The 72089-nt window shown below is 30.2% G+C and overlaps 5 protein-coding genes across 8 annotated transcripts in view; all 5 read right to left on the bottom strand.

The window, feature by feature from the left end:
• Nucleotides 1-24987: 24987 nt before the first annotated feature.
• LOC117912009 (WAT1-related protein At1g70260-like) lies at nucleotides 24988-29425 on the bottom strand. 2 transcript variants are annotated; one of them, XM_034826424.1, is made up of 8 exons: nucleotides 29034-29425; nucleotides 28886-28948; nucleotides 27498-27614; nucleotides 26640-26895; nucleotides 26398-26556; nucleotides 26154-26305; nucleotides 25308-25516; nucleotides 24988-25209 (listed from the first exon to the last, which is right to left on the bottom strand). In XM_034826424.1, the coding sequence occupies exons 1-7, from the start codon at nucleotides 29222-29224 to the stop codon at nucleotides 25372-25374; spliced, it is 1083 nt and encodes a 360-aa protein (XP_034682315.1). In that variant the 5' UTR covers nucleotides 29225-29425; the 3' UTR covers nucleotides 24988-25209; nucleotides 25308-25371. The 2 variants fall into 2 exon arrangements, with proteins under 2 accessions (XP_034682315.1, XP_034682306.1); XM_034826415.1 differs by having other exon boundaries at nucleotides 24988-25205.
• Nucleotides 29426-31254: 1829 nt separating this feature from the next.
• Nucleotides 31255-35850, bottom strand: LOC117924985 (WAT1-related protein At3g28050-like). 3 transcript variants are annotated; one of them, XM_034843761.1, is made up of 8 exons: nucleotides 35582-35849; nucleotides 35418-35480; nucleotides 35223-35336; nucleotides 33279-33510; nucleotides 33037-33195; nucleotides 32580-32731; nucleotides 32186-32412; nucleotides 31255-31485 (listed from the first exon to the last, which is right to left on the bottom strand). In XM_034843761.1, exons 1-7 carry the CDS (start codon nucleotides 35758-35760, stop codon nucleotides 32241-32243), a joined length of 1071 nt encoding a protein of 356 aa, XP_034699652.1. In that variant the 5' UTR covers nucleotides 35761-35849; the 3' UTR covers nucleotides 31255-31485; nucleotides 32186-32240. The 3 variants fall into 3 exon arrangements, with proteins under 3 accessions (XP_034699652.1, XP_034699644.1, XP_034699658.1); XM_034843753.1 differs by having other exon boundaries at nucleotides 31255-31473; nucleotides 35582-35848; XM_034843767.1 differs by lacking the exon at nucleotides 31255-31485 and having other exon boundaries at nucleotides 32245-32412; nucleotides 33087-33195; nucleotides 35582-35850.
• Nucleotides 35851-38551: 2701 nt separating this feature from the next.
• LOC117921835 (WAT1-related protein At5g40240-like) lies at nucleotides 38552-42897 on the bottom strand. The gene is made up of 7 exons (XM_034839793.1): nucleotides 42548-42897; nucleotides 42399-42461; nucleotides 42134-42247; nucleotides 40055-40286; nucleotides 39812-39970; nucleotides 39494-39645; nucleotides 38552-38801 (listed from the first exon to the last, which is right to left on the bottom strand). The coding sequence occupies exons 1-7, from the start codon at nucleotides 42730-42732 to the stop codon at nucleotides 38666-38668; spliced, it is 1041 nt and encodes a 346-aa protein (XP_034695684.1). The 5' UTR covers nucleotides 42733-42897; the 3' UTR covers nucleotides 38552-38665.
• Nucleotides 42898-56658: 13761 nt separating this feature from the next.
• LOC117930241 (WAT1-related protein At3g28050-like) lies at nucleotides 56659-61562 on the bottom strand. Its single transcript, XM_034850830.1, has 7 exons — nucleotides 61281-61562; nucleotides 61139-61204; nucleotides 60930-61043; nucleotides 57636-57870; nucleotides 57382-57540; nucleotides 57126-57277; nucleotides 56659-57009 (listed from the first exon to the last, which is right to left on the bottom strand). Exons 1-7 carry the CDS (start codon nucleotides 61451-61453, stop codon nucleotides 56856-56858), a joined length of 1053 nt encoding a protein of 350 aa, XP_034706721.1. The 5' UTR covers nucleotides 61454-61562; the 3' UTR covers nucleotides 56659-56855.
• Nucleotides 61563-72050: 10488 nt separating this feature from the next.
• Nucleotides 72051-72089, bottom strand: part of LOC117920089 (WAT1-related protein At5g40240-like) — a 3392-nt gene continuing 3353 nt past the window's right edge. The window contains exon 7 of the mRNA XM_034837448.1: nucleotides 72051-72089. This exon is cut by the window's right edge and continues 611 nt beyond it. The gene's annotated coding sequence lies outside the window, so the exon portion shown is untranslated.

Below are 72089 nucleotides of genomic sequence, written 5' to 3'. Positions count from 1 at the left end.
CGCCCATAACATGCCGGGATCTACTTGATTAACATAACTGCCCCCAGTGCTACCATCTCCTCCAATACCCTTACTAGTGCCACCAACTCCTCTATTGCTCCCACTAGTGCCACTACCCCGCCTACTGCCCCTATTGTTACCATCATCATTACTAGAACTTGAAGAAATTGTTCTAGAAGCCTTACCTTTATGACGGGAATCAACATCTCTTTCTCTACCTTCTTCATTAGTGGGAAGACCTTTATCCAACCAATCCAAATTATCAGATGATAAAATAGGCTCTTCTCCTTCTCGTATCCACTCATCTAATATATCATCATCATTAAAGATATAATTCAGATCAATTGGATTGTATAAATCTTCATTGCTTTGCTCTTGCATCAAATTCTTAACTCGAAGTCGCATATTGTAGTGCACATAAACTAACTTATGCAACTTTTTCATTGCCAAACGGTTGCGCAACTTTGTGTGAATCAATGATCATGTGCTCCAATTTCTTTCACAACCTGATGAAGAACAAGTTTGGCTTAAAATTTTAACTGCAATCTTTTGTAGATGTGGACCTTCGTCGCCGTAGTTGTTCCACCATTCAGCTATAATAAAGAAAATACATACTTATTAATCACTATGATATATTTAACAAAAAATGATGATAATTTCTTATTTGTAATATATGTAAGTGTATTGAGTACTTAGAAAAGATTGATTTAAAGAATTTTTTTATTACCTGTAGCATGCAAATGTCTGTGCAATTGACCTTCCCACCTTCTATCAATGACTTCCCAATACTTTTCCCATTGCTTGACCGATGCCTTGATAGCCAATTTAGCTCTATCCATTGCTTCATAAATGATTGATAGTGTGGGCTTTTTATCTTGATCAACCAATTTCAATACTTTGACGAGAGGTTCCATGATGGTTTGAACTTCCATTGCCTTTTTCCAAAATCGATCAGTTAAAATAAGGTTGGATACCTTATCTCTTAGACTTTTTCTGCTCCTATCTTTATTGAATTCACACCACTCATTTGTTGTGCACATTCTCTTCAAATTAGCCTCATAATGTATAAGACTCTCAAGTGAAATGAATTCAGTGGCAAAACGGGTTATTCCTGGCCTTAACAGATATCTATCATTGGTGAACACTTTTATCAAATTCACTACTTTCGAGCTATTATAAATAAATTTTGTGATCATCTTAGCTTGATCTAATGTCTCCTTAATCTGCTTCATGCTTCCAATATCTTCAAGCATCAAATCAATACAGTGGGTTGCACGAGGAGACCAAAACAAATGCTTCCGCTTCTCCATCAACAACATACCGACTGCTTTAAAACTTGCCTTATTATCAGTGACTACTTGAACAACATTTTCCTTCCCAACCTCCTCTACAAATTTATCCATAAGGGAAAAGATGTAGTCTGCTGTCTTAGGTATGTTGGTAGTGTCAACTGAAGAATGGTATATCATACTTCTATCACAAAAATCATGAAATTGATGATAAACTTTCTAGTCCTAGAACTCCAACCATCACACATGATTGTGCACCCATATATAGGACATTTAGCCTTCAATGTTGTTATGTATACCTCAAGCTCTTGCACATCCTCTTCATGAAATAATTTAAAATTATTAATTATATCTTATTTAGTTTATAAGACATATAACAACAATATTTGAAAATGAATAACAGATTATATATAGCAACAATATTTAAATTGAATAATTAATAAAGTTTAACTTTTTAAAAATGAGTCAAAAATTTCATTCCATGTACTCGTTTAGAATTGAATTATGAACATAATATTATAAAATGTTTTGATTTTATATGTAATTAATTAGATTGGTTTTTTGAATCCAAAATTATTTTTAAAAATTTTACAATTCATGAAATAATTTAAAATTATTAATTATGTCTAATTTAGTTTATAAGACATATATAGCAGCAATATTTGAAAATGAATAACAGATTATATATAGTAACAATATTAAACCGATAGTATATATATTAATTTGAAAAGGAATAACATATTATATATAGCAACAATATAGCAACAATATTAAACAATATTTGAAAAGGAATTCCTTTATTAATTTATTACCTGTTGGTTACTTTCAAACCCCTTGTCCTTTATCTTCTTTTTTTTCCCCAACACAGCAACACCACGAAGATGCACTAATGCAGCACGGTGTCTTCTTCCCCAACACCACGAAGATGTTTTGCCCTCTGTCTTCTTCTTCTTCCCCAACACAGCAACACCACGAAGACGCGGCCTCTTAGACTATCGGACCACGATATGCTACCTTCCCACTAGACACCGCACCAAAGACGAAGATTCTACACTCCGACAATGGTGGATTTAGGGTTAGGTAAGTTATTCTTCAACTCATACTCTTTTTAAAGGCTTTTGAAAGGGTCATGGGTTTGTTTCAAATATTCACGGGTTTGTTTAAAATTTTCATAGGTTTTCTTTTGTAAAGAAATCTCTGATTTCTCTGAAAAATCAAGACTTGTTGTAATGGGGCTCTTTTTTTGCAGAGAATCTATTGAATTTTTTTCCCTAATTTGACCGAGTTAACTCGGAATATCGGTCGACTCATCCAAGTCCAACCGATTCAGGCCGAGTCTAGGTATCTGGTCTCGGACTCATCGCGATCAGCTTCGAAGCGAATACGACTCGACCGATTTTTTGAACCCTGTTTGGGATCCTTCTCAAGGCTTTTCCTTTCCAAACACTCCCTCCAATATTCCTAATTCAGCTCGTGAAATCTCCGTAAAAGAAAACACCTCTTTTGACTGGAAAGAGACCTGTGAAGCTCACATATTCAAGGTCGATGTTCTAGTCGTAAGGAGTAAGTGAAAGTGCATGTTGAGGAAGGACAGAGTATTTCCAATTAGTGGGGAGAGGATGGGCGTGGAGTCTCCATCTTTCGTACACGGGGATGTTATATGTGTCCTCGTGAATCTTGATCGGGTCGTGTTCAAACATGTCTTAGCAAGCTTCTCGGGCGAGTTGCTCGAGCATCAAAGACTGGGAAGTGGGAAGGGATACCTTAGTTAAGGACCCAAAGTTGGCTACTTGATCGCAAAGTTGTTTTGCCCCCAATAGCAAAGGAATGTGAGCACGTACTGCCACCCCATCTTCGTGGCAGCATCAAATGGCAGGGGCTGCTTTACTCACCCACTGATAGCAACTCCACATTAGTCGAAAGGATGCTAGGGTGTAAGAATGGTCGACATCTAGTAATGGCCTTGATGGCCTCCTGCAAGAGTAGTCGACCACACCACCCCCATTTTTTTCTTTTTAACCAAGGACCGGAATGTCAGATGGGAAGGGGTACCTCGCAAGCCATCACCAAGCCACTTATTGCCCAGGCATAGCAATGGACCGTAAGAGTAGGAGCTTCAAAAAGATCAGTTCAACAATCAGCAAAAGGAGAAAAAAATGACACACTTTTGATCTCAAAATAGCTTTAAGTCCATTAATTAATTTAATCATTGGATGAGGATCTCGGAGTGATACCTGTATTTTCCTTGCAGGTGGCTCGAGTTACCCATCATCGTCGGATGAAAATGAGTATAAACAATTGGTGCCGTATGTGGAACCGAACAAAAAGCCAAGAAGCATTAAAAGCATGGTGACTACTCCTTTCAACACACGAATGGATGACCTAGCTAGTGTGCCCCCCTGTGAATTTGGGCAAAAGACTTGATTCTCCTCACACAGAAATGGAAGCGCGACAGTCAAAATATGAAAGGAGAAGGGAAACCCTTTATAGACATTCCGAGCAGTTCAAATAGGAAAATGATGCTCTTTGAACACAACTAGCGAAAGGATAGCAGACGAGCCATCAAAACCTTAGTGGCTTTGCATGCTATCTGCATGAGGTCGTAAAAAGTACCACCATGAAAGAACCATATTCTGCACATCGCCTTTTGCCGCTTTGCGACTGGTGACATCTCGCCAATGGTCCTATGTTCATGCCAACCTTGCCTGAACCATGGGTGGAGATACTCTCGTTAGAGTTGAACTGGCTCGAAAACTGGAACTTAGTCAGTTTTCCTCGAAATGTTGACTTTGAAAGACTGGATTACGTCACCTCCCAATATGGTTCCATCCTGAAGATCTACCTCGTGCACTTGCGGGATCAACTAACTGTCTGCCTTAACGACATGTTGTCCACTCCTTTTGCCCCATACATAGTCTAGTATGAGTTGCTGCAGGGATTCATAGTCCCAAAGTTCATGATATATGATAGATCCTATGACTCATGTGACCACATCATGCACTATTACTAGGTCATGACTTTAGATGTTGGTAATGATGCCCTCCTCCTTCCCAACTAGTCTACCCAAACTAACTCTATCTTGGTTCCATCGCTTGCCTCCAAACTTCATCCACTTCATCCGCTCCTTTAGAGATATGTCCAAAGTATTCACAGCCCATTACTTATGCTCTCCTTAAGAAAAAAACAGAACATTAGCGAGCTATAAAATGTGAAAATGATGGAGAATGAGTTGTTGTGTTACTTTATGAAGTGGTGATTACTACTTAAAAACAACACATTGAAAATAATAATTATCATGAATTTCATACATTTTGAGTAGTAATTATGTCTAATATGCCCAAGTAATACATTGTTGCTCTTGCAAGAGATACTAATGATCTTTGTAAAGTTTTGGAGATATTTCAAGGTGATTTTTGAAGCATTGAGTGACAAAAGAAATAGAATTGAGGAGGACAAATAATGTGGATGATGAGGAAAAATCAATGCACTTGAACTAGGATTTTGAACTAGTTTGGAGATAGTTGAAGTGGATTCAAAAGGAAGAAATGGAATAAATGACAAAAGAAAGCTTAAAAATCAAATATTTCCATTTTGCATGACTATGCAAAATGGACCAGAAAGTGGAATTATGCTGCAGGTTAAGGAAGATGTGAAAGCTGATTTTGCATGATCATGCGAAAATTTCGCACAATCATGTGAAATGCTTCAGAAAGCTGTAATTGCTACTGTTGAATTACTGATTTCGCACAACCATGCGAAATTTGTTGAGCTCGTGCGAAATGGTCATTTTGTTGTTAAACTCTAGATTACTTGATGAAGAAGCTTCCGGAAGACCTCTTAGATGATGTCAAGTGTCCACTTAACCTTAACCTATAAATAGAAACTTGATTTTCTCATGTGGAGCTTTTTGGACACTTCTAATTGTAGAATTTTCCAAATTTTCTCTCTTAATAGAATTCTCTATTTTCCTTCATTTTCTCTCATTTTTTCAATATCCAAACATGCCTTGTGAGACCAAATCTCCAAGCATGAATGACTAAATCTCGTTTTTCTTGAAGAAATGAGGATCTAGAGGCAAGATCTATGGTGAATTAGAGAAATTAGCTTTAATTGCAAAGATAATTTAATCCAATTGATTGATTAATTGAATTTTGAGGATTTTTCTCTTCAAATTGTCTTTAATGACTACTATAATCCAAATTAGGTAGATTCATTAAATTCTTAAAGTTAGATTTGATGAGATTGAATAGTTGCATTGTGTGAATCATTGAAAGACAATTTAAGATGAATTGAATATATGGTTTGAATTGATCTCTTGCATTAAATAACCTAATTTGAAGAGAAATTCGATTTAGACCTAAAGCTAAATCAAAAATCGGTTTAGATGAAAAATTTAGGTTTTCAATCTAACTTGATGAAAATTAGATCTCAACATCTATTCACCATGAAATTGTTTTATTAAAAATCCTAACTCCCAGAATTTCATTTCCTATTAATTTCCTTTTATTTTACATTTTATCGTTCATCTTAATTTGGAATCATTGTTATTTTAAACTTTTATCATGAATTGTCAAATCAATTTCACTTGATCACAATCATTTCTTCTCCTATTTCATTCAAGCCATAATTATTGAGAACAATCCATTCTAGTGGATGACACCTAAAAACCATTATACTACAATAGTTTGTACTATAACCACTTTTTGATTAGATACAAACTACTCTAGAATAGTGAATTAGGTTGTAAATTATGTTTTGATACAATAAATCAGAAAAATCAATCGATCAAATGGTTTGGACAAGTTGTGCTACAGGTGGAGTCTTGTAGCATGAACACCCTAACACAAATTTTTAAGAGGTGCATAAGCCTAAACACTCATTTTTTTGAATCCATCTTGAAAAAACCTCTAGAGACCTTAGATGATTTGTTCAAAAGGGCCAATAAATGTGTGATGCTTAAAGACAACTTGCGAGCCATCTCTTAATATGTTTTGACCATGTCATACCCAGTTCAAGAAGCCAAAAACTAGAACAAGAAGTGGTTGGGAAAATGTCCCATGTAGGATGGTAAGAAGTTGAGGACACCTAACAAGGGTAAAAGAGAAACCGTTTGGGCAACCATCCTCACAATCACTTAGACTTAACTCCTAATGATCCATAACATTCTGACATTTAAGTGGCCAAATCTTATGAGAGAAGACCCCTTGTAGATGGAGCGGAGTCACCATTCACTACAAGAAAAATGGGAAACAATGACATTTTTTAGGCGTCAAGAAAGGTAACAGATGACGCTTCTCTAAAGCGTTCTTTCCGCCTCTGCCATTGTATGTCTTAGGCAACAATGACACTTTCAGGAAGCGCCATCTTTGGCTGAAAAAAGCCCACCAAAATAAAGGTTCTGTTTTTGGCTGAAAGATGACTTTACAAAACTCTAAATCCGATCTTCACCGTTCAAATTTAAGATTAATGACTTATGAACCTCTCCTCCAAATTTTAGCTCAATCAGACCATGAACAAAGCGACATCGGACCTTTGATGAAATCTGGGCATGATGTAAAAAACCGTTGTTTTTCTCTCTTCTCCTCTTTCTCTCTAATGACTGTCCGAAACTCCAAATCCGATCTCCACCGTTAATATTGAAGATACATGAGCCACGGACCTCTCCTTCAAATTTCAACTCGATCGGACCACGGACGAAGCGGGATCGGACATTTGATGAAATCTGGGCATGATGAGAAAAACCTGCGTTTTTCTCTCTTCTCCTCTTTCTTTATAATGGTTTTCCGAAAATCCAAATCCGATCTTCACCGTTCAAATTGAAGATAAATGAGTCACGAAACTCTCCTCCAAATTTCAGCTCAATCGGACCACAGACGAAGTAGGATCGGACCTTTGATGAAATCTGGATGAGAAAAACTTGCGTTTTTCTCTCTTCTCTTCTTTCTCACTAAAAACGGTGGCTCTCTCCCTTCTCCCTTGTCTTCCAAAAGTTAGGGTTTTCAATAGAGACTTTATAACAAATTCTAAAATACCATGCATGTCCTTTTTCAATAAATTAAAAATAGTATTCTTTATTTCATCTTTCAATAATAATTTTTATATATTAAACTCATAATGAATTTATATTGTTTAATTATTTGATATTTTAGTTTGATGTTGGTTTAATTTGAATATTGATATTTAAAAAAAAAAACTAATTTAATAGAATGAGCTTAATAGATTGTATTGATACAAACTATAAAAAAATTAATATAAAATAATAAAAAAATAATTTATTAGGATTTTATTTTATTTATATCCAATTTTTTTTAAAAAACCTTAATGTAGCAACTTTATGTCATTAATATTAATGTCAATTTACCATAATTAATTTATAGAATAAAATTCTAATATCAAAATTTGTATAAGTTAACTTAAAAACAAAAATTTTAAAAGTCAATACAACTATAACACTTATTAGGAGCGTCATTACATACCCATCAAATAATGATGCTTATAATAAGTATCAAGGTAAATAATAAAACTATGATGCTTCTTATAAGCGTCATTATATACACAGTTATAAGGAAAAAGATGACATCAAATAATGACACTTATAATAAGTATCAAGATAAATAATACAACTATGACACTTCTTATAAGCGTCATTGTATACCCTCAATAATGACGCTTTTAGAAAGCGTCATAAAATAAAGCGTCATTAATTTCAATTTTTGTAGTAGTGATTGTGAATAACAAAGGAACTAGATTACAAAACTGAGGAGTGTTGACACCTTCACTTCTTAGTTTAAGGAATCCTTGGATCACTCCATTTCTAACCTTGGATCACTTATGATGCACGCAAACTATTTTTAGGACTATCTATATTTAAATTGTAGAAGCATATATACATAAAACTTAAATCTAGAGGGTTTTTGTGTCATACCTGATATTTAGATGTTCCTAGATTAATCCTAATCCAATGAAGAAGCTTTATAGGTGATTAAAATCATATTTTGCATAGAAATAGGGATAATGATCAAATTTTAAGCTTAATTCTAGCATTAAAAGTGTCATTTAACTAGGTAATTGTATGTCACCTTATATGTACCCAATTTTATCATATTTTCTGTAACTTTTTTTATATTTACAACTATGTTTTATGAATAATGATGGCATTGAAATCATCTCGGGACATTTCAGATGAGAAAATGGAGATTGAACTAAAAGGAATAACTAAGATTGCATGAAGCTTTTAGGTGCTATCCCGATTTGACCAATAAAATGTTTTGAAGTGGTTAAAGTGGCTAGAGATATCCAAATGATCTAAAACTATTTTTATTGAATTTTTGACTTCCTAAAGTTCGATTTAGTCGATTTTTATAATTTTTGGGAGTCATTTTCCCATGAAACCAACTTGAAATAAAATGATGATCTTCTTAGCTTTCAAGCATTGTCGCTGTTCAACTAATAAAATGTTTTGAAGTGCTTGAAGAAGTTAAATATGTCCAAACAAACTATAAAAAAAAAAAAAAAATTTGTTGGACTCCCATTTCTTGAACTTCAATTTGATCAAGTTTTAGAATTTTTGAAGGTCGTTTGCCCAGAGAACCAACTAGAAGAGTGATGTCACAACATAAAGGATCTACAAGGGCCTCACAAGGGCACTACCCAACTATTGCCACCCTTTTTCCCTCTTTCTTTGGAAAAAAAGGCTTCACAAGAGCGCAAGGTGAAGCTTACTGCCCTTTTGCTCTAAATTTGCCCCTTTTGGGCCTTCTCCATGGCTTAACATGTAACCCTCACTTAAGCCTACCAAAGGCTTTTAAATGAGGCCCATTGCGACCTTTAAATACTTAAGTTGTAATCTAATTCATCTTTTTTCATTTCACTTGAGGCCCACTTGTTTACCCACCATTGGATCTTTCACTTGGATTGAAGATGCTTCCACATAGCAAAAGATTGAGAGCTAGCTTCGGAAGCTATAAAAGAAAACATTGATAACCATCTAGGGGGTTTAGATCTTCTTTCTTGGGGAAAAGAGTTATTGCATGTTCTTGATCATTCTTGGAGTCAACCTTAGGAAGGGGTCTTGGAACCACTTTCATTTTTAGGTTTTTTTTTTCTTGTTCTTGCTTTAAAGTATTTCTTTTGTCTTGAATTGATTTTCTTAAATGTGTAATTGAATCTTTTTATCATAACAAATAATCCAAATCAAGATAGAGATTATATAACATATCATCATGTGAGAGTATTATTAGAAGTGAGGTGCAAAAAAATAATGAAGCATGGTATATAATAACAATCTATCTTAACATGTTTTGAATTTTTAAGTCATATTAAACCATGAATACATAGATTTATATTTAAGGACTGCTACCTAGTAATATACACTAATGCCCCTTATTATATTCCAATGAAATCTTCTCGATATAGCTTTAGGTTATTTCACTAGTAGGACATTAAAAAAAGGAATTGAGTAAAGTTATTGATAGTTTTAGTTTCAAAAAAAAAAAAAAAAAAACTACGATCATTACAAATGAAGTTGCTCACTTTCTTTTCCTAAGGAATGAAGTAAACACATCACTAGTTTAATATTAAAAATTAATCTGTATTCTTATTATTTTCATAAAAAATAATCAACATTTTTATGTATAGAGTAGAAAATGAAGATCTCAAAATTTGATGATTTTATCTATTTTCATCCATTCTATACAATTAAAGTTTTTAAAATAATTAATTTAAATGTTTTTATTTATTTATAATTTTCACCTTAATATTTTCTTGGTAAATTACAATTGTCTTTTCTTGAGGTATCTAACAATTATATCAACACTTTTGCATTTTCTAACTGATATTTTCAATTAGCATTGTTTGATATACCCTCACTTAATATTAAGATAAATAATGAGTTTCAATTAATTTTTATATTAAAAAAAACATATACAAATAGAAAATCCTCAAATTTGAAAACTTAGATTCAATCGCAATACTTATTCTTCATCTCAATTATGCATTGCTTTTTCTTTCTCATTTTCCTGTTTTCCTATTTCCAAAACCCTAAATTGCTTCACACACAAATATATAAAATCCTAAATCACACTTTTTGAAAAATATTTTCACCATCATCCTTATATTTTCTTTTTCTTTATTTTCCTATCTCATTTACATTCATTTCCAAAATCCTAAATTTTATATCGATGACAGATGTTTTCATTATCATTCATCACCACTGTCATTTCATCTTCTTCATTTTTGTTTTACATTTTTTAAAGGCTTTTGAGTAGAAACATACATAGATTTATGGGATATTAATAAATTGAGGAATCATACATAAGCATTACAAAAGATGTTAATAAAAAACTTCTAAGGAGATGAAAACCTTTTAAATTTCTTTTTCTTAACCTTCTATATGTTAGGTTTTTATTTTTATTTATTTTAATCATTTTTTGCTTTCTCAAGAATTCATCATTCTTCTTCTCTAATATATCATCTTTTTATTTTATCTTCTTTCTTTACTTATATTACCGATTTTTTTTTATTTGTTTCGACTTTGATTAATGATATTGAGGAGAAATGTAAAAGTTAAAAAATTTGTTCTTTAATTTAGAGTTTTATTGACATTAGGATTGATGGCAAATAATGATAATATTTTGAATTTTATTTTTTTAATTAATTTTAAAATATTCTATTTAAGAGTTCGAGTTTTTTTTGGAAATCATATATTAAAGACGATATTTGTATTTTCAAGATGATAGATTAGTTATTTTCAACCAATGAAAACATTTTAAAATGAAGGTGTAGACCCCTAATTTTGTTTTTTAAGTATGATGCTTATATTATTATTATTATTATTAATTTTATTTGTAGTTATTATTTAGTATTAGTATTAATATACTCTTACTATTTCATGCATTTTATAACATATCATATAGGACCTTACTACTCTTCCATTCCTATTTCCTTTCTCTCATTTTCCTTTATTTTCATTTTTTTATTCATCACCATATGTCATATGGGACCCATTATTCTTCAAATTTTCTCTCTCCTATTTTTATTTTTATTTTATTTTTTTATTCATCACCATACATTACAATTTTTGATCTCATTTTTTATGCCTTAATCCCATTTTTTTGTACATTTATGCTTTGACCTCATATATTTGTATTCTTATTTAATGACATAGATTTCACCATACATATATACAAATTTTTGATCTCGTTGTTTGTAACTTAATCCTATTTGTTTGTACCTTTATACCTTGACCTCATTCATTTGTACACTTATTTAATGGTCAAGATTTCACCATACATATATGAAATTTTTTATTTCATTGTTTGTACCTTAATCTCATTTGTTTGTATCATTATACCTTGACCTCATTCATTTGTACCCTTAATTACGGACCTAAATTTCATCATACATATATACAATTTTTTATCTCATTATTTATACCTTAATCCCATTTTTTTGTACCCTCACACAATGACGTTATTCATTTATACACTTATTTAATGGCCTAGATTTCACCATACATGTATACAATTTTTTATCTTATTATTTGTACCTTAATACCATTTGTTTATACCCTCATATTTTGACCATATTCATTTTTACCTTTGTTTAATGACTTAGATTTCACCATACATACATACATACATACATACATACATACATACATATATATATATATATATATATATATATATATATATATATATATACACACACACACAATTTAATCTTATTGTTTGTATCTTAATCCCATTTGTTTGTATCCTGACACTTTGACCCAATTCATTTGTACCCTTATTTAATGACCTAAATTTCACCATACATGTATACAATTTTTTATCTTATTATTTGTACCTTAATACCATTTGTTTATACCCTCATATTTTGACCATATTCATTTTTACCTTTGTTTAATGACTTAGATTTCACCATACATACATACATACATACATACATACATACATACATACATACATACATATATATATATATATATATATATATATATATATATATATATATATATATATATATATACACACACACACACACAATTTAATCTTATTGTTTGTATCTTAATCCCATTTGTTTGTATCCTGACACTTTGACCCAATTCATTTGTACCCTTATTTAATGACCTAAATTTCACCATACATGTATACAATTTTTTATCTCATTATTTGTACCTTAATCCCATTTGTTTGTACCCTTATACCTTGACCTCATTCATTTGTATTATTGTTTAATGACTTAGATTTCACCATATATATTTCAACAAACCAAATCTCTTATTTAGTGGCGGTGCTAGAAAATAGTTTGAGTAGGAAAGGAAGAGGGAAGAGATGACAAATTTGACTATTAATTTTCGGGGTGCAAAAATTGAACAAATTGTGGTAGTGGTGTGGGGGGTGTGCAAATCTAATTATTAATTTTAGGGGGTGCAAAAATTGAACAAAATGTATGTAGTCTAGTGGTAACAAATGACTTTTTACATATTCATGGGAAGGGGTTCAAATAATTTCAAGGGGAATGAACATGCATTGGATCCACCCCTATTTTTATTCCATATGTACTACTTCAATACCTTAGCATTTTCCTTATATTATTTATATTTATTCTTACCACTCATTTCACTACACATCATCACATCATATAAGTTCCATTACTCTTCCATTCCCACTCATTCCCATTTTGACCTTCATGGCCACTCACAACACTTTTTTATTCCCATTTTCTCTCATTTTGACTCTTATGATCACTCTTTTCTGAGATGATGTTTTATTCTTCTTACTCTTTTAAAAAAGTTTTGCTTTGACATCAAAGAACATTTTTAATATCCTATCTCATTTTTACAACCAATAGAATGGAGATATGTAAAAAGTATCACAATAATTCAAAAAAATAAAATAAAACTATTGAACAAGTCACCATACATTACAATTTTTGATCTCATTATTTGTACCTTAATTCCATTTGTTTGTATCTTTATACCCTGACTTCATATATTTGTATTCTTATTTAATGACCTAGATTTAATCAAACATATATACAAATTTTTTATCTCATTGTCTATAACTTAATCCTATTTGTTTGTACCCTTATACCTTGACCTCATTTATTTATATCCTTATTTAATGGTTGTGATTTCACTATACATATATGAAATTTTTTATTTCATTGTTTGTACCTTAATCTCATTTGTTTGTACCCTTATACCTTGATCTCATTCATTTGTACCCTTAATTAAGGACCTAAATTTCACCATACATATATACAATTTTTTATCTCTTGTTTGTATCTTAATCCTATTTATATGTATCCTTATACCTTGACATCATTCATTTGTATCCTTGTTTGATGAATTATATTTTACCATACATATTTCAATAAGCCAAATCTCTTATTTAGTGGCAAAGCTAAAAAATGGCTTGGGAGGGGGACGTGTAAAAATTGAATAAAATATGTGTAATTTAGTGGTAACAAATGACTCTTTATGTATTCATAAGAAGAGGTTCAAATAGTTTTGAGGGGAAGAGACATGCATTAAATTTGTCCTTACTCTTATTCCATATGTAAAAAACCTATTAAGCTAATAATTACAATTTAAGTAATTTTAAAATATTGTATTTAAGAGTTTGATTTTTTTTGGAAATCATATGTCAAAGATGATATCTTTGATTTGAAGATGATAAATTAGTTTTTTTCAATGAATGATAACATTTTAGAATGAAGGTGTAGACCCCTAATTTTGTTTTGGTAAGTATGGTGTTTATATTTTTTATTATTTTTATTTTTATTTATAATTATTATTTAGTATTGGTATTATATATACTCTCACTATTTCATGCATTTTACGACATATCATATGAGACCTTACTACTTTTCTATTTTCCTTTATTTTATATTTTTTTTATTCATCACCATATATCATATGGGACCCACTACTCCTCTATTTTTCTTTCCTTAATTTTTTTTATTCATCACCACACATTACAATTTTTGATATCATTGTTTGTACCTTAATCTCATTTGTTTGTACTTTTATACCATGTCTCCATTTATTTATATCATTGTTTAATGGCCTTGATTACACCATACATATATACAATTTTTTTATCTTATTGTTTGTACTTTAATCCCATTTGTTTATAGCCATATACTTTACCTCATTCATTTGTATCCTTATTTAATGACTTAGATTTCACCATACATACATACAATTTTTTATCTCATTGTTTATACCTTAGTCCCATTTGTTTGTACTCTTATCTTGACCTCATTCATTTGTATCCTTGTTTAATGGCCTAGAGTTCACCATACATATTTTAATGAACCAAATCTCTTATTTAGTGGTAGAGTTAGAAAATGGCTTGGAGGGGAGGGGTAGACAAATTTGGCTATTAATTTCAAGGAAGGGGGAAGGGTAAAAATTGAACAAAATATGTGTAATCTAGTGGTAATAAAAGATTCTTTATATATTCATGAGAAGGAGTTGAAATAATTTCGAAGGGGGAGGACACGCATTAGATCTGCCCCTACTCTTATTCCATATGTACCACTTCGACACCTTAGCATTTTTCTTATATTATATATATCACTCATTTCACTACATATCATCATACATCATATGAGATCCAACATTCTTCCATTCTCACTTATTCCCATTTCGACCCTCATGGCTATTCACACCATTCTTTCATTCTCAGTTACTCTTATTTTGACCCTCATGATCACTCTTTTATGAGAAGATGTTTTATTCATCTCACTCTTTAAAAAAAGTTTTGCTTTGGTATCAAAAAACACTTTTCATACCCTATCTTTTTTTTTTTTACAACTAATAGAATAAGGATATATGAAAAGTATAAAAATAATTAATAAATAAATAAAAACTATTGAACAAGTCACTAACTCGTTAAAGTAAATTTTTTGAGGGGTTAGAATCCTATGCATTACACATTCTAATTCTCTTTATAGTTGATTTTTGATTGGTTAAGAATTAAAAATTAATGTTACCTACCTAACCAAACCAAAAAAAAAAAAAAAAAAAAAAAATTATAATAACCAATTCTAGCATTTAAGAATTTATTTTCTAAATGAGGTAAAAAATTTAAAATGAAATTTAATTCACCTAAGAGCCAAATTATGAATATAAATTGAAATATTGCAAAGTTGAATGAAGAATTATCATTGAGAATAAAGAGGTGAATAGAGGAGTTAGAAGATTTTTTTTTTTTTTTTTTTTTTTTTTTTTTTTTTTTGTGATAAAGACATTGCAAAGTTTAAGATTTGATTATCAAGGTAAGAAAGTTTATATATTTTTTATGAAACCAAAATTTATGTAAGGAATATTAACAACTTTTAAAAATTATGTTATGTTTAAAAAAAAAATTCAAACCCATAGATTATGTTTAAAAATAATTATTTTTTACAATATTTAGTAAGTATTTTATATTATTTGTATATATATATATATATATAAGTGATTTTTGAAATAATCATTTATAAAATGATTGTCTAGGGATCATATTAAGTGATTATTCAAATTTACCACTTTTAAGTATTAATAAAAATTTTGTAAAAGAATAATTGAATTTATTTTATAATTATATTAAGTTATTACTTTAAGATTGTAAAAAAACCTATCAAGTTAATAATTGTAATTTAACTAATTTTAAAATGTTTTATTTAAAAGTTTGAGTTTTTTTGAAAATCATATATCAAATATGATATATTTGTTTTAAAGAAAATAGATTAACTCTTTTCGATGAATAAAAACATTTTAAAATGAAGGTGTAGACCCCTAATTTTGTTTTGGTAAGTATGGTGTTTATATATATATATATATAATTTTATTTATAATTATTATTTAGTATTAGTATTAGACATACCCTTATTATTTCACATATTTTACGGCATATCATATGAGACCTTACTACTCTTCCATTCTTATTTTCTCTCTATCATTTTTCTATTCATCACCATACACTACAATTTTTTATCTCGTTGTTTGTACCTTAATCTCATTTGTTTGTACATTTATCTTTTGATCTCTTTTATTTGTACATTTATTTAATGCCCTAGATTTCACTATACATATGTACAGTTTTTTTATCTCATTGTTTGTATCTTAATCCCATTTGTTTATACCTTTATACCTTGATTCCATTTATTTGTACCCTTATTTAATGGTCTAGATTTCACCATATATATATACAATTTTTGATCTCATTGTTTCTATCTTAATCTCATTTGTTTATATCCTTATACCTTGACCTCATTCATTTGTACCTTTGTTTAATGACCTAAATTTCACCATACATATTTGAATGAGTTAAATCTCTTATGCAGTTGTGGAGCCAGAAAATGGCTAGAGAAGGGAGCAAATTTGACTATTACTTTCAAGAAGGCAAAATTTGAATGAAATGTGTATGAAATCTAATGGTAACAAGACACTCTTTACATATTCATGGGAAAAAGTTCAAATAATTTCAGAGATGGAATGGGGGGGGTTTGTTGGGTTTGCATGCATTAGATCTATTCTTACTTTTATTCCATGGGTATCACTTCGCTACTTTAGCATTTTTCTTATATTATATATATATTTATTTTTACCACTCATTTCACTACACATCACACATCATATGAAATCCACCACAATTTCATTCCCACTTATTTCCATTTTGACCCTTATGGTCACTCACAATGCTCTTCAATTTCTACTTACTTCCATTCTGACCCTCATGACCACTCTTTTCAAAGATGATGTTTTCACTTTTTTTAAAAAGGTTTTGCTTTGGTATCGAAAGACACTTTTCATTCACTACCTATTTTTTTACAACTAATAAAATGAGGACATGTGAAAAGTATCATAATAATTAAAAAAAAAAAACTATTGAACAAATCACCAACTCGTTAAAGTAAATTTCAAAGAGTTAAAATCCTATGCATTAAACATTCCAATTATCTTTATAGTTGATTTTTAATTGGTTAAGAATTAAAAATTAATATTACCTACTTAACTATACCAACAAAAGAATTTAAAATAACCAATCCTAACATTTAAAAATTTATTTTATAAATAAGGTAAAATTTTAAAATGAAATTTAATTTACTTAAGAGCCAAATTATAAATATAAATTGAAACATTGCAAAGTTGAATGAAGAATTATCATTGAGAATAAAAAGGTGAATAAAGGAGTTCGAAGATTTTTTTTTTTTTTTTTTGGTAATGAAGACATTTTAAAGTTGAAGATTTGATTATTAAGGTAAAATAAGTTATTTATATTTTATGAAATAAAAAAATTAATAAGGAAGATTAACAACTTTTTAAAATTATGTTATGTTTAAACAAATTTGGAAAAAAAAAGTTGTAATTCATAAATCATGTTTAAAAATAATTATTTTTACTACATATTTAGTAAATATTTTATCTTATTTGTAATGCATTTGATATATATATATATATATATAGAAAAAATGATTTTTTAAATAATCATTTATAAAGTGATTGTCTAGGGATCATATTAAGTGATTATTCAAATTCACCACTTTTAAGTATTAATAAAAATTTAGTAAGAGAATAATTACAATTTATTTTATGATATTAAGTTATTACTCTAAGACTATGTAAACAACTTATTTTTTAAATATATTCATTAAAGTGTTTATTCCTAAAAATTAGAATATTGAATTTATTATCAATTCAAAATAGTATTATTAATTTATTTAATTGTAATTATGTTTTTAAGTTTTAATTTATAGTTAATAAAGTATGATATTTCAATTTTTATATGGAGATTATTGAGTGAAATATTGAGAGTGTTTTTTTTTTTAACTCAATTAGAATATTAAAATAAATTTTAAAAAGTAAAAATTATAAATTTATGAAAGATACAAAAAATGTGGGGAAGATACGAAGAATGTGAGAAAAGTGAAAAAATGTAAAGAGAATACAAAAACATGTGAGGATGGTATAAAAAATGTCAAGAGGTATGAAAAATATGAGAATAATAATAAGAATGTGAGGATAGTGTGAATAATGTGAGAATGGTACAAATAATGCAAGGAGAATTCGAAGAATGTGAGGAAGAATGAAGAATGTAAGGAGAATATAAAGAATATGAGAATAATATATAAAAAAAAGTGAAAAAGGTTTGAAAAATATGATGAGGTATAAAAAATGTGAGGAATATATGAAAAATGTAATGAGAGTATAAAGAATGTAAGGAGGATACGAAAAATGTGAAAAGAGTACAAATAATGTAAAGATTGTATAAAAGAATATGAAGAAGGTACAACAAATGTAATGAATGTACAAATAATGTAAGGAGGGTACAAAAATTATAAGGATGGTATGAAAAACGTGATGATGACATAAACAATGTGAGAAAAGTACAAAGAATGATAAGAAGATACCAAAAAAATATGAGAAGAGAATGAAAAATGAGAAAATGTATGAGAAATATGAGAAGGGTATAATTTCCTCACAATCCTTGTATCTTATTCATATTTTTCATATCATTCTCATATTTTTCATCCCCTCTTCACACCCTTCATTCTTTCTTCACATTCTTCGTCTCTTCCTTATATTATTCGTAACCTCCTTACATTTTTTATACTCTCCTCATATTATTTATACTCTCACATTTTTCATACTCTCCTTATATTTTCTGTACTTACCACACATTTTTGTATCCTCCTTAAAATCTTTATACTCTTCTCACATTTTTTTATACCTTTCTCATAGTCTTCGTATCTTTACATTTTTTTGTACCCTTCTTACATTTTTAAAATTTTATTTATTATGAAAGTTAAATAACATTTTATTTATTTATTATGAAATTTAAATAACATTTTTTATTTACACCCTTCTTTCAAAAATACACAAACAAAGTGGCCCCAACCAAACATAAAATAAATAAGATTTATTTTTTTGTGATATTTTTAAGTGGTTCCAACAATAAATTTAAAGCAAAAACATTTTTAATGATAATCCAATATGTTTCCACGATTACACAAAAAATGACAAAAATCATATCAAACAACTAAGAAAAAATTGATAGGATATCACATAAAAAATAAGGACTTTTTTTTTTCTCAAAACCTCATTCAATTTATTAGATCTAATTTGTAAGATTTATATTGTTAAAACCATGATCATTTCGTTCCCTAATATAAGTTTTAAACCTTTTAAAAAAAATAAAAATAAATATCATTCTACAATACAAAATGAATAAATAAATAAAGCATATCAGATCTATTCTTCACTTCACATATTCATATGCTTATTTAATTTTTTGGGTGAATGAGAAAAAAACATTTCTCCTTATCCAGGTTAGATTCCTTGTACACATATGAAAGAAGTATTTTGGAGATTTTTTTCACTTCACAAATTGAGATTTTTTTTCTTACCTTAACTCTTGCTAAACTCCTTGTTAATACCCACAACATGAAAAAGTTTTTTTTTTTTTTTTTCTTGGGGAGGTTTTGACTTCATGGTCACGAGACATTTATTTATTTATTTATTTGGTTGTTAAAAATATTTTCGACAATTTTAAAAAATGGCCTTTAGAGGAATTTGACAAACTTGTCATGAGAATTATCATAGCAAGTGACCTTTCAGGTAATTTTCGTCTCAACCCAACATATTTAAGAATTTTCCCAATCAATAATGTATCCATTCTCTTTTAATTTTTTTAGAAAATTTTATAATGTGAATTATATAAGTCAATATTATTAAAATTAATCCTTCATAATGTGAATTATATAAGGCAATATTATTAAAAATTAATCCGTTATAATAATTTTACTTTTAGTATCATATTTATCTTATATTTTTTATAAAACTATCTCATGCAATTATCTCTTAGTATTTAATTTCATTTACCTTGTCAATTATCCTAAATATTATATACCAAATAAAAATTATTAAAATAGAAGTAAAAAATAGGCCAAAATCTATCATATAATATCTACTTTCTTTTTCTTTAATATATTTTTATATTCTTTCAAACTTTTACTACTCTATATTATATTGATTATTGAAATTTTCAAAGAATTAATCTATCATAAGAATTTTACAAGGTAAAACATTAAAAATATAAAAACTAAAAAAACACCCATGTTTTTCATAAAATTTTACCAAAAAAATTATTAGTAAAAGTATAAAGAAAAATATATACAAACAAGTCAAATTAAATCTTAGCATTTTTTACTCGTTATGGAATTAGGTGTTGAAAATAATTTGGAAGTTTTTACAGAGGAAATAATAAAATATTTATTAATGAATACTTAAAATGTTTCATGCATTTTTATCATGTAGTACTAATAACTGTGAATTTGATTTACATTCTCTTATTTTATTTTTTGAGATCATAAAAAATAAATAGAGCATGATTATTTTAAAAGTTTATAATTTATTATCATATTGTACAAGCAAGAATAAATTTCGAAGAGAAATGATTTATTGATCTCAATATTTTTAAAATTTGTCAGGTTTCTTTAGTTTAATAATTTTCTTAAAGACTAAGTCATGAAATACCATTTATATACTTTTAAAATAAATTTAAAACTTTTCATAATTTAAATGTTTCTAAAACTTTTACATACATGATAATCATAAATATGAATTTGATTTATGTTTTAAAAAATAAATATTTTATCCTATTATACCAAAACTATCAATTTATAATATGATAAATTTCTAATTTTAATTCATTTTAAATTTTCTTTGTTTTTATAATTAGCTCAATCACATTTTTCCTATCAGGCCATCTCACCTAGTTATCTCTATGTATTTCAATCATCCTTAGTACTATAAAAAAAAATTAAAAATAAATTTTTCCTATGAATCAAATACATTTTTTCATGAAAAATATATTAGATCATCTTTGATAACAAAAAAATATGGAGATATTATATTTTTCATTGTTATTTGACTTTGGTTTGTTTGGTCTTAATTGGCAAGTGAATTTTTGTTGACCTATACATTCCTTTAGTGGAGAATTTACATTAAACTCTAACCTCTTGAGGTTTGGTTAGACCTACTATTACTAGGGAGTTTTATTTCATCCACTTAAAAAAGGAATAATATTTGAAGTTAGCCACCAATTTGTAAGGTCTAACTTAATTGGGCATCATTTGTTGTTTGATAGTCAAAGTAAAAATATTTTGAAATAATTTGATTTTATATGAAGTTGCTATTGACATAAATAATGTTAGTTGAAATTTTTGAGTATCTAGACATGTTTGAACTTTAAGAAATTTTATGAAAATGGTTGTTAAATTATATCTTCTAATTTGTATTCATATTTTAATTTTTTTTTTTTTATCTATAAAACTGTATCAAGCTTTAGGCTTTGAGTTTATTCCCATTTGTTGATTATTTTTTAGGTTCTCGCAGTAGGACAAGAAGTAATGGTTAGGATGAGAAATTATTCTCTACTAGGATTTCAGTTTAGAATTTTATCTTAGCACACATTGCTCGAATGTTATAAAATGGTGACTATTTAGATTATTTATATTTGCAGTTTTTTTTGTGTATGATGTTTTTACTTTTAATAGCTTTTTTAAAGTTGAGTTTTTGAGGAATGTAATATGTATTTTTTTTTAACTTATTCTAAACAAATATTTGATAATTAGTAACTTTCTAATTGTAAGATTCTTGTTTGAGTCATTTGTACTTTGAGTCTCCGGGCTTGAATTATTAAATTACAGTCATGTCATTAAATTGGGTTTTGGGGTGTGATAATGAATATCTCACATCTTGCTTAAGCTTATTGATGATATTCAAACATTTTTATTTCCCTAACTTATGTATTTTATTTTTATTGAAATTTATTTAGTGTTGTATATTGAAAGGGAGCTTTATAGTATCTTTGATTTTTCCATCATAAAAAAATAAGATTATTAATCCAAGGTTTCTTTAAATCTATTTTAATAATACTAAAACAAAAGATATTTTAATAATAATTAAACAAATGATGATTTTGTAATCCTTTGTTTAAGTATGACTGAGTAGGTTATAAAATACAAATGTTTTTTATAAAGATGAAGACATAACATCACTTCAATTAGAAAGAAAGATCATTAAACAAAATAGTCTTTAGGGCTAATGCATTATTTTAAGAATCTTGGCTCGTCAAAAGCATGTCTCACTTTAAAGTATTTTTTTTAATCCAAATATACCTCAAAAGTACAAAATTGAAAAAAATTTCAATACTTAAAATGATGAAAACTGAACTTTTGGTCAATACTTAAAATTGAAAGACAATTATATATCTAGTCGGCACTTGATGAAATTTAAAAGTGTGTAAAAATCACTATATTCTGGCTTTTTGCTTGACCAAATGACTAGTTCCACCTAGACATGTGCATGAAAACGGAGGCTCTTTGTAGTGGCAACTAGTTAAACAATCAGTTGACTAGTTGGGCAACCGGTCAGACCAATACCCAATGACTGAAGATTATTTTTAAAATGAAATTAGAAGATTGATTTGGCTATGAAAAAAAGTTGAAAATAATTTTAAAAATATTAAAACATAGAGAATCTCAAACACAAACTATCAATGAAAAGTGTAAGAGTGTGTATGTGAATTCTCTAGTGTGCCAAGGTGAAACTCAAGTGTCCTAAATATTAACCCAAGGTGCAATTGTGTTCAAAACTAATTGTTTCTTAATTTGGGTTTTAAATTATGATACAAAAGTGTCCTAAATATGTGCCTAATCAAGCCTGGACAAGTAATCATCTATTGGTGTCAAATGTATATGAATTGTGATAGGTAAGCCAAAAGCATACATTAACCGAAAACATAAATTCAAGAAGGCATGAAACCAAATTAATGCATTTATTCAAAACCAATTGTCATAAAATTATCCAATGGCTTGTCTAGATAAGAGAATTTGAAGAAAAAAGAAAAAAAAAATTAACTTAATCTCAATCATAATTTATCAAACAATCAACATCCAATCAAATAATTTCCTAAATGTTGAATCTAATAACACTCATATATAACCCAATTTGTCTACACCCAACTTATTCTAATGTGTTCGAAAGAAAATCAAAAGAAATAAATAAAAAAGAAGATATGGAAAATTAAATTAGAATTAGGACAATTAGATAACTTATCTCAAGGTTTCCAAAATTTGATTAATGCCTTGATGCTCTCAATGGTCACCTACTACTTTCGTTAAATGTTGACAAATAACAATCAAAATTGACCAAACAATCAACTAGAAGCACAAGAAAGTGTCTCTAAGAGCTAGTTTGTGCAACCATCTATTTAAATGTCATAAACTTCATTTATGATGCTTTTAACTATTTAAACATTAATTTTGTCATCCTTTGAGAATTTTTTTTAAGACTTTTTTATATTTATTCCAAAACTTGAATACTCTTTTTAATTGTACCATTAGATTGGAGCTATTTTCCCTTACAATTCATTATAAACGATAGATATTGTACATTTTACTATCGATTTCCACTATAATTTGTGAAAGAGTGTTTTCAAGTGACTAGACTTCATTTGTAGGGACAGTATAATTTGAAGGATTTCTTGAATTGAAGAATTTTTTATTTCTAGTGGGTTTCCTTATGAGGGATGGGATTGGGGTTTCAAGTCATAATCGAAGGTAGGGTTGTATGGAAATCTTCATTTGCACTCATTTTTCTCTCTTTTACTTGCTTTATGTTTGTTGTATTGCATCTTAATTAACTTTTAAAATTATTCTTGATTTATAAATTTGCAAAAATGGGCCATCACCCAATTTACCTCCTTATTAGATGTATTACAAGATTAATTTGTATAAAAAAAAGAAAAAAAAAAAGAAATAAGACTCAACTTATTTCACCTTGGATTTTGGCCTCCTTAAGACCTCCACTCTTTCTCCAGCTTTGATGTCTCCTCGATGGCTCATCTCCTATTCTATTAAAACCCTCCATCAATACTATATATATCATTATATAAGTTGAAACTTGTGTGAGCTGGAGAAGTTTTACTTCTATGCTCACTTAAAATGTAATACTTGTTCTTGTTTAACCTTAATAAATTTATCCATCACTTGAAAATAAACCAAAATTTTCTTCTTAGTTTTTCATATTATAAAGCATGACATAGACTAGTTTGATTTTCTTTTTCTAAATCAATGAGCATGACATTATTTCTTAAGCATCCAAAATAAATAATATTACATATTATTGTACTAGCCATTAGTGCTAATTAAAGCTAATGCTACTACCTCATTCCAATCTCTTCTAATAAATATAAGTAATAATAGATACTTAGGAACATGCTTGGATGCCAAGTTAGTATCTATCGAATTTATAATTCTGATCCTTAAAAGTATATAATGAAATTTAAGTCATTGGATGAGAGTATAAATAGTGGGATTGAAGTACCAAAAATGAGACCAAGGTATAAAGTAATGGAAATCAATTGCCTATGCTACACATTATGATTGATCTCACTTTTTAGTATAAATGGATTTGGTAGTGAACCCTCTTTGAAAGCATTATATTGATATGTGTGTGTCGACTATAGAGTAAGGCAAGTCGAAATGATACTTTATTTGATTTTGCATTTTTTTCTTATCAAAACATGGACTAGCATATTGGAGAAGCAAGAAATAATTTTATTATGGGGAATTGCAAGGATCACTTCCTAACAGTAAATAAATATTTTAGTAAGTAATTGGAAGTCAGCTAAAAGAAAGGAAAATCAAAGGAGTCTCCTTGCATTGAAAAAAACTGTTGCAAGTACAGTTTAATTACATTCTCTCTATCTCTGATATAATACAAACACAACCCCAAAACCCTACCTCTTTGAATGCAAATATATACAGCAAGTCCTGTTCCCAATCTATTAACACAAAATACATGTTTTCCCACAACCAATTTGCAAAGCACAATGAATCTGCCTCCAATCTCTGGCTAACACAAAATCAAGAAAACAAAAGACAAAATAAGGATTAGATTAGCATTTCAAACATCGATTATAACAACTATTAATGACATATCAGAATGCATACTTGTGAAAGCTTCTAATTCAGGAAACCTTTGTCTCCTAAGTTTCTGATAGCAGCCAGTAAGATTCTATACTTGCTCCTCTTCTTGCAATAGAGGGACCTTCTGCTCAGAAGAATCGATGCCTTCACAGCCTGCCTTCATGTCATCTTCTCTGATTTGTCCCCACATCAGAGTATAATACCCTATTCCAATTATGTATGCTCCTATGACACTGCATTCATATGATTAATAGTTAGTTATATTGACAATAACAAGTCAAATGATCATGCCTGGAACTCTATTGTTTAGATTGATTTTCCAAAAGGAAAGTGAAATTTTTGCTATCATGAAATACAAATTATGTGTGCTCAAAGGTTTTGCATGAAAATAATAGACAACCTATGCAGAATTTGCCACAATTGTCATGGGATCTCACTGGAAACCTGCAATTTCAAATGGAGAAACTCACGATAAAAAATTAAAACTATGGCTCTCAAGAGAGATTTTCCACTACCATTTTGTTCATTTCATCAAGAACAGCTAAACTCTTATATGACATACAAAAAGGTCAAAAACTTTGTCTGCATTAGAGAGCTAGTAGATTGAACTGTGTATTCTTATTATATATAAGGGGAGTGCCTTAGAAGTAGCTACCAGCACTAAAGCCTAACCTCCTTATAATCCCCAGTTAGATTGCTGGGATTTGGTAGGAAAAGGGTAACGAAATAATGAAACCGAATATGAGATTGAGACAAAAGCTCCCATTTTTTTTCCTTTCTATTCGTAGTAATTTTAAGAAAATAGTATAATGTTTATTGAGGACCTTACTAGCTAGCCAGTTGGTGAGTGTGAAAACTGAGGTCTTTTACCTTCCATAATGAAGACTGTCTCCAAAGAAGATTACACTAGCAATAGATGCAATGATAATCCCGAATGGCTTGAACATGGGCACATAAAAAGGGCCCTTGTTGTGCATGCACCATATATGAACACTGCAACGAATTGCACTCCCAAAAATTGCCTATTAATGCACCAAATGTCTAAATCAGTAAGGTCATTGAAACCCTTTAGAGTGATGCATATGTATAAAATTCAAGTTTGGTATGTGCTTACTGATAGAAAAATGAGAAGGAGCTCCATGTTGAGCTCCAACTTCCAAGCACTTAGATTTCTCTCTGCAACAAAAGCCACAATTGCACTTTGGATTGTCCCCATTGAAGTATATAAAGCGGCTATGGTTATCGGTTCTGGATATTGTTTGACAGTGCCCACCTGATCAAATAAAAGGAAATTTTGAGTCTCCATATCTTTCCCAAGAAACTAAACAATGAGTGTATGACGTCAAAGAATTATACCTGGATTATGCCCCATACTGAAGCAGATAAAGAAGCGACTGCAAGCACAATGCCTCCAAGAGCCCAGTATTCTGGTGTTGAGGAGAAGATGAAATGTCGAGGAATGAGTTCGAGATGATGGAAAGGTGCAGAAAATGCTGTTTTCCTGACAAGTGGACCCTTGTAAAGAATCATTAGAGTTCCTCCACTGATGGATATAAAGGTACCAATGATTTTGGCTTGGCCACTTGTTACTCTCCAATCCAGCTTTGTTGTCCTAAAACAGTCAAACTGAATCAATATACCATGCCCTGAGAAAGAATGATGAATAATACCAGGTTTCCTGAATAGATTCACTAAGGTATTTCTCCAATTTTATTTCGCTAGAACCGGTGGGAAAAAGAATCCAAACAAGCATATAGGGAACTGATCATTTTCGACCAACTTGAGCTTCGTATGGATCGATGGGGAGAAGTGATCATTTCTCCATATTTATCCAGGCCGAAGCTCATCAATAATTTTCACTTTTGGGCTTCTTTGAGCTTCTCTATATGAACTGGTAGACATTGATCACCATTGATCATTCCAACCTCTCACCAACTCTGCAGCAGGCCCCGTTTAAAAGAAACCAAAAACAAAAAAGGCCTAATTTTTAAAAATATCTAGCAACCATCAAAAGGTTCATGACTACCATATTAGAGGTCCAATCCAAAATATGGTCCACTTGTTAATTAGGCCACATCCCATTAAAATATTGATTCCTAAACCAGTGTTGATGCAGCTCACCATAATCCAGACAATTTTCTCATTCTTTTTCCCTTTATGGGCATAATCAAAATAGAGATTCAAAATAAGAAACGGGTGTTAAGGAAAATTAACCTGAGAATAATAGCAAGCACAAAAGAAAATGCAGGGATCAAGTTGCCCATTCCACATGCAAGAATGGGTGAGCTGTAGCTTAGGCCAGTGAAGGCAAAAATCTGAGCTATGGTTATCCTGCAACAGGCACAAACAGTCAATTTGAATTATCCTTCCAGGCACATAAACTAATGCACCAAAACCTTAAGTTTAGGCGCCCCGTCAAGTACGTCAAAAAACTGATCGCTCCGTCGGCCAACTGTTCTTAACACTTAAAATAAAGCCAGCCTTTGTATACTAATGGCCCTGCCTTAAGATTTTCAAATGAACCAATCAAATACTTTTTTTTTTGGCTCTTCTTAACACTTAAAATAAAGCCAGCCTTTGTATACTAATGGCCCTGCCTTAAGATTTTCAAATGAACCAATCAAATACTTTTTTTTGGCTCTTCTTAACACTTAAAATAAAGCCAGCCTTTGTATACTAATGGCCCTGCCTTAAGATTTTCAAATGAACCAATCAAATACTTTTCTTTGGCTCTTCTTAACACTTAAAATGAAGCAAGTATTTAAAAGTTGCAATTAAATACTGCTCAAGGGAGTTATAGACTATTTGAGGCTATGTTTTATTTCCGAAAAATATTAGTTTAGTTATGAAAAATATTAAGATTATCTTTGATGGTTTTACAAAAAAATATCAAAGAAAATTAAATATAATTAAAACAAATCAAAATTTTATATATCTTTAAATTATTTAATTTTTTTATTGATGACTTAAAAGATGTGAAATGAGTTTAAGATAATATATAAAAATAATTTATTGCTTCAAATTTTTTGAGAATCAAATATAATGTATGAAAAATAAAAATAAAAATAATGATTCTATCATATTTAATTTTATTATAAAAATAAGAAAAAAAATAAATATAATTAATTAAGTTTGAAATTATTTACTCTTTACACAAAGAAATTAAAATAAGTATAATAAATTTGCAAAAAATTAATTTATTAATTTAAATCTATTTTTTATTTTTTTATTTTTTTCTATTTTCAAATATTTCTAAAATATAATTATTAAGTGTAAAAAAGCTATGCTAGTGCTGAACTCCAACAGAAGTTTGATGGAGCTCCAATATTAAATGGACACCTGGACCACTGGTCCATCCGTGTGCTGTCGGGTCATACACTGAAGTGACATCTAATATGAATGGAGCTCCACGCGGCCGGTATCAACAGAACACCTGGATCACGGGTTAGTTTGTCCGAGATAGTGTCCTGATTCCTGAACAACTCCTCAGTTTGCGTGGATGTGACGTGAGCGAGAGATTGATCAGTGTGTGTATCCTTGTGTGTGTGGGAGAGAGGCTGTGCGAGTGTGTTCGTTAAAGAAAGAGAGAAAGAGGAACATACCCTGTAAGCCCGAGGAAGAAAAATCTAGTGAGGAGAGGGAAGGTGAAGAAGGACTGCTGCGTCCTGCAAATAAAAAGAAGATGAAGTGTTAATAACTAATAAATCAACAGTTATGGCAACTGGCTTGCCTCAAGAAAAAGAAGTAGACCTTCGAAACATGAGGGAATAAGGAAGGAGAATGATAGAGGAAAGAGCATTGGAATAAACCACGAAGACGAATTGGCTCATCCCCTTCGCCATCACTGTCTTGGTCATAATTGTCAGCCCCACTGTGCAACCTTCCATCAACACCATCACTGAAAATGGTATTACTTCCCATAGCCTCATTCGCACCTCCATCTCTCCTTCTCTCTCTATATCTTATTCACACTGAATATAGATAGAGAGAGAAAGAGAGTGAGTATTAGTATTTATGGAGAAGCAACGAGTTTCTTACATGGGGAGAGAGAGAATGAGAGAAGGCCTGTGATAACCTTTCAGGTAGCGCTGAAGCTACCTGTGATGTGGAAAAAACTACTCTGGGTGTCCCAAACCATAAACAAAAGGAGATAGCTGACGTGCATAAGTCTTATTATATAATGATAATGGGTATCATTTCGGGCAAAACTTAAGGCACATCTTCAACTTTTAGTCGCTTTCCCTTTTATTTACATAATTTCTTATCAATTTTCTATTATTAATACCATGACCCACACCCCCAAATCTTGTAATCTTTCGTGGAGGCTCTTTGTGGTTTACATTCAAAAAGACCCCACCAAGAAACAAATATCAAATTCAGTTTTGGGGCCATGTCACTCCCACCATGTAAAAAACTAGAAACCCTAGCCTCTGGCATTTGTTCTCCTCTTGGGGAGAATTGTATATCATTTTGGCTCTCCCATCTGTACCTAACTCCTCATCAACTGTAGACTTGAGGGAGATGCAATATCCCAGGACCCAGGTGAGGTTTTGGCTGGACCCGGCTTCGGCAACAAGAAAACTTACCCAACAGGTCAATGGGTAATCAACTAGGGTCATGACCAACATTGCCACCCACTATCTTACTCTCACTTTTTATGGTGTTATATCAAATATCAACCACAGATATGTATCACATAATTTAATCGAAGTTATTGATCTTAAGCCACTTTCGTTTTATTAGATTTCTTGTTCTTTTCATGATTAACCAAGAAGCCTATAAATGACTCAGAATATATGTATTAAACTAGAAGAAAAGCCAGCTGCCTTGTAGTTTTATGCTGATACCAAACAAGCTGGATGAATTGCAGAAACTATGAGGGGCCAGATGGCTTGGTAGCCGTTCCACGGCTAAATGTACATTATGACAATTTCTTTTTTTTTTTTCAACTGTTCATATATACATATCACCAATTTCTGGGGTTCAAAGGGTCAGCTGGTTGATTTCACTTAGGTGTAAATGATTTTATTTTAGAGATATTTTTATTAAAAATTTTAACTAAATTATGAAATGTCTTCATATTACATTTAACCTTCAAACACTTCTTATTCTATACCACATAAGAAACTCCTTCAAACGGGAGGAAAAGACCGAAATACAAATCATCGCATCTGTTTTTCTTATCAGATTAAAAATAATGATTTAAGATATATATATATATAACATTTACATTTTTTTTAAGTCTTCTCAAATTTGTCTTCCTTCAATCAACATTTGTGAACTTAAAATAAAAAATGTGAAGAGAAAGGATGCTGAAACAAGATTTAGATAGGGCCATAGACATCACATCATTTCCTAAGTCAGCATTCAAATTCAAGAGGGCAGTCAAAGGAGGTATCTGTTTCTTCCTGGAAAACAATATACCTAGTCCATGTACGCCCGCCTGGCACGCGTGCACATTATCCTCAAACTAGTTTTATATATTGGAAAAATGTAACATACTGCCGATCGTGGGGCTAGCCAGTAAGAAGCTCAAAGGGCATAACAATAGAAAATTTTCAACAAATTTGAGTACATCATTCTTCGGTTTTCATGAAGCATCCAAGCTAGCCACTAAGCTCGCCTCGTTCCATTTAAGATGCTAAAGAAACTCAAGGAAATGGAGAAGATATTTTGTATTGTATAGTCCCACTGGGTTTGTCAATGCTTTGTATGAGAAAGAAGAGTATATATATCAACCAATGCCTGGTTTAGGAGGCTATTTGCCTATGGAATGTGGAGCAAAGGAAACTCAATACTTTTAAGCAGGGCCAGTTCTTGGACGTGCCCCCCATGTCTATGACTCCATTGGTTCACACTACATGGAAAAGAACACGTTCATGCCACATCATAGACTCCATACATGGACTCCTTCCACCCTTCAGGCCACTGCCTGCTAATATTAATGCCAACACCATAGAAATAGAAAAAATTATCATGAAAAATGTCAAATGTATATATTTATTTATAATGCCTCGTACATTTCACTAAAAAAGGAAGACTATCCAAGTAAACGCATTGACATAAGAATACATCAAGGGATTCAAACCCAACCAAAAAAGAAAAAAGAAAAATAGTATTTGAATGACCAACAAATTATATCACCTTTGGTAGTTCAAAAGGATATATGACAGTTGTAATCAGCCGCCACCTGCATAGATGCCTGATCAAATTAGCACAATTTTAATTATAGTGTCCCTTGAAGAATTATTTAAAAGAACCAAGAACCAAGTTTCCAACAGACTTTGAGAAATATATATATATATATATTTATAATGCCTCATACATTTCACTAAAAAGGAAGACTATCCAAGTAAGCGCATTGACATAAGAATGCATCAAGGGATCGATTCAAACCCAACCAAAAAAAAAAAAAAAAAATAGTATTTGAATGACCAACAAATTATATCACCTTTGGTAGTTCAAAAGGATATATGACAGTTCGAAAGGATATTAGCACAATTTTAATTATAGTGTCCCATGAAGAATTATTTAAAAAAAGCAAGAACCAAGTTTCCAACAGACTTTGAGAAATGGTATACACTGTTAGGGAATAAGATCCACGTTTGTAACTAGACTTAGAATTGGTTTTTGGCCTTTGAATGTGAAATGGGCTCTAGTGAGTTCCAATGTTCCAATGAAGTGTATGCTAACCTAGCCAAATAACTGGGTCAACGACAAATATTAGAATTGAGTTGGTTTCACTCAAGCCATTTTCCAGCATTGGTCTGGGCCATTGGATTTTCCAATAAGCAAGAGACCTGTAGGTAAAACCAAAGCCCATCTGAAAATAATGCAGCACCAGGTTTCCTAGAGTGGTTCACTTGTTAATTCTTTGTCCAGATAAAATAAATGGAGATTACCTTCTTTTTTGGCAAGGATAGGGCCCTTCATTTACCATACAAAGAGTTCATTTCTTCAATTTTGTTTGGGAAGTGAGGGACCTTCAATATAGTTCTGCAAGAGAGGGGCCTTCTGGCTAGTTGATTCCAAGCTCCTCACCCCAATGTCCTCATCAATCTTCTCTTCCTTGGCTTTTCCCCACATCACAGAATAAAACCCAATAACAATTACAGTTGCTCCAATCAAACTGCACAAATTTAAAATACAATAATGACTGATATCTCCTGCACTCTGTAATAAAATAAGAGAAAAATACTAGGAATAATTTTAAATGAGAAATTCCTGAACACATAATCAATCAACAATACATTACCATTGTCAGAGAAAAAAGCTTGTGTAATATATAAACTTTACCTTCCCATATAGAAAGTATCTCCTAAGAAGATAACACCCATGGCAACTGCAACAACAATACCCACTGGCTTGAACATGGCAACAAAGACAGGTCCTTTCTGGTGAACACACCATGTAATAGCGCCAACTTGAAACACATAGCCAAACACTCCCTACATTATTACACATCAAAGTTAAGTCAACAGATGGGCACTACAGAAGATGAATATCCAGTGAGTGAAATAATTGTGACCTTGAGGAACATCATCCTTCATATCCATTTTCACAGTCCACTAACACATTGACCGTGTAGCAGTTGGTTTTATTGCCCCGCAAAACAAAAGGACTGGATTTTAGTGGGCCATATAATCGAGGTTTGAAAGAAATGATGAAACTCATGCCCATAAAATAACTTCATGACTTTCACCATCTTTAGATGTTGAAATCAAACAAACAGTGGGATTTTTTATCTGCTTACTGAATACATCACAGCAATGAACCTTGTACTAGGTTTTAAGCTCCAAGCACCTGGGCCTCTTTCCATAATCAGAGAGGCTGCCGCAGATTGAATGGCAACAAAGAAGCAGTAATAAAAGTTTATAATCAGCTCTGCTGGGTATTTCTTCAGAATTGACGCCTAGAAACATTTAAAAAAAAATCATGACTTGTTTATCTTGCAACTGCTTTCCACTTTCTGCAAGGGGTTGTCATGAATTTCACCTGTAGAATAAGCCATGCTGAGGACATCACACAATCAGCAGCAAGGAGCAATCCTCCAAAGACCCAGTTTGATTGTTGTGAGAGAAAAAGTTGATCAGGAAAGTTGGAAGGTGAGGGTGTCATCAGAATTGGAGAACCCTTGTAGAAAGTCACGATGAATGCCCCAGCAATTGACACTACAGTTCCCATGGATTTTGCTATGCTACTGCCTCTCCAATCTAGTCTTTCCATCCTGAAAGAAATCATTTGAATCAATTTTGAGCCATATATAGCAGTAAATAGTTCATTTCAAAGAGTGTTATCAGTCTGTTGCTGTGACAAAATTGTACACCATAAGCTGACTGCAGTTCAGATTTAAAACATCAATTTCTTGAAAGGGCAAAGAAACCAACAGAATAGATCCTGAACAAGCTGGAATAGGAGAAACCATTAAGGTGGACAGATTTTTGGTTATAAAGATAAAAATAAATAAATAAATAAAAATAAAAACCACCCAATTTGTAGCACCATGAATTCCTCAAACATTCCTTGCCTTGATCTCAAGAACAGATGCCATGGGTTTGTTTAGAATGTTTTCAAAACCATTCCCAAAACACAAGTGAAAACAATCTAAAACAATCAAACATGTTTTCTAAAAACAACCTGTTTTTAGAACAATTCTCAAAAACTTGATTTGGAAACAATTGACAACTAAATGTATTTTCATGTTTTTCTATTCTCAAAAGAAAAAAAAAAATATGTTCTTGAGAATAGTTCCCAAACATGGTCTATGATTCCAGTGATCTTCCCAAGGAACCAAGGAAGAAGACTAAATAACAAGAGAGTTATTAGGGATGCAATAAGAACCATAAACACCCCAAGTACTTCCCTCAAGGCTAAATATTCATACTTTCTTGTTGAGTCTGCTTCCATAGTCAAATATATACCATCAAGCAGACAGCCACAATGATCTCTAACAAAAATTCTTAATGTAGATGTTAACCTATGAATGGTAATTGAAGTTGTATTTGTTGTCTGAGTGTTTTTTCCATGTATTCTTATGGAGGGGGTGCAAAAGATGGAGATTGTGAATATCCCACAGCATTATCAAGGCATTGAAGACACCAGAAATCAATGGGCCTCATCACTCCATGTTGTAACTGTAGACCAATCAATTCACATTAGAGGAATGGAATTTTACTTGAGAAACAGAGGCTCAATACTCACCAACCAGTAGGTTCTAGCCTGAATAACTTCTACCACTGGGTATGCCTTTTAAAAGTTTGAATTTAGCCCAAATAATTCTCTGAATCTAACTTCTTTCAAAGATTTCCTTTCATAGTCAGGTAGGTCCCAAACATTGTCAATGGATTGAGTTCTCTGAAGTTGAATACTAAAAGAATGCATGGGCAGAACTCACAGATCTTCCAAAGTGCCTACACAGATACCCTGTTACCAACATTTGACTAAAAACTTGTTAAAGGGAATTAGGTCTGATGGATGAATGATCATCACATAGAGTTAATTTTTCATGACCGGGTTCTAAGGTTATTGTTAACTCCACAGTATACTGGTCACTGAACAATGAATAAATGGAAGCCCGCTCTGATATGATGAAAGATCCAACGAGTAAATTTTAAGAAAAACTCAAACAAAATCCAAAAAACAAAACTTTTCAAATCAACAGAACCCACCTTTACAATGCTGAAAAGATTGTAAGAACAAAACTGTAAGCATGGACCCACTATTTGCAGGATATCCCAAATCACCCCTCTTTTAGTGGAGAAACATTAAACTCATCACTAAACCCATGTTTTGCTATCCTGAGATAATAAGTTCCACAAAGTAGCCAGAAATTATACCCACCAAGACCAAAGAGAATGGCAATTAGGATTCTTAATATTTACTAGAGAGGGTGATTATAGTGTGCCAAATGAGAGAGCGTGAGTGGAAAGCTAGGAGAACCTGAAAATGATGGCAAGTATGAAGGTAAAACCTGGGACGAGGTTGAGCATCGCTGTCCCAAGCGTAGCAGAGCTATACTGAATACCAGCATACCCAAATATCTGCGCAAAAAAGCTGTCAAAAAACGGATCAACCAAAACAACCCCAGTATACAATTTCAGTTGCAAGCTTAAAATAGATAGGATTAAGGACTACCCAAGTAGGGCAAGCAAGAAGAATCCGCTGAGAAGTGAGAAGGTGAGTTGAGGACGCGGTGATCTGCCAAAAATTAGATGAATTGTTGTCGTTTATGATTGGTATTCCAAGAGGAATGGGAAGAGAAAGAAAAAAAGGGAGAGAGAGAGAGACAGAGAGAGAACCTGTGGAAGAGCAGGCAAGAAGGGAGGAGAATAAGGGAGGCGAGTGTATTGGAGTAGAGAATGAAGACCAAGTTGGGCATACCACTTGATATGGCGGCTTTGCTAGCAATCATCAGACCCACCTGCGCAAACTCTGCCATCACCATCCCAGCATACGCTGCTGCGCCCTTCATCCCCATCCTTCCTCAGCAACCCACTCGCCCCTTGGGCCTTCACCAGTCACCACTCTGTCTTATTCTCCCAAAGACGCAACCCACCCTACACCTAGGAATCTCTATTCAAACCCAAAGTCAGAGATCAGAGATCCCGTCTTTAATTCATCCCCGCCATTCGAAAATCTCATCCACGTCATATTATCTTTGGACATCGAAAATTTATTTGTTCCAAAATACCAATTTTAGCTTCGTTGCTACTGTTGTTTTTAAAATTGTTTTTAAAAATTGGTTTTAACTTAAAAAAACAGAAAAAATAATAATAATAACGGTTTTTTGATACTTTTTTAAAACATCGGGTTTGGGAAAGACTAAAAATCTATTTTGAATTGAGTTATTTTTCGGATCTTGATTTTCTAAAAAAATTATTTATTTAATTTATATAATATTATTTAAATTTAACTCAACTTTTATTAAAATAAAAAATAATTTTTTAATTACAAATAAATGAAAAAATAAATTAGTTTTTAGTTAAATATAAATATTAATATTATAATAAAATTATAAATTATTAATTCTTTAATCAAGAAATAATTGCATAAAAGGGGAATAATAGTCATAACTCATTTTAGACTCAATTGTGTTAATTATTATTATTATTATTATTATTATTATTTTGCATTGAGCAATGTTTTTATAATTGAATAAGTGATTGAACAAAAAAAAACTATCGATTCATGGTTATAGTCGAACCGATAACATTATAAATTAGAATTTATATATTATATAAAATTTTAAATAATTATAAAAAATTAAAATTATATATAATTAAAAATTTTAATAATATTTCATTTTTATATTTGACATATCAAATTCAATGATGAAGAGAAATATAAATATATTAATATTTTAAACTTTATTAAATAGAACATTTATAATATTTAAATATAAAGATATATTTAAAATGAAAAAAATTATAATATTTAATTTTATTTGCATGTCTTTTGTATTTTATTATTTTGAAATTATTATATTAATTAATTTATATTATTTTTTAATTATATTATATAATTATTATAAAAATAAATGTGAAAGTGTTATTATACTTCTATACAATAAAAATTTGAAAAAAAAAATATCAATTTTGTTATATATTTTTATTTGCAAATATAACAAAATTAAAAAACTTCATAACTTAATGGTTAAGTTTAAATTTTTACACTTGAATGTCTCAACTCAAACTCTCCAACTTGCAAATATTTTTTCTTCTCACTAACTAATCCACATAAAAAATGAATAAAAAATATGTCGGGATTGTGAGGGTATAAAAAGTGTGCAAGAATCATTAACTCGTAAAACTAAAAGCTTAGGTTTAATGACAAATGGGCTGGATTGGCTCCTCGTAGAGTAATCTGGTTCCCTCATCATTGGTTCAATTGGTTCGATTCTAGTTGAACCCTTGGCTGGTTTAATTAGCCAGACCAAACCAAAATTGTGATCGATCAGTCTAGTCTGGTCCAATTTTTAAAACTATGTTATTGAGTCTAATTATTTAACTCATTAATAAGTTCAAAAAATTAAGCCTTATTTGATTTAAAATTCATTTGTCTAGAAAAAATAAACTTGGAATTTCCTAAATGCATTATAAATTTTATTTGATTGGGAATCTATTTTTTTTAATCAAGAAAATTAAGAAAAAAAAATATAGCTCTCTACAGAAGAGAGGAACATGATTATTCTAACTAATTTTTTTCATAAATTTATTATATTATATGTATTTGAGTAGATCATTAATCTTGTTAATGAATCAATACATTACATTTTGCTTGATTTGGAATTAATTTGGTCTATAAAAAAAGTTTAGAGAAATATAGTTATGAATAAAGAAGGAACATATCAAAATCATTCCTAAAAAGTTTTGGTTCATGGATTTTAAATATTAATTGGATAGGCTTTGATTTCCTTTACTTTTTACTATTAATTGGATTGGTTTTTATAGAATATATGTATTAAGTGTTGTTGATTTGAAATCTATTGGCTTAATAAAAAAATTAAGAGAATTTAAAGGAAATTAAAAGAAAGATTGTTTCCATTCTATAGTGGTTGGTGGAGAGTAATAAAAAAAATGATATTTTATTTTATTTACTTCTTTTTATAATTTTGTTATATTTTTATTTTTGTTTCTCTATATTGTTTTATCTTTTCAAAATAAATTCTACTAGTTCTTTGAAAACTATTATTCCACACTTTGTTTTTAAAGATGGTTTTTATACAAGTGGTAGACTTATTTTGGAAAAGATTTTCTTTTCTTTTTTTTGAAAAATTAATTAAAATAACATAAGTATTAAAAAAAAATTACTTCCTAAAATTTTTTTAAAATTTTTTTATCATAGTCCAAAAAGAAAGAAAAGATAATTAATAGGGTTTGAGTGGATCATGCACACAATTTTACGAAACAATGTTTGTTAGCGTTGAATTACTAACTTTTCTAAAAATTTAAGTTTTTATTGTAGAAAAACTTATGTTAATATCTAACGAAACAAATAGGAGAAATACAAATTGCAAAAAAACGGCTCAAATACAAGTCTCTTGCCAAACCAAGCTCCAGCACCATGTTGAATTACCAATATTTTAGAAAGTTTAAGCTTCTAGGATTTGAGTTCGGATTCAATACGCATATCAATCTCCTTGAAAATTAGCATCTACACAATGTAATTGTTATTTTTTATGGGAAAATTTATGCATGAAAGCTTTATACTTGAATTGACCATTCTAATCAATAATTTACAATAGGAGTCAGAATTTGATGAACCAAATCTGATTTGCAACGAGGTGTGATAATCTTATTCAACTTGGGTGTTGAAGGCACATAACATGATTATACAGTAGGGACGAAAATAAAAACCTACTATTCATGCTAGTTTCTATTTCTCTATACGGATACATCTGTCTGGTTTTGCAAGAGAGGGACCTTTCGGCTGCATTCTAACCTACCTTCTTCTGCCTCTTTTGCCTTTCCCCACATCACAGCATAAAATCCACTTACAATTATAATTGCTCCCACCAAACTGCAACCACATTCCACGACAATGCCACTCACATTTCCAGCAGAAGACAGAATGCAACCAAGAAAAACGAATATCCAGCTCAAAATAACACACACTTTTCAAATTTCTACTACGGTTATGGATGCAATTGGGATGAATTGGCTCGACTCAATTCTATGTTTGAATGGATTTGGACAATGTTTTTTAATACTTGAATTGAGTTGGTTTTGGGTCAAGATTCCAACTATTCAAACTAATTTAATATTTTATATTATTTATATAATAATATTTATTTCTTTTTATTTTTTTAAGAAAAAAATATCAAATTATAAACATATTTTTTATTTTTCATAATATACCATTTTAAGATTTTGTTATATTTATTATTTAAATCTTAATATAAATATATAGAATTAAAAAAAAAAAATTATAGATGAATTTTGAATTATATAACTAGATCAATCCTAAGTTTAACCTGATCAGTTCAAATTTATCCTAAACTTAGAAGAATGAGGTCGAGTCGGATTGAGTTCGTATTAATAGTTTCTTAATTCAGATCAGATTTGGGTTAGATGTTAATCTAACCAATCCATTCAAATTGCAATCCTAATTTTAGCTATTCGTTTCACATCTATTAGCAATAGCATAGCCATGTAAATGGGCACAAATAAAAACTAATGTACAATAAGTTTGGAGATTTAGATCAACCATACCTTCCAAGATGAAGAGCATCCCCTGAAAAGATGACGCCCATGACAAAAGCGAATACTATCCCTAAGGGCTTGAACATGGAACAAAAGAGAGGTCCGGCCCTCCGCACGCACCATGTACACATGCTGATGCGGATTACATTTCCAACAATTGCCTACGTAGCGGAAGATTCAACTTCGTTACTAAATAGGCATGGGGTATATATGTATCCTCTGCAATGTGATTCCCCCACTGAATTCTTATTGATTCCAAGGGGGAGGATATGCACTACCTTGGGCTTGGAAATGTAATAAAATTAAGGGAATTTGTTGTTTACTCACGGAATATAAGACAGCAAGCAACCCCACATCAAGTTTTAACCTCCAAGCGCTAGGGTCTTGTTCTGCAACAAGAGAAATTGCCAAAGATATGATAGAAATAAAGAAGCAGTAGAAAAAGGTTATGGTCAGCACTGCTGGGTGTTTCTTTAGGATTGTGGCCTGCAAAAGCAAGGGGAAAAGTATATTATTTGAGTTTTTTGTTTTGAATTTAATTTCAGCTCCAAAAGAAAAAGGGAAACTAACCTGCAAAATGTACCACATTGAAGCCAACAAAGATTCATCAGCAAGAAGAAATCCTCCAAGGACCCAATGTGATTGGGATGAGAAAATTTGGTTAGATGAGTCAGAAAATGAGGATGAGAACATGACTGGTGGGCCCTTGTAGAATGTCACAACAAATGCCCCTGCAACTGATACCAAGGCTCCCACTGATTTAGCTAGGCTACTTGATTTTTTCAATTCTAGTTTTTCCATCCTAAAAACACACATTTGAATCAGTATCAGTCTCATACTTCGTAATTCAAACCATGGCATATTTGGTTAGAAAGGCAAAATAATTCCCAACTCAGAAAAATAACCCCTGCCCTTGAAAACCTCAATTTATTTTTCCTTCCAATTCTCCTTTTTTTTTTTTTTTTTTTTTTTGTCCCCTTTATTTTCCTTTGTTCTCTTCTTTATTCTTCCCTCTAATTTTTTCTTCTCACATCTTGTTATCTCTCCAAGTATAGCATCATCCATCGATAACAATTAAGCATAAAGAAAGTTGTTTAGATTTAAAAATCATTATGGAAATTTTTAACCAATAGACAAATTTGAAGTTTATTTTATAAAAAAATAACGGATTATTATTATTTATTTTAGAGTGTATTTGACAATAATTTTAGAAAACATTTTTAGTATTTTAAAAAAATTTTAAATATTAAAAATATTAGAAACACTTCCAATAATCAATGTCACACTGCTTTTAACAATTAACTAGATATTTTCTATATAGTTATAGTATTATTTTTACTTTTTTCCTTTTAAAATGATTTATTACTTCTTAAAACCTAGTATTTTCAATATACTCTACAACAACATTTACCTATCCAATTTCTTCAAACTTTAATACAAGGGTGCAACTCAAATGGGTTAGATTGATAATCAACTCAAACTCATATGTCTAAACCCAATCCAACCATTTTTTTTTTAACTGGCTTAAACCCATATTAGTAAATGTATACTCAATTTGATCGGGTTAATGAGTATTATATAAATTTAACATTTATTTCACTAATTACTTTTATTGATCAAACTACATTTAACAAATAAAAAAACTATTAATAACACTTTATTTAACTAAAAATATATAATCTTTGCAGATGAATATGTTAATATGTAAATTTATATCACCCTTTAGTTGGTTAATTTAATAATTATAATTCTATGCAACAATCATTAACATGAATCAAAAGTTCTAAAATACAAACAAAAATAAAATAAAATAAAAAACCAATAGGACATTTTAAAGTAATTTCCTAGTAAACAATCAAATTAAGAGTCAACGATATACTTCATGCATATTTCAAGAAGAAATTGAAATTTCAATTAATAATCATTATTCAAACAACCCATCACGACTAAAAAAAGAATAGCTTATTTAACACGCTCCTAGAAGTAATTTAAAACATAATAGCAAAATAAAATCTCAAAAACAAAAATTAAGAAAGACAAATTGATTATTCATAAAGTCAAAATAGCCAACTCTTTTAAGGTAATATCAATTCTAATGTTATATCATTTCCTATAACATCTAAAATGAAATGGACATTAATACATTCTATTGGTCGACATTTATTTATTTAGTACAATACTATTAAATTAAATTAAATTCGGTTCGATATTTTTTGTCTAAATCCAACCAAAAAGATAAATTACATAATTTAAATTAAAAAAAATGGTTTGGAATTGGGTTGGATCTAGCTCATTTAGTCTTGAATATCAAGGCAAAACAAAATATCGAAAAAAGATCGATAATCTACAAAAGCATGTAATAACAATGGTAAGAACCTTAGAGATAGAAAATTATCCCACCATGAAGTTAGAAAAGAAAAGAAAAAGAAAAAGAAAGCCAGGATTGGTCGTAGTGAATAATTTTAGGCATCTTATTTGCAAAAAAAAAATTTCAGAGCTCGTACCTGAAATTTTGTGGTCTTTTTGCTTATAGATGTATATATCAACATCATAGCACCATCCTTATTAATTTTTTCTCTTTTTGAGAAGTAACCTAGAAATTAAGGCATATTGGATGGTGTTTTTAATCCTTAAGAACAGGAGCAAGACCTGCAAATGACGGCAAGTATGAAGGTGAAGGCTGGAACGAGGTTAAGCATTGCTGAGCCAAGTGTAGGAGAACTGTACTGGACACCAGCATATCCAAATATTTGAGCAAAACATCTGCAAAGCAAAAAGAGGCAGAAGTCACCAAGCCTCTCTCTGTCCAGAATGGAACTCCACTTGGAAGTTCATTTCCATCCAAAATTTCTAGCCAAAATAAAACCCACATGAGAATTCCATAAATAAGTTTAAATTGTTGGATTTTACAAACCCAATCAGGGCGAGCAAGAAGAATCTGCAGAGAATGGAGAAGGTCAGTGGAGGCCTTGGAGACCTGCCGGAAATGACCAGTCAAAAAAAGAAAACGTCATAAAAAGTGTCAGTTGCATGAAGGAATGAAAAACAAAAAGAGATAAAGACCTGTGGAAGAGAAGGGAAAGGGGGAGAAGGATGACGGCAGAGATGGCGTTAGAGTAGAGAACAAGGACGAATGAGCTCAGGCCATTGGACATAGCCATTTTGCTCACTATCATGTTGGTAACTTGAGTAAACACCACAATCACCATTCCCAGAAAAGGCAGTGAAACAGTTCCCATCACTCCCATTTTCCTCTCTCTCTCTCTCTCTCTCTCTCTCTCGAATTGCCTTACTTGGTGTTGGGATGAGAATTAAGAATAGCCCTGAAGATATCTCTGTTATATAGATCATCACATCATTTGGCTTGATTATGATCTTGATCTGAGCTCCAACTTAAGATAACATGCGGGAGAAAGGGGACCTATATGGCCGGCCTGAATCTCCAAGGCACAATGATTGACAGGGCAAGGGACGGCAAGGGACGGGACCACATATTGGTCATCTCCAAGATGGCGTCTCCAAAATCAGAGAGAGGCTGGAACAACGTCCTTTCGAACTGACTTTTGATACGACCTCATTTTGATATCCTTCACGCTCGCTATTTTCAAATTGCTTGATGCTCCAAGTCATAAATCAACCCTCCCTCGTACATCATAGCTGTGAAAAGTGGGAGATGGATGAGAAAATATGAGCTTCCATACAAAAATGCTAACTATGTACTTAACAGAATATCCGGATCATTAAACCTAAAAAAATTAAAATTTTATTTTGAACCTTGGTTTTACATACCCATTTTTCAATTAGTTAGGTGGAGACTATTTCCAATAAAATCACCCTTTGAGTAGACAGGTGGAGACCTTTTTCAGCAATCACTTGTTGATTAGTTAGGTTGAGATCTTTTCTCCTTTGTTACATTAAAATGAGACAACTGTCATTAATAAATGGTTAGAATAAAAATTGCCTTTTTAGAATTTGTCTTTTCAATTAATTAATCTTTACAATCTAAATAAGGTCTTTAAAAAAAAATTCAAAAGAAAAATTATAACCTATAGTACTAAATGTTCCTAAAATACTTGATTGGTGAGAATTTTTAAAATGCTTCTTCGTGAAGATTTATTTGCTAGCTATTTAGTGTTACTTGGAATTTATGTACTAATTAATTGTTTGACGTTCCAATGCCTCATTAGGACTTATATGTGTAGTTCATGAATCAAAGAAATTTAATCAAATTTTAAGTTGCCACTTTTCATCAAATTAAATTATGAGGTAAATATAGATGTATTGTTGTGTATGGGATAGTGCAAAGTTAGATTGTTCATAATTGTTATCAGAGCAAAAAAAAAAAAAAATCATCCATCGATCATTCTTGAAGGAACAATTTGTAATGTCTCACCAATGCAACCTAGATATACTCCAAGAAGGGGTAAGGGAGAATATGAGTTGAGTGTTGGTTACTTCTTCAAAACTTTGACTAATGTGAGAAATGAATGCAATACAATAAGTAAAGAAGGATAAGGGAGAAGGTATTGCAAATGATATTTATAGTAGTTGAACAATTCATCCGTTCTCTTCAATTTCAATCCAACTTTAGAAGCAATCCACTAATCTTCAAAAAATTTAAACCAAGATTTTCCTTGTACACTTGGGTTTTAATATTCCATTGAATTAACTTTTATAATTATTTTTTTAAGTGACTGCTCGTACTTAAATATCCCTCTTAAGTTCCTCAAAAGAAATAAGAATTTATAATTCTTAATAGCAAGATAAACTCACAAGATATAAGAGAAATCTAGGAATGGATCAAAGGTGCACTAATAGATTTGCAAGTTGTTTAAATTGGATTCACTCAACAAGACTTAAATGAGAATTTTTGGTAAGTAGGCAATTGAATACTTAAGTTCTCTTATTCATAAATGTACTTCCAAGCTCATATTTGTGTGTAGGAAGCTCAAAACCCTTGTTATGCTCAATTTGGGTTTAACTAGTTGAACAATTGGTTTAATCGGTCGAGCAACTAGTTCAATTAGTTAAACATCAATATGCCAACCCTAGGAGCTATAAACCCCTTTGACCAATTCCTAATCGGCTCAACCAATTCCCCTTGTAGCTTGATCGATTGGAGAATTTTGTAATATTTGAAGTTAAATAAAATTTGAGAAACCACAAGAATGCTTCCATAAATTTTATAGACCCTCTAAATATGTTTTTGGAGAGATTTAGGCCTCACTTTTGAATAAAACATGAATTCATCCATTTAAAAATAAAATAAAATAAAATCAATTCAAGGCATGTTTTGGATTATTTTAAAAAGGTTAAGTGTGAAATATTAAAACTAGCCCTAAGGCACCGTAACCAATGTAAGCCAAGGTCCTAAGGCCTTCAAAGTGTCCAAGTCTTCATTTATCCATGATTGTCCTTATTTGATACTTGACTTATAGCTTATTAATTCTTTAGAATCCTCAAAAATAAGCTTAATGAACTATTAGTATCATTAACTTTATTTTGTTATTATTAAAGCTTGATAAGGAAAAGCTTGGGCTAACACAATTATGTTATGTTTGACTCTAAAAAAATTAAAAGAAAAAATATTAAGAAAAATAATGTTCTCATATTTGATTTTATTTTAAATAATATTAAAAAATCAAATATAATTAAAATCAATTATAAATTTATGTATTTTCAAATTAAATTAAGTGAAACAAGTTTAAAATAGCAAAAAAATAATTTATCCATTCTATATATTTTTTTTAATTTCCTTTCACTTATTTTCCATCGAATTTTTAGAAGACCAAAAACAACCTTAGTCACCCTTGTGGAGATGGTCAATCATTCCTTTAAGTGGTGCATTAATAGGCTTTTAAGATTTTGTGGATTAATTGATCAGTTCTTATGGACGATTAATCAACCACATTGGAGACTTGGAAGCATTTTTATACGATATGATTGATTAATAGGTTCTATTGGATTATCAATTGTTCACTCTGCTGGACATATTTTATACTGGGACCAAATTGGTCTCCTTGGATTTTTTAAATTCAAATTTGATTTTTAATTTCTTAAAATATCCAAAATCATCTTGGCCCAAAGGTGACCATTCTAGGATTATTTTTTTTACATAAAAAGTACCTTGTTAAAATAAAATATAGTAGCACTATGTGAAGCATTTAGGAGAGATATTAATGCTTTCCCTTAGATAACCAACCATTGATCAAGTTGCATTAGAGAATATCAAGAATGTACAAATCTGAATCAAACTAAAAGGATATTTGATAAATCAATTTAATAACTTAATATGTTTTAATAATTTAATTTTAAGTTATTAAGTAGATTAAACATTTTTGGTAAAATAACTTAATATTATAACTTAAATTTACTTTTAACTTTAAATATTAAGTCAAACTAATTAGTTTATTCTCAATTTCAAATATTTTTTATTTCGTTTACCCACACTAGTGTGAGTAAATTTTTGAATTATGATTTCACATTTATTACTCATTTTTTATAATAAATATTTTATCATTATCTTATATATCTACAATATTTTAAATATAGATGTTTTATAAATAAATTTATAGCTTAAAATTAATAAAAATAAATATAAGTTAAAATCAATGAGATAAATATTAGTTAAAATTAATGAGAGTAAATATGTTATTTGATGATTTAAAATATATATTTTAAGTTAATTTTACGAAACAATCTTACTACTTAATACTTAAAAGTAAAAAAATAAATAATTAATTTTAACTTAATAATTTAACTTAAAGTCAACTTAAATTATTAAGTAATGAGTATTAAATTTTATCAAACACCCATTAAAAGATTTTTTGTAAATCAACATAATAATTTAATAACTTAATTTAAGTTATTAAGTAGATTAAACATATTTGATAAAACAACTTAATATTACAACTTAAAGTTAAAATAAATTTAAATATTAAGTTAAAATCATTCATTTATTTTTAATCTCAAACCTTTTTACTACATTTGCCTGAGAGTACATTTTACAATCATGATTCCACACCCATAACCCATTTTTTTTATTGTAAATATATATATATATATATATATATATATATTTTATTATCTTATATATTTACAATATTTTAAATATGGATGCATGTTTAACAAACAAATTTATTATTTAAGATTAATGAAAATAAATATTAATTAAAATTAATGAAGTCATAAGTGTTAAGTTTTGCCAAACACAAATCTCATGAATGATATGCGCGCACACTATGAATCTAATAAAATTTTGTAACTCTTGATATCATTTATTGGACTACTTTTTATAACATAAGGCTAGTACTAAGGAAAGACTTTTTGAAGAATGTTTTCACACTAAATTTTATTATTAGACTTTTTCAAGAATGTTTTCATACTAAATTTTGTTGTCAATATGTGTGATTATGAACTTAATTGTTGAGCTTTGTTTCTCATTCTCTAAATTGGATTTAAAGTTGGTTGAAAATCAATCATAGCTAACTAGGAGGCCAATAAAAAATTAAATAAATAAATAAATCTAATCTCTATCTATTAACCTCATTTTACATAGTTATATAATCAAATGCACATTTTCCATTGGTATCATAGTGGGTCAAAACTATTTCCCAATCCCCACTTTTCTTTGGAGGATTATGAAGCCACAAAGTATGGACTCTTACATTAGTTATCCACCTTTCATCAATAAAAATAACAAACACCATTGGAAACTCAAGAAGGGATTTTTTTTTTTTTTTTTTTTTGCATATAATGTCAAATGAAAAAGTTTAAAGCCATTGAATTTTTATGTTCACCTCTATTGGTTAATACAAATTTTTGAAGGGTTTTGGATGGTGTTAAGCCTAAAGAAGAATGAGATACATAAGATAATTCAAATAGAGAATGTAAAATGTTAAAGCCTTATACAATATTAATTTTTAGTGTGAACAATCCTGAGTTTCGTTACCATTAGCAAATCAACAAAAAATGTCTAGAATATACTTTTGTCATTAAATGAAAAAAAGAATACTCAAAGTAGGTGCTATAACACGTTATTCAATAGATTACACAAGTGCATTAGCTAGGAAATGAGTCTAACTTTAAAAATCATATCTTAAATATTAAAGAGGGTAGAAACTCTAGTACTATTCCTAGCATGTCTAAGGGTCAAGTAAGCAAAACTCCAAATGCTAAACAAGTGGGGGCGATGAAAAATGATTCAGTGTAGTACCTATAAGGCTATAATAACACTGAAGACTTATAATATGACTAAAAATAAGTAATTTTGCTCTACATTTGAGGAAGCCACACTTCGAGATGGGAACATAGCCTTGGTGAGGAGCAATTGTTTAGTTGAAAGGCTAAAAGTCAATTTAATTAGTATCAATCATATTTGCAATAACTAATTTGGTGTGAGGTTTTCCCAAAAAAGAAAAAAAGAAAAAAAGAAAAAGAATAATAAAAAAACAAGTGTGAAGTGTAGATGATCAAGTAAAATGATTTGTCACATCCCAAAATTTGAATTGATCGTCAAGCTTAAGATCAACATCGCGCTCTTGATTTCAAACCTATAAATATGAACAAGAAGAAAAGATATGAATTTCATATTAATTAGACTCCATTGATTCTAAAAAAAGTCATATTATACAACATATCTTAAAGAAGCCTCGATAGATAATTTATCATATATGCCATATTAATAACTCAAATAAAAGAGCATAAGAAAGTATAGCATCTTATTCCACAACTCATCTTATCATGCATTAAATTTAATTAAAAGTGATGAATGAATTAATTAGAAGTGTTTATTCTAACATTCACGCTCAAGAGCCTTCGTCCTTAGCCTCTATTATATCATAAAAGTTACGTTTGATTGGTGGGATATGATAAAATAAGATTTATACATCCTAGGATATCATATCTCATTGAATAAGATATGTATATCCTAAGATTTGATTTCCAATAGGATATGATATTATTGGATAAACATATTATATGAATATAATATTTTAAAATAACATATCCAATAAAATATGTTATATTATATTATATTTATATTTAGTTTGTGAAATGAATAAAAATTAATATGAAATACATATTATGTTTTCACATTTAAAATAAAAATTATATCACATTCAAATATTTTTTATTTAAAAAAAAAATGAAATTTCATTTATATTTAACCATATTTATGATTAAAATATTTAAACTTTAAAAGTAATTTTTTTATGTTATTTAATATATATAAATAATATATATATATATATATATATATATATATATATATATATATATATATATATATATATATATTATTTTAGTTTTTCTTTTTTAATCGTAAATTTAATTTATAATAAAAAAAATATTATATAAAATGAATATATTAAAAATAAAAAATTAATAAAAAATAAAATTTTGGTACATGAGACATATATATCTCATATCTTCCCATGTCATTAACATATCCTATGTAAAATATATGAAAAATAGAGGGTGGATAATATATCACATCACTTATCCTATCACATATTTGGTTAAACATAAAATAATATAAGTGATGAGATAATTTATCTTATTTCATCACTAACCAAATATAAGATAAAATATATTATATCTTATCTCATTTTATATCCGATCAACCAAACGTAGCCTAAAGATATATCCGAAGGGGTTTTCTGAAGGAATATTTTGAGTCTTTAACTGGTAAGGGCAAAATACTTTTCATCCTTTCAAAACCCTCAAGCTAGGATCATTGCCATGTAGTATATTAACATCCATAATTATCATATTTGTTTAATATACATATTAATGAGTAAAATAATATGATATGACTCGAACATTATTAAAAAAAAAAAGTTAAATCAATGAATGAAATTAGCTATAATGCCAGCATAAAAAAATTTCCAAAAAAAGAGGGAAAAATAATTAAGGTTATAAAAATCTAAAATATAAGGAGTAATTTTGTAGGATGGGTGTAATCACTGTAATGGGTAACATAAGGACATTTTTTTTTAAACCTTTTTTTCATATTAAATTTTAATAAAAACCATTGATGGGCAAAGATATAATGTTAGTGGGGGGAGGTCTCACTCCCCTTCCAAATCAGTCCAAAGATGAAATGATTTGCAGAGAATCTAGCTAACGCATTCAAAGAAAAGGCTAAGAAGTTGATTGATTGAGATAGGGAGGAGAAGCAGTGCTCATCTCAACTATTTTGTTGTGAAGTTTCAACACTGTTTTTTCTTTTTTCTTTTCCTCTTCTTTTTCTTTTTGGAGAATGATATCATACACCATTTTCAATTTAAAAATTAAATCCCCAAAGGCAGTTAGGTAGCGACAAGATGAATGTTTTGAAACCCAAGGGTTTTTGGCTTCAACCCCTTTTATATGCAAAGGAGACTATCTATGCATGTAAAAACAAAGGATTATCATTTTCCATGGCTTCTAACTCCTAAGGATGGAAAATTCCAAACTGACGGTGACTTGAAAGATTGTCATCCATGCTTTTAATATTACCTTTGATTAAATATTAGATATATTTTTACATATTATGATTTTTTTTTTTAAATACAAGTTTAAAAATAGTTTTTTACTCTTTAGAATGAAAAAAAAATAGAAAAAAAATATTTCAAGTAAACATTTTTTATTATTTTTTAAAAATAATCATACAAATATAAAAATTGATTAAAAATAAAATATCATGGATAAGAAATATTTTTAGAACATATTTAAAAACATCGGCATTGCAAATAAACTTTTATTTTATGGAACATTTTTAAAAACATTTTCTCAAAAACTATTTTTCATAATTTTTTTCAAAAAACACTTCAGATCGATGAAAATGGGTTGTAATTTAGCATACCAAATATTTCAATATAAATTGCTTAACTCGATCAACTTCCAAATTTTGTAACTTTCTAACCCTTCCTTCTCTATTCAAATTGTGGACATTTTTGTTTCTTATGTTAATTTTCTAGTCATGATACTTGGATTGTGGATTTGGGTGCTGTAAACCACGTGACAAATAATCCAAATTACTTACTAAATATTATCTCAAACTTTCAGTGACCAATTTGTCTTTTTTGCAAATGATTCCTTTAGCCTATCCTTTGTTAATATGAAATTATTTTTTTAATAATAATTTAAGGAAAATACTTGTCATGTTAATATTTTATTATCTTACTACATGATAGGCAATGATGAGATGTCAATAAATTTTTGGGTTAACTTCATGGTTCGGTAATCCAAAATAACTTATTGTAACTTAATAACTTAACTTAAGTTTTTAAATAAATTAAGTATATTTAGTAAAATAACTTAATAGTATGATTTAAAGTTTAAAACAATTTTAAATGATAAGTAAAAATAATTAACTTATTTTTAAATTCATATTTTTATTTTATTTTTTTTTACCCTTATTTACCTTAAACTTAAATACAATCTCTATTAATATTCCACGATTTTTATTGTTACTCAATTTCTTTTATCCTAATTATAATTTATGAAGATAAATATGTTAATTTGATGATTTAAAATAATTTTTAAGTTAATTTTATCAAATAATTTTAATACTTAAAATAAAAATTAAGTTTTAAGTTATTAACTTAAGTATAATTTTTTAAGTTAATTTTATCAAACAACTTTAATACTTAAAGTAATAATTAAGTAATAAGTTTTAAGTTATCGACTTAAATATAATTTAATTTAAAGTTAACTTAAATCATTAAGTAATAAGTATTAGGTTTTACATAACACTCTCTTCCATTTGTATTTTCTTTTTTAGTATAAATGGGTAATAACTATTTTTTAATACCTCCATTTTTTTTAAAATAGTTTTTAAAATTCGGATAAATTTTTTAAAAAATTTACATTCTCTACAAAAGTTACAATCATTTTTTTTTCTTTCAAAACAAGAAAATAATATTTAAAGTTACTTTTAAAAAGGTACATTTTTTAAATATCGATAGAAAAAAGTAGTCGATGGATTAATGAAAAGGAAAAAAAATGAAAATTAAAATTAAAATGACAATGATGTTTTATTCACAATAAAAATAGAAAATAGATTAAATTTTTTTTTTATATTTTTTAAAAATATAAACCAATTTTTTTCACCATAAATAAAAAATAGAGCATTTTCAGAAAAATATTTTTGACTTGTTTTAAGTTATTTTTACTTGTTTATTAAGGATTGTTTTAAAAATATATATATAATTATACAAATTTAGAGAATAATTAAAAATAATGTCAGATAAAAGTTATTTTGAAAACATATTTAAAAACAGAGAAAATAAGTTAAAACATTTTAAGTCCCCGAAATGACTTTTGTTGTATAAAACATTGGACAACAGTTTTAAAAAACTTTAATCAAAAGCAGTTTTGAAAAACTGTTTCTGAAAGCATTTCTTAGACAAAGCCTAAATGTTCATGAATATTGTGTAGGGAATTAAACCGAATTCCCAACCTGTAAGAAACAAAAATAGAGAAAACACATGCCAAAGAAAAACAATCACACACACAAGACAATATTTACGTGGTTCGACAATTTGCCTATGTCCATGGAGTTGCAGGGATATCACTATTATCAAGGAAGAATACAGAGTACAACCACAACGCCTACAATATTTATCTCTATATATAACACGACAACCACACCACACTAAAAAACCCTAATTACAAAAGGTGGTTCCACAATGGGCTAAACGGGCCTAACAAGCCTCAGTAAATCTCTCATTAAAAAGCCATGCAATATTATTCGAGTTGGCTCACCAAACCAGATCAAACAAAACTAGACTTCACAAAGCCCAACAAATCTCCCACTTGGAGACTAGTTCAATCACCAACATCAAACCGCTATCCTCCAAGAAACATTCCCTCATCCCTACAACTCATCCTCCTGTCCTCAAGCTAGAAGACCAATTGAAGTTGCATACAACTTCAACTTCTCAATAGTGACACCTTTAGTCAACATGTCTATCGGGTTCTTAGATCCACAAATCTTCTGAAGTATTACTAGTTTATCTTCAACAAGGTAACGGATAAAGTGATATTTTGTTTGTATATGCTTCGACTTTGAATAAAAAGCCGAATTTTTGGCAAGAAAAATTGCACTCTGACTGTCACTATGTAGAATGTCTATTTCCTGCTTCTTACCCAATTTATTTAAGAAACCATATATCCAAATCATCTCATTTCCAGTTTCAGTTGCTGCAACATACTCAGCTTCTATAGTAGACAAAGTAACAATCTTCTGTAAATTTGAAACCCATGATATAGCTGTACCACCTAGAGTAAAAACAAACCAAGTGGTACTCTTTCTACTATCAATATCACCAACAAAATCAGCATCTACATAACCCTGCAGTTTCAAACTTGCACCTGCGAAGCAAAGACATGTATATAATGAACCCTTCAGATATCTTAGAATCCACTTGACTGCCTCCCAATGCTGCTTTCCAGGCCTACTCATGAATCTGCTCACAACTCCCATTGCATGTGCAATGTCTGGCCTTGTACACACCATAGCATACATCAAGCTGCCAATAGCTAAGACATAGGGCACCTTACTCATATGGTCCCTTTCTTCTTCTGTCTTCGGTGACTGTTCTTTGCTTAGTTTGAAATGACTCCCCAAGGGTGTGCTCACTGGTTTAGCTTCATTCATGTTGAACCTGCTGAGAACTTTCTTCACATACTTTGACTGTGAAAGCTTCAATGTACCATTAGCCTTGTCTCTAATGATTCTCATACCAAGGATTTGCTTTGCAGCTCCCAAATCCTTCATTGCAAACTGTTTGGGCAATTGCTTCTTCAGATTATTAATCTCCTCAATGCCAGACCCTGCAATAAGCATAGCATCCACATACAACAGTAATATGATGTAAGAATTATAAAAAAACTTAACATAATAACAGTGATAAACTTCACATCTCTTGAACCTAATTCTATGCATAAAACTATCAAACTTCTTGTACCACTGTCTAGGAGCTTGTTTAAGGCCATACAAACTCTTTCTCAATTTGCAGACTAGATTCTCTTGTCCCTGAACAATGAACCCTTCTGGCTGAATCATGTAAAGGTTTTTCTCCAAGTCACCATGAAGGAATGTTGTCTTCACATCTAACTACTCAAGATGTAAGTTTTCTGCAGCCACGATTCCCAATACAAGTCTGATTGTTGACATTTTCACAACTAGAGAAAATATCTCTGTGTAGTCAATGCCCTCCTTCTGCTGGAACCCTTTAACAACTAATCTGGCATTGTAACGTTTGCTACCATCATGCTCATTCTTTATTCTGTATACCCACTTGTTGTGCAAAACCTTCTTTCCTATTGGCAATTCAGTCAGTTCCCATGTCTGATTCCCCAACAAGGAATCCATCTCATCCTTCATGGCTAACTCCCACTTGCTTGAATTCTCATATTGCAAGGCTTCATCATAACACTCTGGCTCACCACCATCGGTCAACATGAGATAATTTAAAACAGATGAATAACGCTGTGGAGGTCTAATGTTCCTGGAAGATCTGCGAACTTCAGCTACAAGTGTACTTACCAGTGAATTTACATTCTCCTTATCTTCTTCACCCCCTTTTTGGATAGTACTTTCAGTCAATTCATCTAAGTTGACAAATTCAGATTTCTTTTGATCTATCTCTGTAACATCTGACACTACAGTTGACATGTCCTTATACATAACCTGTTCATTAAATATCACATTTCTACTTCTGATGATTTTCCTGTTTTGTTCATCCCAAAACCTATAGCCAAATTTCTCATCACCATAGCCAATGAAAAAACATATTTTTGACTTTGTATCAAGTTTACTATGAGCATCAGAATCAATATGAACATAAGAAACACAACAAAAAACTTTTAAATGTGAAAACTTCACCTCTTTACCGCTCCAAACCTCCTTAGGAAGTTTGAACTCCATAGGAACTAATGGTCCTCGGTTTATCAGGTAAGTTGTTGTGCTAATAGCATCAGCCCAAAAAGTTTTTGGTAGTCCAACATGCAAGCTCATACTTCTAGCACGCTCATTGAGAATTCTATTCATGCACTCAGCCACACCATTCTGCTGTGGTGTCCTAGGAATGGTCTTTTCCATCCTAATTTCCTGTGCAACACAATACTCATTGAACCCTCCATTTATGTACTCTCCTCCATTATCTAACCTCAAACATTTTACTTTCAAACTTGTTTCTGTCTCAACCATGACCTTCCACTTCTTAAAAGTTTCAAATACATCATATTTATTTTTCAGAAAATAAACTCATACCTTTTTGCTTGAGTCATCAATAAAAGTGATGTAGTACCTTAAACCACCAAGGGATGCAACCGAAGAAGGCCCCCACAAATCAGTGTGTACTAGTTCCAATTTTTTAGCCTTCGGTGTCCTGCCAGTTTTCAAGAAGCTCACCTTTTTTTGCTTTCCTAAGATGCAACTTTCACACATGTCAAAATCAATGGACTTCAATTCTGGTAGTTTTCCTTTTGACAATAACATCTTCATCCATTTCTCACTCATGTGACCAAGTCTGCGCTGTCATAGGCTTGTATCAGTACTTGCATCAGCAACTACAATTGTGTCTGTTGGACATGAGGTCATATACAGAGTACTAATCTTTTTTCCACGAGCCAATGCCCTATCTCCCTTTGTAACCTTCCAAGTACCACCAACAAATAGTATTGCATGTCCTTCATCATCAAGTTGTCCAACAGAAATCAGATTCCTCCTTAGGTCAGGAATATGTCGAACCTTCTCCAATAACCAAATAGACCCATTGGGCAACGGTATGCAGACGTCTCCCAGACCCACAACATCCAAGGCTGAACCATCAGCCAAATACACCTTACCAAAATCACCTGCAACATAATTCTGTATGATTTCTCGGTGTGGAGTGGTATGAAACGAAGCTCCTGAATCCAAAACCCAATCATCAAGTGGACTGTCTACTGCAAGAAGTAATGCATCTTATACCTCTTCTGTTACAGTATTAGCATAATCATCTTCATTCTTCTTCTTAGGACTTTTGCATTGCCTTCTAAAGTGATTTGTTTTCCCACAATTCCAGCATTGTACTTGTTGGACTGATCTAGATTTGCTTCTATTCCGATTAGAATTTCTGGAATTTGATCTACCCCGATTTGAATTTCTGTCATTACTTCTGCCTCTTGTCTCAAGGTTTAGGGTAGAACCAGATCCTGAGGTGTCGTCTGCATCTCTTCGGCGAATTTCCTCAGCTAGAATTAAATCTCGTATATCATTATTGTACTTGAGCTTTTCCTTTCCCGTAGAATTGCTTACTGCTATCCTCATTGCCTCCCAACTATTTAGCAAAGAAGCCAAGACGATCAGAGCACAATTCTCATCATCAAAATCAATTTCTACAGACGACAATTGATTTGTGATTGTATTAAATTTATTCAGATGTTGTGCTACTGATGCATTCTCTGCCATCTTCAAATTGAACAATTTCTTCATCAGATGCACCTTATTGTTTTTGGACGACTTTTCATACATATCGGACAAAGCTTTCATCAGATTTGTTGTGGTCTTTTTCTTTACAACATTGTGTGCAACAGACCTAGATAGAGTTAACCTAATAACTCCTAGAACTTGTCTATCAAGAAGCGCCCATTCCTTAGCCTTCATACTCTCAAGTTTTGTCCCCAAAAGACGTAGATGCAATTTCCTCCTATAGAGATAATCTTCAATCTACATCCTCCAATACGCAAAGGCTATGCCATCGAACTTTTCTATTCCAGACGTCTTTCCTTCTTCCTTTGCCATTGCTCCCACTCAAACCTAACCCTAGGCTTTGATACCAGTTGTAGGGAATTAAACCGAATTCCCAACCTATGAGAAACAAAAATAGAGAAAACACACGCCAAAGAAAAACAATCACACGCACAAGACAATATTTATGTGGTTCAGCAATTTGCCTACGTCCATAGAGTTGCAGGGATATCACTATTATCAAGAAAGAATACAGAGTACAACCACAATGGCTACAATATTTTCTCTCTATATATAACACGGCAACCACACCACACTAAAAAACCCTAATTACAAAAGGTGGTTCCACAATGGGCTAAATGGGCCCAACAAGCCTCAATAAATCTCCCATTAAAAAGCCCTACAATATTATTCAGGTCGGCTCACCAAGCCGGATCAAACAAAACCAGACTCCACAAAGCCCGACATATTGCATTCTTTTATTATTTAAAATAAAATTTCCTACAAAATATTGATTAAAAAAAGGGAAGATGGTTAACAAATAACTAAGAAGAAAATTGTACATCACATGCTAAATCAGCTATCAGAAAGTACTTGCTTAAGACAAATTCAGGGCGTAAGTGTGTAACATGGCTTCCTACCAGAATTCTAAGCCTGGAAAGTTTTGTTTTGCAAAAGAGGGACGTTGTGGGAGGATGATTCCATGCCATGGGCTGGGACGTCTTCAAGTAGCGTCTCCTCTTTATCCTTCCCCCACATCACTGTATAAAACCCAATAGCTATTATAGCAGCTCCAACCACACTGCAAAATATTTCAGTTTTGTCATCCGAAAGAAAAATGATGAAATATTAGTGTCAATAACCCAATGATTTCATGATTACTAGCCATTTAAGAATTGAAAACAAAGAAGATGATACCTTCCAAGATAGAGAGTATCTCCAAGAAAAGTGACCCCCATCACAACTGCAATTATGATCCCAACTGGCTTAAACATGGCTGCAAAGAAAGGCCCCTTTCTGCGCATTACCCATGCAGAAGCAACACTTCGAAGTCCAACTACAAGAACTGCCTAGAGATTAAGCAACATGCCAAGTTATTGCAGTTTCAGGCATGAAGAGAGACGGGCCGCTTTAAATGCTAAAGAAGAAGATCTGTCATGGTTCAGGCACTCACTGAGTATACAATAGCTATCAACTCTATGTCTGGTCTTAATCTCCATGCGCTTGGATTCCTTTCTGCCATCAGAGAGACTATGGAAGATTGCATGGCCACGAAGGTGCAACAAATGAGTGTTACCATCAGCTCTGCAGGGTAGGCTCTAATAATGGAGGTCTGTAGAAAGTAAAAGGAATTCATAAGCATGCAGGATGATCAGGAATGTATATTAATGCTAGAGGAGTTTTGTATGCCCTGGTATGGTTTTTTACCTGGAAAACAAACAAAACTGCAAGCATGAAGGCAGCAATTGCAGAGAGAATACCTCCCATAACCCAGTTTGATTGTGGCAACGTAACATTTCCATTGAGTTTGGTAGAAGTTAATGAGGTGAACGCAACTGGAGGACCTTCATACATCGTCATAGTGAGTGCTCCTGTGATGGACATTATGGTGCCAATAGATTTGGCGCGACTACTGCGGACTCTCAAGTCTAGATTTTCCATCCTGGTCACCATCCATATAATTTGAGACCCGGTTAGGACTTGGGAACACTCTGGAAAGAAATTACATTACTTGATCTTCTCAACAAAAGTTTCCACTAGGATTTGAGGATGATATGAAAAGCCAAACTGATTCAGATTTCATCTTCCAAGTTCAAACTGTTTGAATATAGTCGATTAAAATATTTATCCAAAATCACTCATACTCATTTATATTACTTCTTTCAAATTTGTCATATTAGGGGTGAACAAGAGTGGCTCTTCGAACAGAGAGAGAGAGAGCAAACGGTCCTTTTTTATACTGGTTGGACAAGCTTCTATATCCACTCCCTCCAACTTCTTTTCTAGCTTAGATTTAAATGCTAGATGATGATTGGTGTAAAAATGTAATAAGATCTTAGTAAACTTTACTCCTTGACTTAGGGTTATGAATCATTATCTCTTTCTCTGAGTCTAAAGTTGGAATGTGAACTCTAAAATAAAAAATCTTTGATTAATATGTATTCTTTTAGATCCCTTCCATATACATCTCTTCTTCTTTTAGATCACTTTAATTTTGCTAAAAGATTTTGAAAAGAAAATATTGAGAAAAAAGTTTTTTTTTTTAATTAATAAAAGGGATTATTAAGAAAACTAAAAAAAAAAAAAATTAAAAGTAATGAGAAAGGTTAGAAAAAAAAAAAAAGAAGAGATTTTATTATAAAATTAAGAAAAATATATTTTTTTTGAAAGGAAAAAATTGAGATTTATTTTAAAAATTATTATGTATGACTTTGGACAAAATGACTGTTGAGAGCTTTTTTTTTATATATACTTTTAAAGAAAATGAATAATTAGGATAGTTTTCATTGAAATTATTATTAAATATAGTCATCAAAATTTATGAAAAGTTAAAATTGTTCACTTTTTTTTTTTATCCTTTTTACATCCACCTTCACCATCAAACCTTAATCCTAACTCTAATCCTTCCCTTCCCTTCATTTCCCTTCATTTCTTTAATTGTAATTGTTTGACTTTTCAAAAAACATTCACTAGTCTAGCTCAACTCCCTTCATCAAACACTTGATTAAACCTGCTAATATTCCACTCGATTATAAGATTAATTATTATTATTTCTTATTTTATATAATTAATATAAAAATATTTGAAAAAAATGAATTTATACACATAATAATTTGACATATTCTCAAATATCTGAAATAAATAATTAAGAGAGATATTTAAAGACCAATTATTTGAAAAAAAAAATTTAATGTATTTTTTGATATTCCAAAACACCAAAACTTATGAAACTATCAAGTAAGCGTTGGATCAAATATTCCTTCTAATTTTTTATTTTTTAAAATATGAACTTTTTATATAAAAATAGAATATTTTGTAATATATATATATATATATATATATATATATATATATATATTATATATATATATATATATATATATATATATATATATATATATATATATATATATATATATATATATATATATATATTTTTACCGTATATTTTTTTTAAAAAAATTTAAAATGTGATTAGTAAAATTTTCATAATACTTTGAAATTTTTGATAATTTTTAAAATCATTACCTTTTCTTATAAAAATCTTCAAACTTTAAAAACAAAAAAAAAAGTAAAAACATAGGTTAGAGGGAGAATTGTGTTTTGAGGTGAGATGGACCTAAAATTGATCTAAAATTCATATTTCATGCACATTTAAGTTCAAAACCCAATTAAAGTGTAAAAATTAAGTTGAAGGATATTATCCTTCAATAATCCCTAAAATACCCTTAACCCCTATATGAGTGTAAATTTCAATTTTATTTTATTTTATTTTTGTTTTTCTATTCCCTATTAAGTATTACTCATTTCTAACTTTTTTTTTTTAAAGATATTAAATCTTTTTACTCTTATTATAAGTAATGATAAAAAATTTTCATATAAAATTTAATGGATAATCAATGAATGAAATTTAATTCTTTTTATTATTTTCATATAAAAAATAGTATTGAACAAAGTTTTCAATTTTTATTTTTAAAAATAATTTTCATTTTTTAACTAAATATTTTTAAAAAAAGAAAATATAAAAAATATATATCATATTACCATTTTTTTTAGAAAATATTTTTTAAAATAGTTTTTGAACAATAATTTTTCTTTATTTATAATCTAAAATAGAAAATAATATTGATTTCCAATTATTTATATAAAAAAAAGTTTTAAAAAACAATAAAAATTTTAAATAATTAAAATAAAATTATTATGGTAGCATAAATAGTAATGCAATAAATACCAAAAAAAAATTATGTGAAAAATGAATAGGTATTTTGGTGTTTTAATATCTTATATCATTTCCGTATATTATGTAAGTTATACGGAATAAATATTCGGCCAACACACAATTGTCCCGTGGTTGGTTTTATATCCTGACACGCATGTGCATTGAAAAGCAAAGCCTGTCATGATTTCGTGTCAGGTGGGCCAGACAAAGGGTATGTTAGGCAATTTGATGCTGCCGTTCCCCTGCCTTTCTGAACCAAGGCTTTATGCATCTCTCAATTTTCCTTTTTCACCAGAAAGGTCTGACGAGAAAGGAGCTTGCCACCCGCCCTTGCCCTACATGCTTAATCATTCATGTATCCCATACTACCTTACATGAACAGAATAAAATTCCACAAAGCCTTGGTTTCTCTTTTTTGGACGACCTTGTCCTTTTGCATATTATGAACTTTTGGCCTCTAGAGCCGAATATCCACGTCATTACGAAGAAGAAACAAAGAAGGGAGGTCACAAAAGTCAAACAAGAGGATGAAGTTGGTTGCCTGAAGCGTGGAGAGAGGAGAACCCTAGTTCAACCTCAAGCTCTGTTTTTGCTGTGAGAATTGAGATTCTCTCAACGTCCCAAAATATCACCCTATTTTCAAGTTATATTCATGCCTATAAAATTTAAAACTACTGAGATTTTATATAGGAAAATGGAAAACTAATTTCAAGAATTATGAGGGTGCCCTCGTTGAAAAGAGCCTCAAACTGAAATTAAAGGAGAGGTAGATGTGTACATACCTGGTAATGATGGCAAGTATGAAGGTAAAAGCAGGGACCAGATCAGTCATGGCTGAGGCTAAGGTTGGAGAGCTATACCTTATTCCAACATACATAAACATCTGTATTGAACAACTTTACCAAAGCACATATACAACACCCTTATTATCAGCTTTGAACTTGAAAAGTAATTTGTCCCTTTAATCCAAAGAGAAAACAAGAGAAGTTACCTGATGAGGCCAAGAACAAAGATTCTGCAGAGGATGGAAGTGGTGAGTGGAGGAGGGGGTTTTCTTCTGTGGATGAATGAGAAAGAGATGAGAAAGAGGGATGTGAAAACAGAGGGAAGAAGAAGTAGATAAAGAAACGAACCTGTGAAAGAGAAGGCATGAAAGAAGAAGGAAGGGAATGGCAAAGGTATTAGAGTAAACAACAAAGACGAAGTTGCTCATCCCTCTACTCATGGCTGCTTTGCTTATGGTATTTAGGCCCATCTCCAACGACTCTATTACTAACATCACTAGCGTAAGTTTAAAACTCCACATCTTTCTCTTCTCTGGGTGGATTTGAAAGTTGAAGCTGCGAGTAAAGTCTAATCAGGAATTGGCAGCCCCAGCTCAGCTCCCCACCTATGCTCTGGGGAATTGGCTGAAAGGCTAAGCTCACAGTCTTGCCCCGCTCTCTGTGATCACCACGCTGCCACGTTACTATCGGGTCTGCATAATCGGGCCCACTCCAAGCCAGAACCATGGTCCACCACTCTCCAAGATCGGGGCCGTAGCTAAATTTTCATTTTTGTTTTTGTTTTTCTCTCATTTATTTATCTTTTTGATGTTCAATTTTATTGCCCTAATCTTGCCCACTCCACCTCAGTCTTCTATGTCTTCTTTGCTTGAGACAAAAACAGGCCATTCATCTCCTATATCCCATGACATGACAATGTGGGTAAACTGGAAGGAAGCGGAGTCTTTGAAAACGTCCTCTGGGAAAGAAATCAGACGTACACAAGACACAAGGGTTGCTCAAGGCATTTTTTAAAGAAAAATTAAATTGCTCACATGAGATTTGAATAATAATATATCATCCTTTCAGTATTATAGTACTCTGAATGGCCACGGAGAGAGGAACGGAATAATTTATAGGCCACTGGTAGTCGGTAGTATTTCTGCGAAGCTTCAAGCCACAATAGGAAAAATAATATTCTTTGACGACTAGTATGAATCAAGGATGAAAATATCGGTAATCACGAATATATCGGTACTTCGATTTTACGGATATATCGGATATATTGGAGATATATTTGGATATATCGGAGATATATTGGTGGATATTGGAAAAAAATATCGATAGACTTAAAATTATTAAAAACTCATAAAAATGTAAGGAAAACCTCATAATAATATAATTAAAAGTATAATGAACATTTTAAAGTTGTTTTATTGAAAAATTTGATATATATATATATATGATATAATTTGCGATATTAGATATAATTATATCATGTTGATCTATAAAAAATGTTAATTTTGTAATTGTTCTCATTATAAAGTCACATAAAATACTTTATTTCATTAAATATCAATAATTTGTACACATTAAATTCATTAAATAAACATATTTCATATTCAAAATATACTAGTTCATGTTAATTAAATTAATTAAATAATTTAGTATATTAATTAAATTAATTAAATAATTTAGCTAAGTTAACTAGTTTAATTTAATTCTAAATGTGAAAATAAATCACAAATAATAATCTAAAATAAACATATCAATTTATAATTAAATAATCAAATTAACCTAAATTAATTCAATAAAAATATAAAAATTAATTACAATTGAATGTAAAAATAGCATTAAATCATCCATATTGCAAACATACTAATTAATTGAAAATACATGAGCTAATTACAATTGCAAACAAAATTAATTACAATTTAAATTAAATATACCTTAAAATGATTAAATAATTGAGCAACCTTAATAAAAATTGGAGTAATGAGAGAGCAAATGAAGAATGAAAGAAAAAATGGATAAAATAGATGAAATTTGGGCTATTTATAGAAGAAATTTGGGCCAAAATAGCCGTTGGAACATTAATTTCCCATTGAAAATCAATTTTGGCCGTTGGATCAAAATCTGGGAGCAATCTGGCCGTTGGATTGCCATATTACCATTATAATCACATCTAGGCCGTCGGATCAACACGGATGTGATTTGGGCCGTCAGATCACGTTGCATGAAGGAGGGGAAATATCACAAAAAAATCAGCGATATATCTCCGATATATCGCCGATATATCACCGATATTTTGTCACCAGAGGCGATTTTTTCAAAATATCTCCGATATATCTCCCCGAACCGATATATCGTCGATATTTTGGCGATATTTACGGAAATATCTCCCCTCCGATTTTTCTTCACGAAATATCATGTCGACCCCTCCCGATACACGATATATCGACGATATATCACCGATATATCCCGACATTTTCCTCATTTGTCTGAATGGTCGTGGCCTACAGGTAGAAGAGGAATCCAATAATTTTAGGCTAATGATAATGGGTTGTATTTATGCACCGCACTTCACGGAAATCTAAGGAAATTTACTCGAAGAAAAACTTTGTAATATTATTTATAAATATAAAATATAAGGTTATTATATATTTATTTTTTTAATATTCATAATTAATTGTATTAGACTTAATGTGGTGACTCATACTTTGACCATCCCAAATGACCTCACATGAGCTATATTTCATAACCTGCTCGAGATGATCTCTCACTTGTGCTTTATATGAGAGTAATAAACTTCTGAAAACACCTGAAGAGGCATCCCCACACATGGGTAGGAGATAGTGGAAAGTTGTAAATGATTCTAGATGGTTTTTGAGAATTCTTGAAAATTCTTTTATATAAGCTTATATGTAGCATTCTCGAGAGAATATTAGGGTCTGTTTAGTTACTATTTTCAAAAATTGTTTTTCATTTTTCAAAATAAAAAACACAAAAAACTTGATTGGGAAAGGGGACATGTTTTTATTTTTTGTGTTTTTCGTGTTCTCAAAAATCATTTTTTTGAGAACAATGAAAAAATGTTTTTATTGTTTTTTTACTGTTCAAATAATAGATTGTTTTTCGTATTTTTCTTCATTCTTTTTGTGTTTTCCTAACTGCTTTTTATATTTCCACAAAGATAAGTTCCACCCAACTACCACACTCCCACCTGCAAGCCCTTTCTTCTTCATTAAATTATTAAAATTAATATACTTACACATGGTTACAAAATCATCATTTGTTTAAGAAAATTATAACTTATGTAAAAATTTCAAAACGGAATAATTTTTTTTAATTTAAATGAATTGTGCATATGAAAATTATTTATATATTTATAATATCAAATTAATGGAAGAAAACATTTTGTGAATTAAAAAAATATGTTTTTTGTTTTACTTATTCTAAAAAACTTTTTTATTAATTCAACCAAACATGTTTTTTTTTTTAGAACAAAAACTGTTTTACATAATTTAGTTCCCAAACACAATTTTTTTTCTCTCCTAAAAACACAAAAAATTATTCTTAAAAATTATTTTCAAAAACTATTTTAGAAATCAGTTTTCAAAAACAGCAACCAAACAGACCCTTAAAAATTGTGAAGAACCACTAAGGTTCCAAAGAGTTCCCTTTGGTTAACACAATCACACACATAAGCAAAAATAACAAAAATGTAAGAGATTTTAAAGTGGTTTGCAATCAATGTGATTTCTACATCTATGTAGCCTATCAATACTCAAGAATCCACTAATAAAATAAATATAGAAAAGTTATAATGGTGAATATTGATCTTTTTCTCCTCACAATTGCAATCCCACCTTTTTTTTTTTTTTTACTTGCTAATGAAACCCTGAATCATAAGCGGTTAAATACAACAACAACAAAGGCAAAATCAACCACTAACATATTTTGCATAGCTCAATCGACCATTAACATACTCTATGTAACACAATTAGACTGATTTAGACTTTACAATCTAACAGTCTCCCACTTGTAGATTAAAGCACAAGTAAACATCCTCATTTAATGATTGATGAATATAGTGTGTTCAAATAACATGTCCTCACCCTTATCTCATTGAAATTGCACATAGCTCCAATTTCTTTGTTATCCTTACTTTGATCAACATGTCTAGATTCTTACTATCTTGTATCTTCACAAATGTTAACACCCTATCTTTAAGTAGAGACCTGATGAAGTGATAATGAAGCAATATGTTCAGTCCTTGAAGGAAATGTTTAATTCTTAGATAGATGTATTGCACTTTGTCTATCACTATGCAATAATTCATCACATGTTTGACTCTTAATTGTACCAACAAACTCTATAACCAAATCATCTCTTTTTCTAGCTTCCATCACAACCACATACTTTGCTTCAATTATAGATACAACAAAAATCTTCTACAATTGAGAAATCTAACTAATGAGAATAGTACCCCAAGTGAACACATACCCTATAGTGCTACTCCTATGATCTATCTCAGCAGAAAAAACAACATCCATATATCTTAGTAATTTCAACTTGCCCATTTTAAAACATAGACATTTTTTTGTACCTTACAAGTACCTAAGTGTCTACTTTATTGTTTCCTAATACTATTTGATTGGATTTGATATAAATATGCCATAGCTCCCATTGCATAGACAATGTCTAGTTTTGTGCGCACCATAGCATATACCAAACTTCAAATGGCTGAGGCTTTTGAAACCTCAACTATGAAGTCTTTTTCCTTATCTATCTATGGATAATGCTCTTTAAACAACCTGAAGTGATTGGTTAGAGGTGTTCTAACTGCCTTAGTATCATTTTCAATACCTTACAAATATACTTAGTTTGAGATACCTCAAAGTGCTTGTTTGTTTGTCTTTATTAATCTTCATCCCAAGTCTATGCTTTGTTTAGCCCAAGTCCTTCATCTCAAATTCACTAGATATAAGTTTCTTTAATTTGTTGATTCCATCTAAATCAGTGTCATTTACTAACATGTTATCAACATAAAGTAGCAAAATGATATAGTAAGAACCAACCATCTTGAGGTAACAACAATGATTAACATTACACCTGAGACACTCATTCTTTTGCATGAAACCATCAAACCTTTTATACCATTGTCTCAAGGCCTGTTTTAAACCATTTATGCTCTTTGTTATTCATACTAGATTCTCCTTTCCTTTCGCTGTAAAGCCCTCTAATTGTTGAATGTATATTTTCTTCTCTAAATCACCATGAAGGAAAGTTATCTTCACATCTAAGTACTCATAGTGTAGACTCTTTGTTGCTATAATACTCAAAATTGACTGAATATTAGTCAGTTTCACAACTAGAGAGAAGATGTTTGTGTAGTCAATTCATTATTTCTATCAAAACCCTTTGACTACCAATCTAGGTTGATATCTCTTGGAGTCATCATGCTCTTGTTTAACTCAATACACACGCTTGTTATGAAGACCTTTCTTACCCACTAGTAACTTAGTTAGCTTCTATTTCTAGTTAGAAATAAGAGACTTCATTTTATCTTTCATTATAAGCTCTCACTTGCTATTATCTTTCACCTAACATGCCTCATCATAGTACGTATTTAGGTTCATCGCCATCCATCAATAGTAAATAATTCAAATACTTCTTATTTGGTACATATAGCCTATTGAAAATATAAAGACTAGAATTGAAATTGGAACTAGATTTTATGGTATATCAACATATTTTGAAGTGTTTTCCTCAATATGATGATTTTAACCTATCTTATCTACAATACTACTATGTGGAACATTATCTAGTTCAAAGTATACAAGTTCAAGCTATACTAAACTAGTACACTATGTTGTATCTATATCCTTATACAGAACTTTCTCATTGAATGTGGCATGCACACTTTTAATCACTTGTTTGTTTTAGTCATCCAAAAACTTATAACCAAAACCATCAACACCATAACCAATGGAAGTAAATTTTAGTGATTTAGCATCAAGTTTTTTTCTCTATCATGATCACTAATATGTACAAATGATACACAACCAAATACCTTTAAGTGAAAAGGTTTTACCTCTTTTCCAATTCAAACTTCTTTTGGTATTTGCTCTAATGGTGCTAACGATCCCCAATTGATCAAGTAAGCTATTGTATTGATTGCTTCTACCCAAAATTGCTTCGACAACCTTGCATGTATACGTATGCTTTTGGTTATCTCAATCAGTGCCCTAGTCATTCATTCTACTATGGTATCTCTAACACAATCTTCTCTAATTTAATAGAATTTCTTCAACTCAGAGTCTTCATGCTCTCCACCATATCAAATTGCAACTTCTTAATTTTCATACTTGTCTCATTCTTCACCATTGTTTTCTACATCTAAAATACATCAAACACTTGTGAATTATGTTCCATAAGGTATACCCATATTTTCCTGAAATGATCGTCAATGAAATTCACAAAATAAAACCTTCCATCAATTAATGAAATGAAGTGGATTCCTAAACATCTATCTAAACTAAATCAATTTTTTATTTTTTTGGATTCTTCCAACTTTCTTGAAGTTAACTCTTCTTTGTTTTCTAAATATGTAACTTTCACACATGTCAATGTCATTTGACTTCAAACCTAACAACTTCCCATTCGAGAGCATAATTTTTAACCCCTTACTACTTAAGTGGCCAAACCTCTAGTACCATAGATTCAAATCTTCTTTGCTCATAACAATTGAAATAGACCCACAATTATATGTTGCCATGTAAAGAGTATCACTTTTCTAATTACCACAAACAATAGTCATTACTTTCTTTATGATTTTTTACGTGTCACTTGCAAAAGTTGTTACTTAGCTATTTTTCTCCATATGCCTAATAAAAATCAGATTCTTCCTCAAGTTTAGAATGTGTCTTATATTATCCATCTTCCATACATATACCCATTTAGTTTGATCTACACTTCAGCTTTGCCAATAACATCACACATTTGGTCATCACTAAGATACACTTTACCTAAATTACCTAAGACATAATACTCAAATAATTATCAAATTAAAGAAGTATGGAACAATGTCTTCAAATGCAATACCCACGATTCTATTTTGCTTTCTAAAGAGCATAAGAGCATCATTTGATTTTTCTAACACATTTTTTGTGTTGGTCTTACTTTCACTATCTTTCTTGGAAACCCTACAGTGCTCATTTTTTATAGTGTCTCATCTTTCCACAATTCCAACATGCAATATCTTTCTTACTTTTATGATGTTGAAAATTCTTGGGATTCTTGGATTTTGACTTGTGATTCTTCAATTTGGATTTATTGTGCCCATTACATTTATTCTTGTTTCTAGTTTTGCTATTCATGTTTAATGTTAATCTTGAATTAGAAAAACCTTTTTCATACCTCCTAATCTTCTCAATCATAATTATGTCCCCTACATTCGAAAACACCAATTTGTATTTCTTAGATAAACAACTGATCGAGGTGATAATGCCCTTTGAATTCTCAAGAAAGTTAGCTAATTAAGGATTAAAAAGGCTTGAATTTTATCTTCAAATTTAAAGTCAATTGAATTTAAATTATGAACGATTTCATGAAATTCATTCATGTATTACTTAAAATTCTCATTCTTAGGTACCTTCAAGTTAAACAACTTCTTAATCAAATGTACCATATTTTTCTATAAAAGGTTGTTCATACATACCGGTTAAGGTGGCCATGAGGGACATTGTTGTGTTCTTGTTTTTTACATTAAAAGCAACCAATCTCGACATGATTAACCTAATCACACCAAGGCTTTGCAATTAAGCAAATCTCATTCCTTTTCATCCATCAACTCTGACCTCTTCCCAACAAATAAAAATCTTTCTGGTACAAATAATCTTCCATTTGCATCTTCTAGAAATCAAAATTTATACCATTGAATTTTTTTATTTTGTGTAAATTTTTTACTAATCCCATTACTTATACTCAAATGATAATTAGTCAAATACGCCAAGCCTAGGATTTTTTAACTTTGGCACTCTAATATTAGTTGTTAACACAACCACACACACTTGATTAGTAGAAATAAGAAAAATAAATAAATAAATTCTAGTGTGGTTTGATGATCAATGTGATCCTCACATTCACAAGTTTGCATCAACACTCAAGAATCCATTGATCAAATGAAAATACAAATGTTATAATGGTAAAGGCTCTTTTTCTCCTCTCAATTATGGTCTCTCACTATTATTATTATTATTATTATTATTATTATTTACCTTTTGTTAGACAAGTTTTAGTATGTTATTTAGTTTTTGTGTGAATTTAGTTTGGACTTATGAAATTTAAATAATATGTGTCTTTAATGTTTATCAAATGTTATTTTATGTTATTTATTGTTTTATTTTATGTAGCATATAATGGATGATGACAAAAAAAAGTGGTGGGTCATTGTATGAGTTAACTTCATTTTCTAAGGATGAAGATGACTTGGACAAAATATTATTGCCCAGATAATGAAAGAGTATGAAGAATTTTGTTTTAAGCTAGACACCTTAGAGGACATCTATGTTAAGTGGTGTATAGTTTGTAAGAGATATACTATATGTTCATCCTCAAACATGTTACAAATTGTTGTGAATGGACAAACAAACTTTTGTTAACCTTTGTGACCATATAAAGAGACATGAAAACTTAGAACATACACGATGAGTGACAATTGCAGAAACAATTGTCATGTTCTTATTAATAATGAGATATAATGTGAGAACGTGGGTAATAGCTGACCATTTTCAACACTTAACGAAGACTGCCACTTGACATTTCAAAGAAGTTAGAAGAACATTATGTCGACTAGCCAAAATCCCCATATGTCCCAACAATATGCCTAATGAGGTGCCTTCATATATTGCCAATAACCCTAAGTATTTTACATGGTTCTAGGTAAAATCCTATATATAATATTTCACAATAATTTGAAGCTGTTGTATATAAGTATGTCATGTTTATATTTTTTATCCTTAAAAATAACATAATTTTTTTTCCTATAGGATTGCATTGGAATAATTGATGGCACCCATGTGAGTGTTTGGGTTCCAACCGACAAGCAAGCTAGTTTTAGATGTAAAAAAGCAGTCATAATGCAAAATATGATGTGTATATGTGATTTTGATACAATGTTCACTTCTGTTAATGCTAGTTGAGAGGGAACATCAAATGATGCACATGTCTTCTTGGATAAGATAACCGAGAATCATTAAAAGAAATTAAGAGCTCTGGCGGAAATTTTAAAAACAATTTTTTGTTTTTAAAAACATAAAACAATTTTAAAAAATTCTTAATTAGGTTTGTTATTGTTATCTGTTTCCAATTTTTAAAAATAAAGTGAAATAGAGAACAACTTTTAGAGAACAGTTAAAAGTTATTTTTACCAATTTTTTAAAACCAATAGAAAAACACACTCTATTATTTATCTCATACATAGAATTATTATTTTTCAATTTTTTTCGTTAGGTAGATTAACTCTAAATTAAACAAGACTTAATGTGTTGGATTTATTAACAAATCTATTAATTTTTTAAATAATTTAAAACTTAAATAATAAACTCATTAATACTAGAAATTTATGAATATAATAAAATATCTTTTTTTCTAACATATAATAAAATAGTGTATTTTCTACTTAAAAATATAATTTATGATTTTATTATAATATTACTATTAATATTTTACTAAAAACTATATATTTTTTTAATTTATTTGTAATTAAAAAATTATTTTCATTTTCAATCGGGCTTCAATTAAATTAAATTAATTAATATTATATAAATTGAATTTAAAATGTTTTTGCAAAATCAAAATATTTTTTTTAAAAAAAAACAATTTATCTAAACAAGACTTTTTGTTTTTTACTTTTAAAATCCTTTTATAAAAACAACTTGACAAATATCTTTATTTTTATAATTAAAAAAATCTTCAAATTAAAAACAATTTCTAAAAAAACATAAGAAATCATGATCAAACAATTTTTTTTTTAAAAAAAAAAATTAAAGTACTTATTTGACTTGTATTAAAAATGAATATTAAAATTATTTTTATCTTTTAGTAATTTTTGTTTCACTACAATAAAAAAAAATTGTTTCATAATTAAAAAAACTTATTTACCTTTAACTCATACATAATTATAGATTTAATTTTTATTTTTTAATAATACTTAACTTGAATTTGATTTCATATTATTATAAATTAAATTTATAAAAAAATTATAAAATAAATGTAAATCATTGTTTTTAAAAAACAATACAAATTCTTTAATACAAACAAACTTTTTTATTTTTTGTTTAAAAAAATTATTTTTTAAAACATTTTGTCAAACACTTATTTTTAAAAAAATTTATAAATTATTTTTTATCTTTATTTTGAAAACAATTTTTAAAAACTCCAGCAAACAGGCCTAACGTTTTAACCTTAACCAATCAAATTACCTATTCTAAGGTAGTTTGACGAATAAAGAAGTTTTACTTTTCTTTTTCTTTTTAGATGTGCTTTGATGAAGCTTGCACTTGTGCACATTATGAGCCTTAAAACATCTAGTGTCGACATTTCATTACAATAAAGACATGAAAACAGCCAACAAACCCGTGCTGTTTGAAGAAAGGGAAAGGTTACCGGCCAACGAGAGATGAAGTTGGTTGATTGAAAGTTGAAACAAGGCGGGAGGAGAGGCATGCAATTCCAATTCTACTCCTCGTCTCTTCCTCTCATAATTCCAATATACCTGGCCTTTTTCAAACCACAAAACCTATTCCTGCTCGGATTGGTGGAAGGTGGACCCAAGGGTGACAGTCCTTTTGTTTGTAGATGAATAAGTCCAACTCAATCTAAGGGGTCCAAACAAAATCCTTCGGTGTGAAGAAGGAAAAAAATACCATTTTTATGGTCGTGAAAAGTATATTATCATTTGTCTTAACCATTCAGAACCTCCTTCATTTCAAGAATTATGAAGGTGCTCTTATTTGTTTGTAGCCTCCAATTGAAGAAGATAAGAGATTCTTTCCAGCACAGCAACCATCATTAAAACCCCGGGGGAAGACTTTTATTCACAAACTTCTACTCAGGGTCAATTGTCAAAACCTATTGGCTGGTGAACCTGGCTTTCCTGATTTACCATGTTTT

The sequence above is a fragment of the Vitis riparia genome, chromosome 1 (assembly GCF_004353265.1).
Source record: "Vitis riparia cultivar Riparia Gloire de Montpellier isolate 1030 chromosome 1, EGFV_Vit.rip_1.0, whole genome shotgun sequence".
NCBI classification, from domain to species: domain Eukaryota; kingdom Viridiplantae; phylum Streptophyta; class Magnoliopsida; order Vitales; family Vitaceae; genus Vitis; species Vitis riparia.
This window is presented reverse-complemented; position numbering and strand designations above follow the sequence as displayed.

Coding starts and splice junctions, on each gene's coding strand:
- LOC117924985 (XM_034843761.1), bottom strand. CDS start 35,760: ATGGGGATGAAGGGCGCAGCAGCGTATGCTGGGATGGTGATGGCAGAG. Junction 33,196..33,278: donor CAGCATGGCTTATTCTACAG/GTGAAATTCATG, acceptor AAATGTTTCTAG/GCGTCAATTCTGAAGAAATA. Junction 32,732..33,036: donor TCATTGCTGTGATGTATTCA/GTAAGCAGATAA, acceptor GTAATAATGTAG/GGAGTGTTTGGCTATGTGTT.
- LOC117921835 (XM_034839793.1), bottom strand. CDS start 42,732: ATGGGAGTGATGGGAACTGTTTCACTGCCTTTTCTGGGAATGGTGATT. Junction 42,462..42,547: donor CTTTCCCTTCTCTTCCACAG/GTCTTTATCTCT, acceptor CATTTCCGGCAG/GTCTCCAAGGCCTCCACTGA. Junction 39,646..39,811: donor TGCTTGCTGTCTTATATTCC/GTGAGTAAACAA, acceptor TCCGCTACGTAG/GCAATTGTTGGAAATGTAAT.
- LOC117912009 (XM_034826424.1), bottom strand. CDS start 29,224: ATGGAGGTGCGAATGAGGCTATGGGAAGTAATACCATTTTCAGTGATG. Junction 26,896..27,497: donor GTGCTTGCTATTATTCTCAG/GTTAATTTTCCT, acceptor TGACTGTTTTAG/GACAACAAAGCTGGATTGGA. Junction 25,517..26,153: donor GACAGTCTTCATTATGGAAG/GTAAAAGACCTC, acceptor ATATGAATGCAG/TGTCATAGGAGCATACATAA.
- LOC117930241 (XM_034850830.1), bottom strand. CDS start 61,453: ATGTGGAGTTTTAAACTTACGCTAGTGATGTTAGTAATAGAGTCGTTG. Junction 61,205..61,280: donor TCATGCCTTCTCTTTCACAG/GTTCGTTTCTTT, acceptor ATTCATCCACAG/AAGAAAACCCCCTCCTCCAC. Junction 57,278..57,381: donor TGATAGCTATTGTATACTCA/GTGAGTGCCTGA, acceptor CTTAATCTCTAG/GCAGTTCTTGTAGTTGGACT.